This window comes from Nicotiana sylvestris, chromosome 8, assembly GCF_000393655.2.
Source record: "Nicotiana sylvestris chromosome 8, ASM39365v2, whole genome shotgun sequence".
Classification (NCBI taxonomy): Eukaryota; Viridiplantae; Streptophyta; class Magnoliopsida; order Solanales; family Solanaceae; genus Nicotiana; species Nicotiana sylvestris.
In genome coordinates this window covers 211,571,073-211,643,161 of record NC_091064.1, presented here as the reverse complement: position 1 = coordinate 211,643,161, position 72,089 = coordinate 211,571,073, and the positions used below count along the sequence as shown (strand labels likewise).

At 37.4% G+C, this 72,089-nt stretch overlaps 5 protein-coding genes and 1 non-coding gene across 7 annotated transcripts; 5 read left to right on the top strand and 1 right to left on the bottom strand.

Moving 5' to 3' along the window:
• Positions 1–15,280: 15,280 nt before the first annotated feature.
• Positions 15,281–24,542, top strand: LOC104239592 (SPX domain-containing membrane protein At4g22990-like). Of its 2 annotated transcripts, none has more exons than XM_009794268.2 (11): positions 15,281–15,630; positions 16,700–16,758; positions 17,301–17,421; positions 18,084–18,395; positions 18,696–18,800; positions 18,935–19,389; positions 19,966–20,267; positions 21,399–21,574; positions 22,407–22,597; positions 23,091–23,224; positions 24,123–24,542. In XM_009794268.2, the coding sequence occupies exons 2-11, from the start codon at positions 16,706–16,708 to the stop codon at positions 24,359–24,361; spliced, it is 2,088 nt and encodes a 695-aa protein (XP_009792570.1). In that variant the 5' UTR covers positions 15,281–15,630; positions 16,700–16,705; the 3' UTR covers positions 24,362–24,542. The 2 variants fall into 2 exon arrangements, with proteins under 2 accessions (XP_009792570.1, XP_009792569.1); XM_009794267.2 differs by having other exon boundaries at positions 15,282–15,630; positions 21,396–21,574.
• Positions 24,543–27,868: 3,326 nt separating this feature from the next.
• On the top strand, positions 27,869–28,288 carry LOC138876309 (uncharacterized). The gene has a single exon (XM_070155223.1). The coding sequence runs from the start codon at positions 27,869–27,871 to the stop codon at positions 28,286–28,288; it is 420 nt and encodes a 139-aa protein (XP_070011324.1).
• Positions 28,289–41,190: 12,902 nt separating this feature from the next.
• On the bottom strand, positions 41,191–41,820 carry LOC138876308 (uncharacterized). The gene has a single exon (XM_070155222.1). It carries the CDS (start codon positions 41,818–41,820, stop codon positions 41,191–41,193), a length of 630 nt encoding a protein of 209 aa, XP_070011323.1.
• A 4,216-nt stretch (positions 41,821–46,036) lies between these two features.
• Positions 46,037–50,720, top strand: LOC104246350 (protein HOTHEAD). The gene is made up of 5 exons (XM_009802159.2): positions 46,037–46,418; positions 47,066–47,707; positions 48,360–48,748; positions 49,280–49,845; positions 50,455–50,720. The coding sequence occupies exons 1-5, from the start codon at positions 46,346–46,348 to the stop codon at positions 50,513–50,515; spliced, it is 1,731 nt and encodes a 576-aa protein (XP_009800461.1). The 5' UTR covers positions 46,037–46,345; the 3' UTR covers positions 50,516–50,720.
• A 2,818-nt stretch (positions 50,721–53,538) lies between these two features.
• TRNAL-AAG (transfer RNA leucine (anticodon AAG)) lies at positions 53,539–53,619 on the top strand. Its single transcript has one exon. It is a non-coding gene; the product is annotated as a tRNA-Leu (tRNA).
• Positions 53,620–56,092: 2,473 nt separating this feature from the next.
• Positions 56,093–58,456, top strand: LOC104246351 (uncharacterized). Its single transcript, XM_009802160.2, has one exon. It carries the CDS (start codon positions 56,249–56,251, stop codon positions 58,118–58,120), a length of 1,872 nt encoding a protein of 623 aa, XP_009800462.1. The 5' UTR covers positions 56,093–56,248; the 3' UTR covers positions 58,121–58,456.
• Positions 58,457–72,089: the final 13,633 nt, after the last annotated feature.

Here is a 72,089-nt window from a genome sequence, read left to right as displayed (position 1 = left end):
ATCCTTTTTCTTCACTAAATACAAAATAAGGTAGTCTACACATAACATGCATTCGAAAGTTCCAATTACATAAGTAAGATTTGCTACTTTATGTATTTCCCAAATCCCAACCACAAAACAATATTTTATTTTCAAGGAGACGAACAAAGTTAAAACAAGTGGCGACAAATTACTGAATAATGGGTCAACTTTTTCTTCTCCAAATACATTTACTGAAAAAAATATTAGTTGACCTTCAAGATTTATGAAGTTTTATGGAAAGAAAAGAAAATTTAAAAATTGTTATGATAAAAATCAAAATATGGTGGATGTCTACTCTTCCTCCATGATCTTTCTTTCAAATGGTTAATGACATATTCAATGACATATTTTTTATGTTCAATGACATATTCCATGACATATTTTCTTCACTTTTCATGCCTATATAAAGGCCTTGTAATAGATAGAAAAATACACACAATTGAAGAAGAAAATCTCTTCCTTCTCTCTATCTCTATTTCTTGTTCATGTTTTACTAAATTGCTTTTATTTCTTGTTCATGTTTTACTAAATTGCTTTTATTTCATAACACGTTATCAGCACGAGTCTCTAACCAATTGTATATATATATCTATAAAAAATTTCCTACATCCAGAAAGATTACAATTAGAAGCCATACATATCATCACATGGTTAAATGTAAAGAGAAACTACATATGGTAAGTAATGAAATGTAAGAAGGTATGATTATCTTATACTTGTCATTCCTTTAAAATCTCATATGCACACAACTTCGTACTACACCTGTATTGCATAAGCACATATTAATATTACATCTTTTATATCACATGAATGGAATAAAATTTTCGAAGTTCTATATGTGAAAATCATAGTAGCAGTTAATTGTTGATATGATGCATGTCATGGTAACCAAGGATATTTTATATAAATTGTCTTATGCATATTTATGTGTTAACTATCTTCAATCTGTCCTGCCGCTTTTAACATTTTCTTTTACTTGGATGAATATTTTTTTTCCTTTTGGATTTTTACACTTGCATATAGTACCAAAAAAAGAATAAAAAATAAAATAAAATTGGTCATACTGATTAAAAGCATAAATCATCTTGAAGAAAACAAGAAATACTTCACATCTTTATCTAGGTTGATTAATTACTTCTTTGAAGTTTGGAAAACAAACCAGCTATTGAGAAAGTATACTTCATAATTTATGGTCGTATCATTTGAAAGCAAACAATGATTAGTATGACTACTAGAAGAGGTATTTTTGAGTATCCATAACCTACTTGATGTTTGCTACTAACTTACCATTTTTAAGTATTTTATATGAATGATGCACAAGCTACAACTGGTAAGTTGTTACCTATAATGTCACTTTTCAGGTAATATAAATGCTGAATTTATGTATTAGTACTATATATGTGTTGTTACCTATATGGTGTACTTTTGATAAATTTATTCACTAATTGCTTGGTTGAATTGAGTGAAGGAAAGTCATGGCGTTAAATCAAATCCAATAGGTAGGGTATACCCCGAAAACAACAATATTTTTGAGAGAGACTCAATAAATATTATGACAATGATTTTATGATCCTTTTAAACTCTAATAGAATTTAGAAAAAATATTCTGACTACAAACGATTGTATTTCATATAGATGCTACAAATAATTAATAAAGCTTTACGCTGATTTGAGATTTGTACACTTATTTAAGAAAGCAAATTTGATTTGCTAAGTTGCAAATTAGTTGTGTATAACTTTTTTTGGTTATGTGATTGAAATTAAGGCTTGAGAATGAATCTCAATATTGTTTAGCCTATTATGCCATTAATTGAGGAATAGACATCGGGATCAAGTCCTGATGCTCCATAATGATAAGAGTTGGGTTTGAGTCCCAATTTATTATGGCCTAACATGCCTTTATATTGGTAAGACATTGAGTTTGAGTCTCAATGTACCATATTGATGATATAATGATGTCTAAAGAAAAATAATATATTTTTCAAGAAAAGGCATGAAAATTGTCCCACTTGATTTGCTCCATTCTTGAAGTGAATGTGATAACAATGCATAATAAGTTTCAATGAAGACAAGTGGTTGAACAATGAACGTGGGCGTTCCAATATCAAAATAATAATAATCATCACTATGATTATAAAAGGAGAACAATAAGGGTTCTCAAAAAAGTCCTTCAAAATGTGAAGGCAATGCTTATCATCAAATTGGTATGAAAATAATAAAGCACGTCGCTGATTATGATCCATTCCTTGAAGAGAATGTGACTTATGATAAACATTGAGAATGCAAACCCATTCTTAAAGTTGAATGTGGCAATATGTGATAAAAGCAATGAATAAAGACATGCAATTCATGATTATATGAATACCACACAACTCACCTCTAAGGGAGGTAAAATAAAGAGAATAAATATTATTGTGTGGTTACATGAATATGTCATTGGTCGCGTACATGTGATACACCAAATATTATTTTTTCATGCCTTATAAAAGTTATTAAAGGCAAAGTTAAAGTAAGAAATGATTTTGCTTATGATGATTTTGACCATGACAATTTATTATGATATAATTTTATCCGTGAAGAAGACATTTACCATATGAATGGTATGATAAAAGATCTTGTAGTACAAAAGTTGTTAAGAACTCCGGAAAAACTAATTTGTTACTACCCAGATGAATAAACTTGTCACACCTCCTTTTTCGCCCGCGCCGCCCGCAGAAGGGACGCGGAAGGGAGTTTATTCCAATTAAAGAACAATCGAAACGAGATTTATTTATTTATTTCAGAGTCGCTACTTGGGAGATTTATGGTGTCCCAAGTCACCGGTCAAATCCCGAATCGAGGAAAAGATTGACTCTGTTTAACAGTCCGCGAACCAGAAATCCGGATAAGCAATTCTGTTAACCCGGGAGAAGGTGTTAGGCATTCCCGAGTTCCGTGGTTCTAGCACGGTCGCTCAACTGTTATATTCGGCTTATTTATCTGATTTTTAACAATTAAGAACTTATATGCAAATTTTAACTTTGAACCGCTTTTATCAATTTTATTATTATTGTTATTATTTTACGGAGAATTGCAACGTTGTAAAAAATGTCTCGAACCACGTCACAGTCAATATACCCGTGGTTATCGATACATTTTGACTCCGTTAAGATTTGAATTTGGGTCACATAAATGTGCACCCGAGTTTAAGAAAGTAATTTATTCAAGGCGCGCCTAAAGCGATTAGCATATCATTATTTTGGGTAAGGCCGTGAAATTTTGCTAAACGGCTCATCCCGAAGTCTAAGTAATTTTTCAAACACGTATAGAGGGCCCCACAGCTTATGATTTATTTTTGCGAAGCACGCCTCATTAATTTTAAGGATATCCTAAAGTGACTACATTTCTATTAAATTCGTCTCTAAAATAAAAGAGAAAAATCCTAATTAATTACATGCTAAAAAAAGCGTAACATATTAATTGCTAGATTAAGACAAATGTTAACGAAATAGAAGATTACTAAAATTGAAATTATAAATAAAATACAGAATCGACAAATAATATATTCAAAAGAAACTAATTAGCCTATAGCTAGATTAAACTCGCATTGTTAGACGAATTGATTCATTGAGACTAAATGCTTTTCAACTATTTGAAACTAAACTCACCTTAATTACTGATGCTTACGAAAGTTTGTCGAAGTTAGCTCGTTAACTTGAATAACCTATTGGATTAAGGTTCTTATCCTTTCTACATTGAATCACGCTTCAAATATGTCAAGCCTACGGATTCTATAAAATTAATGGCCTTTTTATTTCTGCCTAAAACTGGCAGAACTAAACCTATTCAACACTTACCTCTTCAAACCAAACAAGCCCCCTTTTAAACAAACAAGCTGCCTGAACCAAACCTTAATACCTAATTCACAAAATTAGCCCAAATTCACGCCTTAACTAGGTTTATCTACACGTTCACGATTAACCTATTATTTCAGACTGATGCCGGCTCCAATTAGGATTACCTAAACTTGTTCAATTCCAACAACTTGATATATTTATTTAAAACAAAACAAAACCCCCAACTATCATACACCGAAACTAAGGAAAATTGTAGAAAACAGTTCAGTCGAATATAAATCCTATAGTCCACCTTCTTTATTGAATTACAAAGATAGACTATAAAACTACCGATCATTTGACTATTAAGCTATCAGTACAACTTAAATACTCGACTATTCGAGCATTGCCTTTCATTTTTTCAACAGCTACATGACATTGTGATTCGAGAATGTGCCTGGTAATAGAACAAGAGAAGAAGAGGAAGATCAGCAGGACAGCAGTAAACAACACAACAACAGCAACAGCACAAAAATACACAGAACAGCCCCGTAACAAATAGTGGCAGAAACCCAAGAGCCAGATTCAGATACCAAGCAGAAAACTTGAAAACCAAATAGAAACCCAGAAATTTAAACGAAACAACACTCCAAAACTAAAAGAAAAACCAGGAAAGCCAATCCGAAAATCAGTAGTACCAAATGCAAACCACGGAAGCAGTAACAGAATTCTGATTTTCAGCCGTAAAGAAAGGCTTCACTTTCAGTTTTTAACTCTCAAAGAATCAATTTTTAGTTCTGAAAAATCAGTTCTTTTTTAACTTAAACCCTGAAATTTTCTTTGTGTTCAAAAAATCCCCCCTCTTAGTCCCAAATGACCCCTATCTTATACCCAAAGCCAGACCCTTTCCAAACTTAGTGCCCGACCCCTTTTCCTTATTCAAATCAGAATTTTTCCACTAAAAATCTGGTTTTTTCACTTTAAATTCCACTTAAGGAAGCTTTTCCTTAATTTCAGCCCCCATTCCCTTTTGTTCCCCATTAGTGTATTAATTAATACCCCACTAACAAAGCACTAATATTAAATTATAATCCTAACTATTTCATTCCTAAATCAGCCCTGAAAACCCCTTAATATTATTGCCTCCTAATACAACTATTCAACTGTATTAAAATCTTAATTCTGAAATCTGTTTAACTAACAATTAACCAAAACTGATTTGATTAACAGCTATAACCAATTCAGCTAGTACTTTACGGCAGAAAATACATCAAATATAAAGGTTCCAGTGATTCAGAACAATGCTCATAATCAAAACAGAATCTGAATTAATCGGATAACTAACAATTTGAAAACTATAAACAACAGAATGCCGAATGATTCAAACTATACGAACGACCTAATCAACGAAGCTTAATTAACCGATTACATATTACAATTGTCACTGAACAAATCAGCAACAAAGCAATAGGCAATCAGTGTTATTGACAGAATTAAAGACTAACAGGAAACTAATTAATCGACGCAACTTATTAATCGATTACACAATTTATAACACATAATAATTACAGCAAACATAAACAAATGACAGAATTGGACCAAATAAAAAGGTCCACTAAAGATGAACAAAATCAATTGACAAAAAGAATTTTAACACAATAAAACTAAACTAACAAATAAACAGATACATAGATAAAAAAACATGAATACAGACAAAGGAAAGAAGAAAATACCTCAGAATACCAGAACTATACGGACCCAGGCTCGAAACTCGGACTCGGACACTTTGAGGTCGAACAGACCTTAGTCGAAGTGTTCTCAACTGAGAACACTTCGATTAAGGTCGATTAGACCCCAAATCCTCACTTAATTTGGACGGATTCCATGATTTGGAATTTCTAGGGTTCCTGGTTTTCGATTTAAGGTTCGAACATTTCTAGACAGATTTGAACGGAACCAAAGTCATTTATGGTATGAGGGAGGTCTGGGGGTTGCTTGGTATGAATTTGGGGTTGGTTGGTATAGGTTTCCATTTGGCTCGAATCTTCATTTTGGGAGTTGCCTGGTATGAATTTGGGGTTGGTTGGTGTAGGTTTCCGTTTGGCTCGAATCTTCAAATGAAGATTCGAGAAGATGGGGGAAGATTCAAACCAAACGAGTAACATATTTGGAACGGGGGTGGTCAGATGGTCTTATGGTGTTAAGGTGGTGGCCGGCGGCATAGTTGCCGCCGGGTTTCAGGCGAAGGGGAGCTAGGACGGCTAGGGTTTGGGGGGCTTCGTCTCTGAGACGATGATGAACAGGGCAAAGGGGGGGTGTTTGGTTTGGGGGGCTGGGGTAGGATATTAAGTTTATATAGGGGACGGGTGGATTGATCTTGACCGTTGGATCAATCACGATCCACGGCCTGGATCAATTCACTTAAAAGGGACGACACCGTTTGGTCTCATTCAGAGATTGGGTCTACCCGAGTCGAAATGGACCGGGTTGTGAGGGAAGCTTGGGACCGTTGGATTAATGGAGATGGACAGTTTAGATTGACATGCCTGAAACGGCGCCGTTTCAATTATGCAGGGGCTGAACTGGATCGTTCGATCTAGTTTGATTAACGACTCGGATTTGAGACGCCAATACGGCGTCGTTTGGGGTTATCTGCGTTTAACTGGACCGGGCACCATCAAAACGACGTAGTTCTTGCCCTATACTACGCCATTTGATGGTCTTTTGGGTTGACAGTCCTGGGCCGGGTGGGCGTGTGACTTTTGGGCCTGAACTCTCTTTTTTAAAACTGGCCCAGTCCGAATTTACTTCATTTTTTTGAACTCTTTTCCTCTTCCTTCTTTAATTTAATTTAAAAATAATTCCTAATTAAATTGTAAAATCAAAAATAACACTACACAAATATTAATTAACACTTACAACAATTAGCACACAAATTAAAATCTTAAAATAAAATCACATAATGACAACAAATAGAATAAAACACATATTTTTGTGATCTTCTTTTTCAGAGCCAAATGACGGTTTAATTAATTCCTAAATGCATAATTAAATCCTAAATATGCATACAACATGTATTTTTTCTTTTGTATTTTTTAATTAACTACAACAAGGTAAACATTTGCGGACAAAACACAAATAATTATCCAAAATGCCATGCAAATCCTAAAAATTGTACACCAAGAGAATTTTGTTTTATTTTTGATTTCTTTTGGAGTAGTTTTCGTGAAGCAAAAATCACGTGCTCACAAAACTTATTCATGACATTAATATTGTAAAGTCTCAAAAGAAACTTTTTGAGTTTCAAATATATAAGTCAAAGTGATTGGCATATTGAGACTATAAATGAAAGGAAAATTGAATATCTTCATATTTCTATAATCATACCGAGTAAATATGAAAGGTTACCCGATCTTCTTTCAATTTGTACTACACAAATATAAGCAAGATGTTGGAATCATATGCCACTAGTAAACTAGAGGTTTACTAAAACAAATATTAATTGGCATGATCAGTTGACCATCTCGGTTAGATTATGATACGAAAAATTAATTAAGAATTACATTGATATATATTGAAGATTAGAAGATTCTTCAAAAATTCTCTTGTGCTGCTTATTCTCATGATATACCAGTTAAAGGTTGGGATTGAATCCCTTGATTTCTGGAAGGAATAAAAGGTGATATATATATGGGCCCAGTCACCTGCCATGTGGACCGTTTACTATTATATGATTTTAATAGATGCAATTATTTTATGGTCACATGTGCATTTGTTATCAACTTGCAGTTTGGTTTTTGCAAGATTGTTTGCTCAAATTATTAGAGCACAATTCCAGAATATTAATTATGATGATTTATCTTGATAATACTAAATCTAAGTTGGTTTAGCGGAAATTGTATGCCTCCAATTATAGCTAAATCATTAGTTATGAGAACAAAACTCCCAAAAATGAAATGTGGTATGAGATGTATTATTTAATATACACCAGCACTTGTACGCATCTAGCCAAGTTATGAAAATTTCTCCCTATCACAATCGGTTCAGGGTCAGGAACCAAATAATTTCTATATAGAAATATGAATGTGCTATATGATTTTATTATGCCACCATAATGCACAAAGATGAGTTCTCAAAGAAGGTTGGGAAATGTGTTGGTGATCCCAACATTAGGGGGAGAAAATGGATAGCCGAGAAAATGATACGTGAAATGAATTATTATGAATACACATAGATCCTCGTACAAGAAAATATGAACTTGAAGTTCAAGTGATAATTAATTTATAAATTATTGTCAAACGCATTTGCTGACCCAAAGCTAAATGTCATATTTCAGCTGTTAATGCTCCAAATAGAATAAAGTCCATGAGGGACAGAGTCTATGACACGCATGAAGCGTAACAGACCAATCGGTTTAAAAGATAAAACTCCTTGAAGAAGGAGAGAGGCAAAATGGTCATAATAAGGAGGCAAGTGCTCTAGAAGAGCACCACGACATAACACTTCGTAAGACCTCATGTGAGAGGCTCAGGTACCTGAAAATAATGAGATAAAGAGATATCAATAAGTTATGTCTTTATTGTGTAATAATTGAACCGTTATAAAATGATCGTCGACGATACTGTTAACATAATGTAGCGCTCAATATTATTAATATTGACGAGGATCTTGAGCTCAAATCTGTCATGAAATTTGGACAGATAAAAGATTGGCCAAATAAAAAATATGCAATGAAATTGGCTTCACTTGAAAAATGTGAAGTTGGACGGATAATCCAACACCTGAAAGTATAAAGTCAATTGAGGTATAAATGTGTTCTTGTGCGAAAGGTTCAAGTCGATAGACATAAAGACGACTTGTGGCACAAGAAAATTAGTAAATATCCTCACATTGATTATATGGAGACATGTTCTCTTATAGTGGATATAGTCACTTCAGGTTTTAATCTGGCAATATATGAAAAACTTGATATGCGTATAGTGGATATCATTGAAAGATTTAAATTGTCTTGGAGCATATTAAGGTTTCCAAGAAATTTATTAAATAAAGCTTCAAAAATCCTTATACGGATTGAAACAATCAGGGCCCATGTGGTATAATCGCCCGAGAGAATACTTGTTGAAAGAAGGGTATAAGAATAATTCAATTTGTCCTTGTGTCCTTATAAAAGGATATGGATTTGAATTTGTTATAATCGCCATGTATGTTAATGATTCAAATATCATTAGAACTCCCAGAGAACTTTCTAAAGCAGTAGACTGTTTAAAGAAAGAATTTGAAATGAAAGATCTTGGAAAGACAAAATTTTGTCTTGGTCTACAAATTGAATATATGAAAGATGGAATTTTTGTCCTTCAATCAGCATACACTAAAAAGATTTTAAAGAGCTTCTATGTGGATAAAGCACATCCATTAAGTACCCTGATGGTTGTGAGATTACTCGATATAAATAAAGATCCACTCTGACCTCATGGAAATAATGAAGAGCTTCTTGGTCCTAAAGTACCATATCTTAATGCAATTGGTGCGCTAATATATCTTGCTAACACTACAAGGCATGACATAACTTTTTCAGTTAATGTCTTAGCTATATAGCTTCGTTCAAGGAGAAATTGGAATGAAATCAAGCACATATTGCATTATCTAAGGGGGATTACCGGTGTGAGCTTATTTTATGGCAATGATTGCAATACAGATCTTGTTGGTTATGTCGATGTGGGGTATTTATCTGACACACACAAGACTTGATCTCAAACATGTTATGTGTTTACATGTGTGGCACTGTCATATCTTGGTGATCGACTAAGCAATCAATCGTGGCTACTTCTTTTAATCATGCTGAGATAATTGCTCTCAAATAAGTACTCAGACAGTCTGTTGAAAAGGGAAAAAGAGACTCTACTTAACTTAGAGAACTGGTCTATGATTGAGGATAATATCCTGCAGCAGAAGGCAAGAGCTAAATGGATCCAACTAGGAGATGATAATATAAAATATTTTACAGCTGTTATGAAAGATAGATCACAGAGAAAACAGATCAATGAAATCACTACAAGATATGGAGATAGAGTTACTGATCCCGAAGGCATCAAAGAAGAGATATTGGATTTCTACAAGTCTCTTATGGGATCAACAGCAAGATCACTTCCAGCCATAAACAGATTATACATGTCCAATGGTCCAAGACTAACTTAGTAACAAAGAAAAGATCTATGTGCAGATGTTGCTGATCAGGAAATTCTGGAGAGCCTCAAAGCTATTGGAGATGATAAGGCACCTGGTATTGATGACTACAATGTTGTCTTCTTCAAGAAATCATGGAGCATTATCAGTAAACAAGTTACAGATGCTATTAAGGAATTCTTCCTAACTTCTAATATGTTAAGCCAATCAACTGCTCCACCATCACTCTAGTACCTAAAGTTGCTAAACCTGCTACAATCAAAGAATATAGGCCAATTGCATGTTGTACAGTGTTATATAAAGCGATCTCAAAGGTTCTAGCTGCTAGACTTCAAAAGATCATGACATATATAATCTTTGAATCTCAAGCTGGTTTTGTTCCTGGTAGGAAAATTGCAGATAATGTGATATTGACCCATGAGTTAGTAAAGTCTTATACTAGAGCCCAAATATCTCCCAGGTGCATGATTAAAATTGACCTCCAAAAGGATTATGATTCAGTTGAATGGATATTTTTACAACAGGTGATGGAGGAGATTAGTTTTCCTGATAAATTTATAAAGTGGATCATGGAATGTATCAAATCAATTAGCTACACTGTACTTATTAATGGAGAAACTACTAAACCTTTTGAAGCTACTAAGGGTCTTAGACAAGGAGACCCTATCTCACCTTTCTTGTTTGCTATTGTTATGGAGTACTTGAGCAGATCAATCATTGAAATGGGGAAGAACAAGCTGTTTCAATATCATCCTAGATGCAAAAAATTGGGCATAACTCACTTGAGTTTTGCTGATGATCTTCTTCTTTTTTCCAGAGGTGATCTTACTTCTATATCTACCCTGCACCAATACTTTTCTCAGTTCTCAAAGGCATCTGGATTACAATCTAATATGGGTAAACGCTTAGTGTATTTTGGGGGAGTGAATTAGGATGTTAAGCAGCACATTTTGAACTATCTTGGATTTGTACAAGGGGAGTTACCTTTTAAATACTTAGGCATCCCTTTGTCTTCCAAGAAAATTGCATTGATCCAATGGCAACCCTTAAGTGATAGAATCACAGGAAAGATTTTATCTTGGACTGCAAAAAAGCTCTCTTATGCTGGTCGAATACAGTTAGTCAAGTCTGTCATTTTTGGTATCCAAGCATATTGGGCTCAACTGTTTATTCTGCCCACTAAAGTGTTAAAGATGATAGATGCTATGTGTAGAAGCTACATATGATCAGGTAGTAATACTATTTCCAGAAAGAGCTATGTGGCATGGGACAAAATGTGTACTCCAAAATCGACTGGAGGTATGAATATCATTAATCTGATGCTCTGGAACAAGGCTGCAATTGCTAAAATATGCTGGGATTTAGCTCATAAAGAAAAACTATGGATTAGGTGGATCAATGCCTACTACATCAAACATCAACAGATTCAGACCATGCCTATCCCAAAGCAAGCTAGTTGGATGGTTAGAAGAATAATAGCTTCCAGAGATGTCCTACAACAAATTCAGAGCACAAAGGATGACAAAAAGACCATCAGACATATGTATCCACAACTACTAGGAGACTTACCAAGAGTGAATTGGAAGAGTTTGGTATTTCAGAATTCTGCTCGACCAAAGGCTATTTCCAGTCTATGGTTAATGTTACATGGGAGATTGCCTACCAAAGATAGAGTAGCAAGCTGGGGAATGAACATTGATCAAAGTTGTGTATTATGCCAGGGATATCTAGAAATAAGAGATCATTTGTTTTTACATTGTTCTTATGCAACAGAATTATGGAGTAGAATATGGGAATGGATTTAGGAAGATCAAAGAAACTACAGCAATTGGCAACATCATCTTCAATGGATCATCAAGAAAGCAAAAGGGAAATCTAACCAGGCCAACATCTGCAGACTGGTATTCACAGAAGCATCCTATGCATTATGTCTGAAAAGAAATAATCGTATCTTTGAAAAAAGATATCGTCACTGTGAAAGTATAGTTTGAGAGATAGCCTATATTTGTAATGTTAGAGTCGAGCCTAAAGCTAAAATCCAATTACAGAAATACTTATTAGTATAGAGAGTAGTAGCTTGTACAGTCTTTTTGAGTAGATTAATGATGTAGTGATTTCGTTGAGATAGTCAGCAGAGTATGATGCTGACTATAGTTTTGTAATGATCTCACTTTGGTGATTAATACAAAGAAAGTTAATTACCAAAAAAAAAATTGGGATTTTTTTCCTTATTACATATTAGGCAGCATAAGAAGTATCATTATGCAGGATTATACCTTTCCCTCTTTGATTAAAGTTAGTTGGGTACTTCCTCTGTATTCAATAAAGAATTCAACATTATGGTAAAGAAAGTTATATTACACCCTAGCATAAAATACAAATTTTCTTGTTAAAAATTGTGAATAATTAAAAATTATGATTATTATTTCAAAGAACAAAAAAAGTTTTTTCGTCAACTATTTGGAAATAAAATAAATATGCTTTATTATTCAAATTTTTGATTAATATAAACATAAAAAATAATACATTAACGTAATTAAAAATTCTAAAGAGCAAAACTATATATATTCAATTTAAATAATGAGAAAATATCACGACTTATTTTTCAATTGACTTTTCAATCATTTTTTTATAATCAATTTTAAGTTTGGTGGTGCAGAACTATTTTTTAAAATAAAAATATGTAGAACCTGTGTAGAAATACTCCACATTGTACTTGAAGTATTGCAATCTTTATATAATAAAGTGTTAGACTTCGACAAGTATTACAAAGTGATTGGTATAGGAATACAATTTCAGAAAAATTAAAATACACATAACGCAAAAAATAAAAAAAATAATACAGGTAAATGTGGTTCTATACGTTATTACACAAATGCCTATCTTCTTTTTTCTTTCCCTAAAGACGAATAAAGTGTGTAATTATGAATAGACCAAGAAATATTAAAAGAAAGAAAATAAGAAAAAAAGAGCAACAATTGGGCCTGTGCATCGCATAGGTATGTCATCTAGTGTAAATAAAAAAAAAGGGCCAAAATTGTCCTTGAACTATTAGAAATAGCTCACACTCACCCTCCGTTTGTTTTTGGTATTAAAATTACCCTTGCCGTTTATGTTTTGGACCACAAATGCCCGTTAAAACGTTAGCCTTGCCATTGGAGCTGACATGACGGTCCAACTGGGTTAAATTTGCTTGCATGGCCATCCACCTACACAATTTAGCATGACAAAAAGTTTATGCTATGTTCTTCCTTGTTGAATCATAATCACAAAAAAGAAATCAGAAAATTAATTAAAAAAATACCAAAATAATTTTTGGTTGGGGTTTATGATTTGATTAAAGAACTCCATTATTCTTTTTGTGAATTTATGATTGGTTTGATCAAAATTTTTAGATGCTTATCTATCATAGTTTCACAACATCAACTCCAACAATCCCTAGTAACATTTAGATCAAACCAATCAAAAATTTACAAAACCTTTTTTCAGATTTTCAAGCTTTTAAGAACTCCTCCATGATTTTTGTTTTTAGGTTTTAGCTCAGATCTGAAAACTAAGAAATCAGTTGTTAAAGTTTAATTTTCAGCTTCAACCGCAATATCCAAGCAATTTACAGTAACATATAATTAAATCTCTTCAAATTTGACACAAATTGTTTGCACTTCAACAACCCAACAACAACTAAAAAAAATTCACCAAAAAGGTTTCAAATCAATAGCTATTTTCGAATTTCGACACACAAAGAATGGCTACACAAGTTTTCCTACGACAATCAACCATTTGAATTAAAATTTCAGCCTCAAATCTGTTGACCTTAAAACCCAATCAATGAGCTTGATCCTTCAACACACAGGTACAACTTCAAACAATCTTCAGCACACTTCGAAATTGGAGTTTCAAAGACCGAAGAGCAACTCAAATTTCTGATTTCTGTTTTGAAATTAAGGTTCAACAAGGAAGAACAAAGCATAGAGGAGATTTCTGCTATGTTTGGGCTACCTTGGTGGACGGCCACGTCAACAAATTTAACTCACTTGGATTGCCATGTCAGCTCCAGTGGCAAGACTAACATTTTAACGGGTATTTGTCGACCAAAACATAAACGACAATGATAGTTTTGTTACCAAAAACAAATTGAGGATAAATATGAGCCATTTCAAATAGTTTAAGGATATTTTTGACCTTTTAAAAAAATCAGTGAATTACATAGATAAGTATTAAGAATTTCTTTTGGGATAAAAAGTTGAAAATTTATTGAAGAAGAAGTAATTATACGCCCTACGCAATTATGAAATTTAAATTTATAATTCATCAATGATTAGCCATAAATATTTTTATATCCATTGATAGATATACCACGTAATCACAAAAGGAAGGATTTTAATGACATCAAAATTCGTGAAATTTGAAACTGATTACAGTTTATTATGAAATGCTTTAGATATTAAGCAACATTTGTTGATGCAAGCATAGAGATCATGAATTATTTGCATCAAAATAGAGTAAAAGAAAAAGCTCTTCAATAAAAAACGTCATAATAAAAAGTTAAAATATTAGTCCTTGTAAATAACTTACACTCTAGTACTCGTTACAATTTCAAATTGCATCACTTAAGTATAGAGTTCCAAAAAATAATTAAATGTGCCTACTTACAATTTGAATAGGAAAAATGACCCCTACAAAACCAAATCTCTCTTCTCCCGTGCTCTTACACAAAAAATAAAAAATAAAAAGGATTTTTTAAAGTTCATCATTTTTAATATCTTTTTTTCCGTAATTCATCTTCAAAATATTGTTTTGGCTATACATTTAACTAAATTTTTGAAGATGAGTTTCAAATTTGAAAAAGTAATTGTTACCTCTTTTTTCAAGTAAATAATTTTTTTCTATTATAATTGTAATATTTTTTAAAGTGAGATACATGTCCAAACATAATTTTAATCAAATATATTTTTCTAATTTAACATAAAAACTACTTTTTTCAAATTTCATATTTTTTATATCCAATAACAACAACAATAATATTAAAAACTTACCCAATATCATTCTACAAGTGAAATATTGAAAAAAATAGTATTTATGCAGACCTTTACCTTGTGAAGAGTGATTATTTCCGAATTTTAATGTCCAAATTCGTACTAAATACCAATTTTCTAATTTTTCAAAAGCATTCAGCAAATTTCCTTAGGCAAAATAATAATAAAAAAAAAGAAAAAGAAAAAATGAGGAGGAGATCTCATGTGCTGAGTCATTTTACCAGCCATACACTCTCTTTCACCACCTCCTGCTTCAATCATCATCCCATCCCTTCCCTGTTTCATTTTTTTTCCGTATATAGTCGCGCGCACACACACAACAAATAGAATTCTGGTAGCTATATGGTCTGAAAAAAATCGAAAAAGGAATCTGAAAGATAAAGAGTATTTCGAATATTGGAATATTCTTTCTGTTGTGTAGAGATCCGAATTTTGTGTAAATCTCTTCGGATTCCGAATAAGCTAAGCTCTTTACGAAATCTCGTCGAGATTTAACATAAAGCTAGAGCTTTTTTATGTGTTTGTTGGTGCTCATCTAAGAGCTTTGCTGCAAATTGCACACTCCTCTTCTTCAGGTAATGCGCAAAAATCCTTTCAAAACTCAAACAAATTAAATAAATAATTAAATCAAAACAAAAACATGTTAATTACGGTATATGTATGTTTATGCATGTGTTAGAGTGAGTTGATTTGGGATTCTGTCAGCCTAATGCAATTTCACTTTCAAGCTGTGTTTGTTGCTGAATTTTGGATTTTTTTTTTGTCAAATTTTGCATGCCCTGTTATTATTTTATTTTTTTTGAATTTGACGAGAGCGGCTTAAATATTGAAATATCTGTCAATTCGGACGTTGTGTACTACTATTCATTTTTGTTGCGTGAGCTTCTGTTTTTTTTTTTTTTTTTTGTGTGTGTGTGTGAATATTCAGTGTTATTGCGTGTGATCTTTGTTTCGTCTCGACTTTTGTGCCTATTTTTAAATGTTTTTCTAATTATTGGCAAAGTAGTTGTTGTGCTGACGAGTGGTTAAGATGTGTAACTGTGTAGTGTGTAGGAATGTGTGTTTTTATGCGATGTTGGAATTGGACATGGTCATTATCATGCTATTCAAATTTGGTATTTGCTAAAAAAATTCAAGCTCTTTACTGGTCTGAAATGGTATGGCCAGTCACTTAATATAATTACGGGATATTCTGAAGAGGATATGTTTTTTTAATTATTAATTAAAACTAAAAGAGAAGATGTGCAACTTATCTTCGACCACTATGGACAATGAGTGGCCTCAAACTTGAATAATAAATTTCTTTTCCTCTGAATTTGTCTTTGTTTCTCAAGTTTTTATGAGCATGTTATGAGATATCAACCCACAGTCGGTACCTCCATGCTATTAAACTATGGTTTAGTGATGCACATCTATTGTGCATAAAAGAATATTTCATTCTCCAAAACTATAGCAAAACTAGGCAGCACTTCTCGGTTATCAGCGTTCAGTAAGTATTGTGATAGATTGAAATAGGATTGGTGTAATTTCCGTCAACCAAACAGTTCTAGCTCTGTAGTATATGAAAAACAGTTTTTCATTGTCTGGAGTTCTGCTTATTTTTTTTAATGTTTCTCTAATGTCCTTTTCATTTTGGTTGTACAGTGAAACATGGTTGCTTTTGGGAAGAAGTTGAAGGACAGACAGATCCAAGAATGGCAAGGGTATGCAGAATATTCCGTTATAGTCCTAGTTGTTGTATACTTTCTGTCATTTAAACTTGCTGGAAACTAGACCATGCATTATCTTTCACTGGTTTATGTTTGACTACGGAGAATAATTTCCATGGAAGCATGTTAAATGCTTTTCAACCTTGCTACATTTGAGAGTATCATTTTTACTTTTCCAGTGCTTATACACAGTTTCAATGAGTGACATCTAGAGAAACTGTAATATCTGCTGTATAACAGTTGAGCACAAGCTCTGTTAAGAGGAAAGAAATAACAGTTAAATTGCAGAACAACAACTAGTACGCTTGTGTAAGGGTTAAGTAAACACATTGTTTTGTGATAATAAAATAGACAAGGCAAACTTATGTGGAGATGTAAAGAAAATAGTTAAGCAAAGAGACATATTAGATCCTACCTGTTAAAGGAATGGAAACAAGGAAACTAGCTTTTATTTGAATCCGCAGACATATTTTGATTGTGTTGTCAGAATTGATTGTTTTTTGTATACTTGAAGAGCTTTATTTTGGACTTTCCAGATATTACATCAACTACAAATTAATGAAGAAAAAGGTTAAGCAGTATGGTAACCAAATCAAAGCTGGAGCACTAGATCGTCGACATGTTCTTAAGGATTTCTCACGGATGCTGGACAATCAGGTAAGAATATGACGATTGTGCACTAGCATCCTTTACGTGCATATCAGCTAAATCATGTTAGAGTTGGTTTGTTGATCTTTACTGTCAGATATTTTCCTAACAGTTTTTATTGTTAAGAGTAAGTTATGAGGCTCGCCAGTACATTCCTTGTTATTCTTTTAAAAAGTGTGATGATCTTTCTTGAAGTGATATCTATTCCTACTTCAATTTGAAACCGGTAAGTAATAGCTGCAAGTATGTTATAACGAAAAAACAGGCAGCCCTTCTCCAAAATACTGACTATTTTCCAAGTTTCTTAGAAAGGTATTATTCAGTCTCTCAAAAATTAGCATGTTATAGAACCCTCATTTGTTTTTAATCTCCTCTTCCTAGGAGGCAGTGATGATTCTATCCATGCCTTCTTCTTCCATGTTTATTTCTTTCTTCTGTGTATTGCGTCATCTCTCTCTCTCTCTCTCTGTATTCCAAACAGGGATTTGGATAGGTCAACTGTCAAAGGTGGTCTTCAGGAATTAGCCTAATTTTGTCTATGTGCTAATACCTTATTCATGTATTGATTGGTTAAAAGGATGTCCCTTATAGGGAAGAAACATTCTGTCACACTCATCTATACTTAAGTAGAAAAAAAAGTGAAAGCCTGTGTAATTTTCTTCATCTTGCAGATTGAAAGAATTGTTCTGTTTTTGTTGGAACAACAAGGAGTGCTGGCAAGCAGGATAACTGAACTTAATAAGCTGCAAGATTCTCTTCAAGAGCAGCCTGATATATCCAAAATAACTGAGCTACGAGAAGCTTATAGAGATGTGGGACGTGATCTTCTGAAGCTTCTCTTTTTCGTTGAAATAAATGCCATTGGGCTGCGGAAGATACTCAAGAAGTTTGACAAACGTTTTGGGTATAAATTCACTGATTATTATGTCAAAACCCGGGCTAATCATCCTTATTCCCAACTTCAGCAAGTTTTCAAGCATGTGGTAATATGCTAAACTCAAATAGCTACTGCATTCTTTTCATCTTCTTCTACTAGTAATAACAAGACTGTTCCTTCTATAGCATCAACTACTTCTTTGACTACTATACTACTATTGGTTTACTGTCTAGTTGGCATTTTTAATGAGAAGTACGAAAAAAAAAAGAGTTAGACACAAAAAAATATCGAACCTTCTGATTTGTGATGAGAAAAGTGAATTTCCTTCAGAAATTTGATAGACTTGTCCAAGAGAAAAATCTCACTGGTGAAGGTGGCCTTCGCTGATCATGAATGGTGATTGCAGGGACTAGGGGCAGTTGTTGGTGCAATATCTCGTAATCTTGCAGACCTTCAGGACCGTCAAGGAAGCTACTTGTCAATTTATGACCAGCCTTCTCTTCCACTCCAGGTTTTTCTCTACATCCTATAATCTTTTTGTCTTGTGCTGATTTCATAATCCTTTGTGCATCACAGTTTCTTGATATCAAATAATTTCGAGACTTCCTCTACTGTATTCTTATATGGCATTAAATTGTTTTGCAGGATTCTGTTGTTGACTCAATGAAAGCAGCTGTTGATAGATTAAGCCATTCAACAAACTTCCTTAACTTTTTGGCCCAACATGCACTTATCATGCAAGAAGAGTTCCCTACTCCCGTTGAGGAACAAGTTGATGATCAGAGATACCATTTTATGTCACTTCTCTTGAACTTGGCAAATACCTTCCTTTATATGGTCAATACATATATTATTGTTCCAACAGCAGATAATTATTCTATGAGCCTTGGTGCTGCTGCAACAGTTTGTGGGATTGTGATTGGAGCCATGGCTGTTGCGCAGATCTTTTCCTCTGTGTATTTTAGTGCTTGGTCAAACAGATCTTATTTCAGACCTCTGGTATTTAGCAGTATAGCTCTCTTTGTGGGGAATGTCATGTATGCATTGGCTTATGATCTCAATTCGATACCAGTTCTCCTTATTGGCCGATTATGTTGTGGGTAGGTCTCTTTCTCTCTCTCTCTCTCTCTCTCTCTTCCCAAATGTGTGCATCTGTGCATGTGTTGCACGCACATGGATATCTATGATGAGTATTTTAGATATTTCTTTGCTATATTTTAGGGGTGATGGTAGGGTGTGTAGAGAAGAATTTAATACCTTTTAGACAGATAATCTTCAGTGATATCAAAGATGAGGATTTTGCTGAATTGATTTTGGAGTGTGATATGAGGACTTTAAACAAATTTGCATGTTTAATAATTTAACAGCATAGAATTATATATTGCAAGCTAGGCTAATCAGTTGATTCTTGTGTGTCGTTGGAAATAAAACATTACTTCGGGGACCAGGTAAACAACCACCTTCAGTCTGGAATATCGAGATCACGTGAGTAAAGAAGTCAAATGAATGATATTAGTTGAAGTCAGTAAACCATTTGCTTGCTCATCTTCATACCACATTCATTTCATTCCTACTTCTGTTTTGTTGAGGTTCATTCTGATGTTGAAACGGTAACTTGCACCTGAATATTAAGTTGACAGGAAGGTGCTTTCCCCTTTTGTGTCTTTGATTTGCAGTTTGGGTTCTGCCAGAGCAGTGAACCGACGTTACATCAGTGATTGCGTGCCCCTTAGAATCCGGATGCAGGCGTCAGCAGGATTTGTCAGTGCTAGCGCTCTTGGAATGGCATGTGGTCCTGCACTTGCTGGGTTACTCCAAACTAATTTTAAGATTTACAAGTTGACCTTCAATCAAGATACTTTGCCTGGTTGGCTCATGGCTTTTGCATGGTTAATCTATTTGATATGGCTGTGGATCTCATTTAGAGAACCTGCTAATGAGACAGAAGTGAACAATGGTCCTCAAGAATCTAATAGTGGTACGTTGAACTTTTTGTTGCATGGTATGGGTATATAGCATTAATTAGCACATGTCCACTCTCCTTTTCCCTCCATGCTCTATGCTTCAACTGGACAGGTATCAGTTAAACTCCAAACATGGTGCAAAACGTTTACAGCAATGCCATTATTGAAATAGCTTCCTTGTAGGTTATGGTGAGATGAAGTGTACAAATATATAATGCTCTTGGGATGGGTTAATGTCGTCCAGGTTGAATGAATATCTATCTGAAAATCCTGTTGCATTGATAATCACTTGTCGAGGTGCTAAATTCATTGTCTTTTTATTGTGTCATTAGCTTGTGGACAGCCAATAAGACCACTTTTTGAGCCCAACTTTTCTATTTGTGTAGACCTCACATTGTTATTTAGCCACGTACATCAAAGTTTTTTAACTGTTGTAGCTTGATAAACCACAAATCGGATGAGAGTAGATTGTGTCTTTTACGCAATGCTGAGTGAGGGAAATGCAGAGTATAAATTAGTCCACTTGAGAATTAGAAAAAAGATTGAAAAACTATTTCTTTTGATACCGTATTATGTTCAGAATGATTAACGAATGGATAATAGTAGAAGTTCTATTACATAAGTAGACATTGTCTTTAACATTTACAAATACCATATTTACTGCAAGAACATCCAAAAATAATACAATAAGATTGAATCAGAGACATAGGGGTACGACGTAGTTATATGTACTTCTCCAACTTCTGTTTTGAAGTCCCAAAATGGGAAATGAGAAATTCCGCACTCAACTCTTTAATGGAACCTTGCGCAAATGCTCTTTAGTGTATATTAAGGTGCACTAACTTATACTTTTATGTGTAATAGTTTAACACTGAATGGAAATTAAGAAGCTCATTTGACTTACTAAATTTCTATCATCGAAAAGAATGCTGAACTAGAAATTGGGAGTACGTGAATGAAGTTGGTGTAACAAGAAACATCATATTATGATTTTAAAACTTATAGATGTGTTTTATTCTTTGTGCAAGTGCATCACATTATTTTAAACCACCCAGAAGAAAAAGTTCTATGTCATACAAAATGGAAGAGGTGGAGTGTTTATCTAAATACAGTCTGATGCTGATCCTTTTCTTTTATACCAGTAGAAAATGATGCCCTTGAGAAGGGCGTTACGCAACCGTTGCTCTTAAAAGCGGAAGAGAATCAACAAGATGATGAGAATGACCAAGAATATGATGGGAGTGAAGAAGCTCCTGAGGAGTCTCGTAAGCCGGCGAACTCTATAGCAGAAGCATACAGATTACTTACTCCTTCTGTGAAGGTAAGTTGTCAACTCTGACCTTGTTGTTTGTATTATCAACATGTGAGTAGAGTCTATTGAGAAATGGGTCAATGATATTACTCGCATCCATGCTTAATGGCTATTTGTTCCGTGGAAGTCCAGCCATGGTGTGTGTTTCCTACACCTTGTTTCCTTATGTTGCTTGGACTTCGAAATTCTTCCTCTCATTAACGAGATGGATAATGACGTCAAAGAAAAAGGACAGGGTGAGGAGGACATGAACTGTTGCTGATCATAATATTCCTATAATATTGGTGGAGGTTAATAATGGTGGTTTGCTTATTGAAAGTAATGGTGTAGTACATAAGTACCTTACTAGAAATCAACACACAACTAATGAGGATCAGTGTCTTGATACTCCAAGTAATTTCCATCAAAATCAGAGCTTTGCAAGTAGTTAAGCATCTGTTGGCATTGGTGACCTAATAAGCCAGAGGTCCTACTACTATTATCTCATTATGCATGTACATTTCCACTTCGTATTAACATACTGCTTAGAAGCAATTCCTTTAATGGGAATTCATGTTGTTGGAGGGATGTGTACAGTATAAATCAAAGCACATAAATTTGTGCTCTTTTGGTGCTGCTGGGGTCAGGTACAGATGTGGAAGTGCAGATAACTTTATGTCTAATTGGGCATTGCCTTCTCACAGTACTCAAGAGAAAAAGAAACAAAGCAAAGGAGAGGAAAAATGAAAGATGGATCACTCTCTGTATGCATATGAAAAAAAGAAGCATAATATAACTTGATTATGCTTTAAGAAAGATTTATATTTAAATGGCCAGTGACACGACTCTTTCATCTTTCCAGGTTCAATTACTAATCTACTTTATGCTGAAATATGCAATGGAGATTTTACTTTCAGAATCCAGTGTCGTTACGTCATATTACTTTGGCTGGTCAACGGGAACCGTGGCAATTTTTCTTGCATGTCTTGGCCTCACGGTACTTCCGATAAATGTTGTTGTTGGGAGCTACATAAGTAACATGTTCGAAGACAGGTATCTTCTTTTGCACAAGAACATGCTTTGGATGCTTACTTTTTGGACAGGGAGCTAAATTTTCTAAAGTTTTCCTGTATATGAAGTTTTGTTGCTCATATTGATGGATATTACAATGAGTAATAGAATAACTTTCCTTCACTTGCATAAGGAGGCTGTGAGTCTGTAGTATTTACTATTATCAGAGGGATTCGTAAGTGCATTAGTTTCTCTTTTGGCCTTCATGTTTACTAGTGCATTGAATTCCTTGTGCTCTGTATGCTCATGCACAGATAGCTATTTGTTGTGGCTCTGCTTCTAAACTTCATGTCTTCTGCTAATCAATCCATGTATAATGCTGTGCTACTAAAACTTCGATTCAGTTCTTGAAAATTGATGCATCTAATTACCAAAAAGCAGAATAATCAATTCAAGATCAAGCATGTGATAATTCGCTACTATCGTGTTGAACCTTTGCTATCAGAATTTGATGATAGATTTCTTCTGTTTTCAGGCAAATTTTGTTGGCATCTGAAATCATGGTTTTTCTTGGTATACTTGGGAGCTTTCAAGTTGTAATCTCATATTCTGTTCCACAATATGTTATTTCCGGGCTCATAATGTTTGTAGCTGCTGAAGTATTAGAAGGTAAGACCTCTCTGTCCCATTCTTTTTTCCCCTTTAAGAAACTTACTTCTCATCTGAACCTATCAATATGATAAAGCAATAGGTTAGTAGCTCTGCTCAAGCGAAGAAAAATTCAGGCAAAAGGAAATACTGTAGGTTCCAAATAGCCAGCTTTGCATGGTACCGATTTAGCATTATATGACAGCTGCGGTGAGGGGCACCATGCCCATATCTAACGCATATATCTGTGGTCGAAGATGTTTTAGACCATAGATGGATGGTATGTTGCATCCGGGGTGGCTAATGGTAGAGTGGCCTCTTAATATTCTAGGTTCTCTCAATATTTGTATCAGTAGCTTTCCTTTTCCCTTCTATGTGAACTAATTCAAAGATGATGTTTTTAAACTCACTTGACATGCTTATCTACATGTCACAAACTAAAGTCCATGATTTCAGAAACTAGGTTTACCGCAGCATATCTTGGATAAATGGATCCGTTACTGAGTGACGTATGGCTGTTTATATTTGCTTACTCCTAAAAAGAATGTACTCCTAGAAAATTGTTTTTTGAGGTCTCTTTTTGGCCGTGGGGGCTCTTTTAAAGTAGGTTAAGACCACATTTCTTATAATAGAAAGAGGACTATCAAGTGGAAGTGACAGACACACAGGGAGTAATTGATGGAAAAAAAGGTGCTGGTCACCTTTCATGATGTGATCCTGTGGTGATAAGCCTAATCCTGCTGAATATAGCTTTCTTAACCAGTCTCGAATTGGTTAAGCCGAAGTCTTTAGCATAATAAACTTGGACAGATACTAATCTTGTGGATGATAACTGTGTTCTTTATTTATTTTGTTTTTTTGGTTGCTTCTTTTACTGCTTGCATTCTAAATCACTCTATGACTTCGCTGATGAATATAGGTGTGAATTTATCACTCCTCTCTCGAGTCATGTCATCCAGGCTTTCTCGTGGAACCTACAATGGGGGTCTCTTGTCAACAGAAGCTGGCACAATTGCTCGGGTGATTGCAGATGCAACCATAACTCTTGCTGGGTATTTGGGACAGAGTAGGCTCTTGAATGTTACTCTTCTTCCTTCCCTTTTGATTTGTGTAGCTTCCATTGTTGCAACCTGTTACACCTACAATTCTCTTTACTGAGCAGTCTTCTGTATTTTGAAAACATTCTCGACTGCAGAAGCATCATTGCCCTCAATTCTTTTCAGGCCTCCTCCCTTTCTGGTTTAATAATTGATTTTGTTTTCTTTAGGTACTTTTGTTTTGCCCCATGTGTAATATTGCTGTAAATTTTCGGTTAGTAATTAGTTCATTGATTTCTTTATCTTAATTGGGTTCTTATTGTTTAATGTCTGCTGTTTGTCCTGTATGGAAATTGCGTGCTTAGAAACTGCTACTCTGCCCTATAGGTATTTGCTGTTTGGTTGTTCTAATAATGTTGTCAGCGTAATTGTGATTAGGTTACAATTAGTCACTGGTGTTTCAACCACCGATTATTTTGTACAAATCAGCCATATCATGGTACAAATCAGTCACTGGTGTTTCAACCACCGATTATTTTGTCGTGCAACCATTCCTTCCAATATAGTTATAAACTTATGTATACTTATTAGTGTAGTTTTATTGGTTGTAATCGGTCACTTAACTATTAGTGTACGTAGTTTTACTGGTTGTAACTGGTCAGTGGTCACCTACTATTTTTTGTGGGTTCTAATCCATGCCCGTCATAGGAAATGAGTCGTTTTTAATATTGTCGGTACATAAAAGTTAAACTTTTCTAATGTTTGCACTGACGTTTATGAATTCACGAACTGTCGTACCGTATGTGAAATTACTGAGCGAGTTGAAGAAGTTCGACTTCAGTTTGGTTATTACTACCAAAGGAGCACTGGGGTAGGCTTGGAATTTGGATAATAATATAATATATTAAGTTTCGTCATTCCTTTTAGAGCAAGTAGGATAAAGTTTCACCGCCATTAATATTGCTCATGATCAGAACTTGCAATTACGTACCACCTCCGCCTGGCTCACCCACTTAATTTCAACAGTCAATCTGCCAACTAATTGTCATTAGCTGCTCACTGACTCTTGTGTCATTAATTTTGTCCACAAATTTTAAATTGTCTCACACAAACTGACAATATTAGCTAGGAAAAGCATAACCAAAGTATGACGATCTTGGCCTTGGAAAAGGGTACATTGTACTACTTTCGACTTCCTACTTTCTTAGAAGTAGGAGTAGAAACTATCGCGGGGGTCTCATTTGTTTAAATGCATCTTAAATTGCTACTTGAACTCGTCATATTATGAGTTGTCTAATATTTATCCAATAATATTTATATTTCGTGCGTCGATAATTAGTTTGTTTCAGGATCTTAGTTTAGAAGTCAAATAGTGGATTAGCTATTTGGTCCTTGTTCCAGCCCTTCATTTTTCTGTGGTCAATTTTGGTCATACTTGTCTGATTCTATGGCTCTACACCTTATTGGTTGGCAGTTGAGTTGTACTAGCTAGTGACAAAGGAAATTAGACTACCAGGAATTTTGATGACTTATTTAGATTGTCCTTTTTCAAATTGGGACCCCTGAAAAGAATAGGAGATGGAAGAAGCTAAGTAAAGAACTACTCACTGCCAACAAATTATTGCATTAAATATAATGAAAAGCGGTTGGTTGAAACACAAAAATAAGAACAATACTTGGTAAATGCAGTGACCTCAAACTCAAGAGTTTAACGTTGTTGGGGGAGGAGTCCACTGGAAAAATAGTGGTAAGTTTTATTCCTCTCATTAACTCCAGCTACTCAAACAGTTGTTACAATATCTCATTAAAACCTACCCCTTACCTGCCTCTGCCTCTGCCCCTGCCCCCCCCCCCCCCGAGAGAGAGGAGAAGGGGAAGAAATTAAAAAAATTCCTTTGAAAAGCTTAGTATTTTACTTATTTTCTAGTCTATAAATTTCAAGGCATCTTGTACAATATACCTATTAGATTGCTGGCATGTACCACTTTTTGACAAGGAAAGGTGAATTTACACCATACATATGGCAGTGAAGTGTATGGTTTAGTGGTCAATAAAGTGGTTGAAAATCATAAAATCTCAGATTCAAATTTTAGCGGAGGCAAAAATATTTGGTGATTTCGTCTCATATGTCCAAGCCTTGAAGGGCGGAGTTAGTTAATACATGTGCTGGAAGGAGATAACATGTATTCTGTAAAATTAGTCGAGTTATCTATAAGCAGCCCAACACCACGGTTATAAAAAAAATATTACACCTATTATATGTACCAAATTAGTATTGTCATTTTTGCATAAACTTTTATCGTTTAACAGCGTTGATTCACATATGATTAACACATGTTATTAAATAAAAAATTTAAGGAAGTTTCAAATTTAAAGTACAACATTTTATATTTTTTTACAAGGATGCATGATCAAGGGAAATAAAAAATTGAGTGTTGTCCAGAAAATATTAATTCTTAAACATAACTTTTTTAATTGCTCTATATTGAACCCCTACGTTAAGATTAATTAACTAAAATTAGTGCATGTCCCTACGAGCGTACGTGCTTATTGTCACGGGCGACTTTCCAGCCATGCCCCATTACCCCTTGGGCGCGCCCCGTGGCGTCCTAGCAAGTCTCCCAATGCCTAGCGCCACGAACGGCCCTGTGGTCTTGGTCGCGCCAAGTGACAAGCGCGTATGTGCCTCTATCGCCCCACCGATATCCCTCGCCAGCACACAGCCGCAGGCAGATGCCAATAGCGCCGCGCGCGCCGACCGTGATGCCAAATATGTTGCTGCCGACAACAGACCTCTTTCTGCCTTGTAGAAAACTAAATCTTTTTCATTGTAAATATAGAGTAGTTTTATTTCATGTACTTCCATTATGTTTCTCTAGCTTAGTCAAGTCTAGTCTTGTAGCTTTGGTTTATTTTTTTAAGCATTATTAGGGGGATCAAGCATTCAAAACTTTCTAGCAAGCAAACAATTCTCTGTACTGGTGCCTCTCCCCCTCGACACCGCATTGCCTTTCTGTAATAGCTTTCATTAATGCAATCAAGCTTTCTTTCATTCTCAATTCTCATTTATGTTCTCTCAATTGCTCTTGACATTGGTTTTCTCGTACGGTACTGACAATCTCGTCTAGCGTATGGAGGGGACCTTAGTTGGCGGACAATAACTGCACTGACATCAGTTGTTTATCCTTACGTCGCCCTTCCAAGGAACCTCAAGAAGGTGCCGCATAACAGTTGGTATCAGAGCCTAGGCTCGACATCGGACGAGGGAACGCATTGCTATTACCACCAATTCTAACCATGGTGAATCATGGGGACCTCATCGCGGCCCTTGAATAGACGGTTGACAGATTACGGCCCATCGTGGATACGGTGCCTGAACTAAGAACCAACCTAGGGCAAAGGTTGGACGACCTGGACCGCAGGGTGCTCCAGGCCGAAGTTGACATAGAAAATATCAGTCACGACTCCGAGAGAGACCGACAAACGGCAGCCACAGAGGCAGCCGGAATTTTTGGCAAATTCGAGGGATTCCAACAGGAGCGTGCCGAGGATTTAGCTTACAGGGCATAAGAGGTAGACAGGGTGACTGCCATGCAACAAACTATTGACAAGTGGACAGACCAGCTCAATGTTGTCAATGCTGCTTTACAGGGCCTGCTTTGAGGAGGTGGAAACCAAATCGGGGGTGCTGCGCTCTGCTCCGGCGACACAAAAACTAAAAATTCCTAAGCCAAAGCCATACAGTGGAGCTAGGAATGCCAAGGAAGTGGAGAACTTCATCTTTGACGCTGAACAGTATTTCGATACTGGTGGGGGCCCAGAAGAAGCTAAGAAGGTAGCAACTGTTGCCATGTATCTTCAAGGCGATGCTAAACTCTGGTGGCAGGTGAAGTACGAAGCCATCAGGGCCGGTAAAGATGCTCTTGAGACATGGACAGAACTGAAGGCATTCATACGTCTACAGTTTTTCCCCAAAAATGTTGAATACAATGCAAGGAGAAAACTACGAGAGCTCCGCAAGACCAAATCAGTGCGGGACTACGTGTGAAAATTCTCCGCGCTCATGCTAAACATACGCGACATGGGGGACAAGGACAAGCTCTTCACCTTTCTGGAAGGGTTGAAACCTTATGCCCGTGTGAAGCTACAAAGACAAAGGGTAGATACCCTACCCAAGGCGATCCAAGAAGATGAATGCCTTGGGGACTATCAAATGGAAGCTCGTAAGGATAGGCTCCAGCCACCTGCCCGAGCGGGATTCAAATGGGGCCAGTCTAGCAATGGTGGCCCTAGCAAAAGTGGGGGAGATCGAAGCTCAACCAAATCTAAGGCTCCCTCCTCAGGCAGCAACAATGATGCATCAAACAACAATGACCACATTGGAACAATGAGTGCCCACATGCACAGATGAATGCCCATCAGGCTTTTGATGATGGGACTGATGATGACTCAGACGATGTGGACCAGACTAAACTAGTAGGCGGCTTCAATGCAATCGTTGGCTCCATTTATGAAGCATTAGCGGAAACCAGTGCTAGTATCCGTAAGAAGAAGGACCCCTACCCAAGCACCAAGAAAGGGAAAAAGAAGGCGGATGAGAGGAATCCTCCTAAACAAGAGAGGACCTTAATGTTCGTCGAGATAAAGGTAAATGGCAAGCCCATTCGGGCGATGATAGACATGGGTGCTACCCATAACTACTTAGCCTCGCCTCAGGTGGAGCGCCTTGGTTTAGTTGTAGAAAAGGGCAGAGGTAGTGTCAAGGCTATCAACTCACCTCCTCAGCCAGTGTGTGGGATATCCAAAGCGGTACCAGTGAAGCTTGGCCCTTATGAAGGAAAATTCAACCTGCGCATGGTGATCATAGATGATTTCGAGTTGATAGTGGGATTGGAATTCATGAGGAAAACCAACACCATGCCTGTACCGTATGCTGCCATGTTACTGATGATGGGAGCAAACGGGACCAAGCCCTGCATTATCCCGTGCATGCCAATGAAGATGGACGTTGAGAACATCTCGACCTTGCAGTTGAAGAAGAGGGTTAAAAGACATGAACCTACATTCCTGGCAACCCTCTGCATTGAAGATATAGAACGCTCCTCGGGTCCAATTCCTGAACCCGTGAAGGAGCTACTAATGGAGTTTGAAGATGTCATGCCACAAGACATGCCAAAGCGGCTCCCGCCTAGGCGCACTGTGGACCATGAAATTGAGTTGGTGTCGGGCGCGAAGCCACCTGCCCGGGCGCCTTACACAATGTCACAACCCGAACTCACCGAGCTTCGGAGACAATTGACGGAAATGCTAGATATAGAGATCATTGTACCCTCCAAGTACCCATATGGGTCCCCTGTTCTATTCCAAAAGAAACATGATGGAAGCATGCGATTTTGTGTGGATTATAGGGCTCTAAACAAAATCACCATGAAGAACAAGTACCCTATTCCTCTAATGGCAGACTTGTTCGATAGACTGGGTGGTGCGATAGTGTTTACCAAGATAGACCTCAAGATAGGTTACTGGCAAGTTCGGATTGTAGAAGGTGATGAGCACAAGACGACCTGTGTGATAAGATATAGGTCGTATGACTTCCTGGTCATGTCGTTCGACTTGACTAATGCCCCAGCTACATTTTGCACTCTGATGAACCAAGTCTTCCGAGAGTACACTGACGAATTCGTGGTGGTCTACTTGGATGACATTGTGGTATATAGCCAAACATTGGAAGAACACCTAGTGCACTTGTGGAAGGTCCTAGCTCGATTGCGGGAGCATGAGCTATATGCGAAGCTATCCAAGTACTCCTTTGCTCAGAAGCAAATTGACTTCCTCATACATGTCATCGAGCAAGGACGGATCAAGATGGACCAATTGAATATTCAGGAAATCAAAGATTGGCCACCGCCTAAGGATGTCCAAGCCTTGAGGGTGTTTCTTGGACTATGCAACTTCTACCGGCGATTTGTGAAAAACTACTCCCTCATTGTAGTGCCCTTGACAGAACTCCTCAAGAAGGTCACACCTTGGGATTGGGGACTGAGGCGAGCGGAGGCCTTCAACACATTAAAAACGGCTATGTCTAGTAGCCCCGTCTTGTCCCTCCCTGATTTGGCCAAGCCATTCGAGGTACAAACGGATGCATCTGGCTATGCCCTCGGCGGTGTCTTGCTACAAGAAGGGCATCCTGTAGTGTACGAGAGTCGAAAACTGAAGGATGCAGAGCGGCTCTATACCGCCCATGAGAAAGAATTATTGGTTTTCGCCACTGTTTGCGCCTTTGGAGGCACTATCTGCTAGGGACCCCATTCGTGGTCAAGACAGACAACACAACTGTTAGCCATTTCATGACCCAGCCGAAGCTCAATGGTCGACAAGCTAGGTAGCAGGAACTTCTAGCTGAATTCCACTTCAACCTAGAGTACCGAAGTGGGAAGACCAATCATGTTGTTGATGCACTCAGTCGGAGAGATGATCTAGCATCTGTGTGCCTACTCGCCACCCTAAGGGGGAGCGAAGTAACCACCTCCATCAAGGACCAGATACATGATCTACTCATCAAGGATCATGCTGCACAGTATTTGGTTGATTTAGTAGGACAGGTCAAGACTCGCCAATTCTATATGGAATATGGTTTTCTGAAAGTGAAAGGGAACCAACTATATGTTCCTAAAGGAGGAGATCTGCGAAGGACTCTTTTGGCAGAATGTCATGATACTCTGTGGGCCGGCCATCCCGGTGAGGAACGCACCATGGCGTTGCTTCGCCGTGCATATTATTGGCCTCAAATGACCGATGACATCACTCAGTATGTGAAGACTTGTCTAGTATGCCAGAAGGATAAGTCGGACCGCTTGACACAAGCAGGACTCTTGGAACCACTAGCTGTCCCAAAGAGACCTTGGGAAAGCGTTTCCCTGGATTTCATCACCGGATTGCCCAAGGTCGGAGATCTCACAATTATCTTGGTTGTGGTAGATCGGTTTTCCAAGTATGCTACCTTTATTGTCGCCCCACAATATATATCAGCAGAAGATACAACTCGACCTCTTCTTCTCTCATGTCATCAAATATTAGGGCCTGCCCAAAGACATTGTTAATGATCGCGACTCACGCTTCACTAGCAACTTTTGAACCCAACTCTTTAAGTGCCTTGGGTCAAAGTTGAGTCACAGCTCAAGTTTTCATCAGCAATCTGATGGCCAGACGAGCGGTTCAATGGTATGTTGGAGGAATATCTCCGCCACTTTGTAACCGGATCGCAGAAGAATTGGGTGAAGCTTCTGGATGTTGCTCAAGTGTGTTTCAATTCACAAAAGAGCTCTAGTACAAACAAAAGCACTTTTGAAATTGTTACCGGACATCAACCGCTACTTCCACACATTGTGAATGCATCAAACGTGTCTAAATCTCCTCGATTGGCTAGCTTCTCAAAAGAGTGGAAGCGAAATTTGGAGATAGTGCAGAGCTATCTTGTCAAAGCTCAAAAGCGGATGGAGAGGCATGCTGATCAAAATCGTCGCTTTGTTAAATACCAAGTAGGAGACAAAGTGATGGTCAAAATTCCAAAGCGGTACTTATTTGCGGGGGTCCATGAACCTCGCCTATTGCAAAAATACATTGGACCCTTGTCCATTGAAAGGCACATTGGGAAAGTTGCATACGGAGTGGATACCCCAGCTTGGTGGAAAATTCATCTTGTCTACTATGTCAGCCTCTTGAAACCTTTTCGGGAAAATACGGAGGATCCTTCACGGAGCCAGCTCACAATACCCAGTATTCGAGGTCCCAATTCAACCGGAAAAATGCGTGTTGAAGCTATCCTTGATGATAGAGTGATTCATGCCTCAAGGAAAGATCACCAAAAGCTTTTGGTGAAATGGCAGGGCTATGATGTAGAGGAGAATACTTGGGAAAGGGGAACAAACCTCAAAGTCTACAAGAGCCTAATTGAAGATTATATTGCAAGTAAGGCGTCGAGGACGTCGCCAACTCAGGTGGGGGAGAATGTCATGGGCGGCTTTCCGGCCATGCCCCATGACCCCTTGGGCGCGCCCCGTGGCATCCTAGCAAGCCTCCCAATGCCTAGCGCCACGGACGGCCCTGTGGTCTTGGCCGCGCCAAGTGACAAGCGCGCATGTGCCTCTGTCGCCCCACCGATATCCCTTGTCAGCGCCTAGCAGCAGGCAGATGCCAACAGCGCCGCGCGCGCCGACCGTGATGCCAAAGATGCTGCTGCTGACAACGGACCTCTTTCTGCCTTGTAGAAAACTAAGTCCTTTTCATTGTAAATATAGAGTAGTTTTATTTCATGTACTTCCATTATGTTTCTCTAGCTTAGTCAAGTCTAGTCTTGTAGCTTTGGTTTATTTTTTTAAGCATTATTAGGGGAGATCAAGCATTCAAAACTTTCTAACAAGCAAACAATTCTCTCTGTACTGGTGTCTGTCCCCCTCGACACCGCGTTGCCTTTCTGTAATAGCTTTCATTAATGCAATCAAGCTTTCTTTCATTCTCAATTCTTATTTCTGTTCTCTCAATTGCTCTTGACATTGGTTTTTCCGTACGACACTGACAATCTCATCTAGCGTACGGAAGGGACCTCAGTTGGCGGACAGTAACTGCACTGACATCAGTTGCTTAGCCTTACATCGTCCTTCCAAGAAATCTCAGGAAGGCGCCGCGTAACAATATATATGCAATTGGAACTGTCACTTCTATATAATACCTTTACTCAAAACAAAGATAAATCATGTTAAATTGCAGTATTGCACAACAGCTCCAGCTGCTAGCTATTCAATCTCGAAAATCAAATTAATTATCATTAAACGTATATAGTTTTTGGAATTCCAGACGATATCGATCAGTACAAAAAAGAAAACGCAATTCCTTTGTCTCCAAGCAAATAAATATGCTTATATAATGTTTGAAAAGTTTGTAGAAATCTAACTTCAGTCGAACACAAATGCATGCACGTATATTTATACGAAAATAATCATTGACTTTATACGTAGAGTTAAAAGGCAAAAAGAAAAGGATATATAGGCAGGGGCGGCCCGACCAATTTTGTGGCATAAAACCACACTTTACGAGGGGCCTTAACTTTTTAATTAATTAATTAATTAATTTAAAATCTATTTTTTTTTTGCTTTTCTTAGATACAAAGTTATAAATAATTTTCTTACACAATCAATAACTCCTAATAAGTATTTCTCAATTGACAATATAACTAATCCATTTAACCTTTATTGTGACATTGTTGTTCTTAGGTTAGATTTTATCAATTTTAATTTTGAAAACTTCTTTCCGCTGAAGAAACGGTAATGTGAGTTATTAACATTATTCCATAAGAAATTTAGGCATTTGGAAAAAATTAAACCTTTTTATTTGATTAAGTGTATCAATTAAATTGTTATCTTCTAATTGTACTATTTTCCTTAATACTTTTAATTCAGAAAATAAATCTAAACCATCAATATCGAATTGATTATTATGCTTAAGGAACATCCAAAATTAAGACAATGTTTTTTGATCACGCCCAACTATGTCTTATAAAAAGGACAATGCGGACGTTGCAAATATAACCTGAGTATTCTGCCCAGGGTCGAATCCACAGAGAATTAACCTATCAATCACAATCTTTAGAACTACTAAACTCTTGAGAACCAACTTCCCCAAACGTTTGAATCACCGTTGATGGTTTCTTTACTAACTAAGATTGCAAGTGAATAACAAGCTGTAAACTAAAATGCTAAGGTTGTAAACAATAATGAGAAAATGCTAAGGTAATGACTTCCCCTAATGATGGAATCCCTTCTGTTTATGCTTCATACAAATTTATCAACACACCTCTATCAATCATGAACACTCATCTTACCGCAAATCTCTCCCGAGTAATCACAGTAATATACTCAATGCACTCTCCCGAGATACACTAGCTAGCTTTAATTAACACAGTTCACTTCAGATTGCACTCAAGGCTTCGTTATCCCTAATCCCGCCTTTAAACCCGCAGTTATAGATCCCTCTTATACTTTGGGAGTAGTGTTGTTCAACAATAACCTAAATATGCACTCTCTCCCGAGTTATGCACACTAAATAGGATCCTGTCAATTAACTACAACAAGAACATAGTTGAACAAATAAAGATTGAAACTAGCAATTTGTATTCACATAAACAAGAAGTTCATCCCCCAATAGGTTCCATCAAAACCTTAGACAAAGGATTTAGCTACTCATAACTATGGGTAAACAAACTAAAACAATATTCATTATAAAACTTGCAAGAAAAATAAAGAGAAGAAGAAATCAAGATGTTTTGGGTGATCTCTCACACTTGTTCTTCTTGCCAAAAATACTCTCCAAAACAATACATGCCTCTCTTGGGCGAAGTCTAGTGTTTAAAATAGGGTTTTGGGCTAAAAATCCCGCGTTTTGCACTTTAGTCCCTGAACTTTCTCGCGCCTGCCGCGGTTCTGCCGTAGTCGCGGTGGAACCGCGGCCAAACAGCTCCTCTGAATCTCCTTCTGTCCGCGAGCAGTCTTCACCGCGGTTCTGCCGCGGTCACGGTGGAACCGCGGCAGAATTATTTCTCTGATTCTTCCGCCTGTTTTTGTGTGGTTCACTTGGGATATTTCATGGATGGCCTCTCTTTCTTCAATTTTTGACTCGAAAAGTACTCCCTAGCCTTCCTTAGTCATATATAACCTGCAAGTCATGAAAAGCACTAATAAGAGCATTTTGTTATCACTTTTATTATCAAAACTATGCAAGAAGGCGGTTATTTAAGGCCTTAATATAGTTAAATTCACCTATTATCAACACCCCACACTTAAACCTTTGCTCGTCCTCGAGCAAGCTAAACCACACTTCTAAGCCTAACCGTTTGATGCATTACCCCAAGTATGTCACACCTGCCATTTTGACGGAACAACCTAAGCAATGTGCCGGTCATACCCTAGATGTAGACTCTACTGCCATGACACACTTGCGCTCACTCTAGTTACTCTAATAGAGGTGAAGACTTACTTTTCCTTCCCGAGTCACATTCCCTCACATCAAAAGTCTGAAAGAAATTCCACACGCATAAAATTCAAACACAAGGAACCGAAGATAGAAATAATTCACTCACTCTCAGCAAAGAACATTCACATGCCACACAGACACACCATAAGCTTGCCCATAGTGTAGTACTCTACTAATCGAGCTGTTTTAGTCAAAGATCAAGAGGTCTTTATTTGATTGTAATATTGTCTAAGGGCCGGGTAGGATACATTTGGATGTAGTGACTAACCTCCTTAAGCACTTTTAATACACACTTCCTTTTATCTCAATTTCCCTGCTCAGCCTAATCATTCCTCCACATTTTTGTTTCACAGGTGACCCCTACTTTTCTTTAGGTGCAACTGGCTTCTTTTTATTTTTTTTTATTTTTTTTATTTTTATATATCCAATTTGGACCCTCAAGAGACCCGTCGACAAGTGTCCGTCGTTGGGCCAAGTCAGACTCCTCATATAAGTACAGTCAATTGTATATAACAACATCAATTTCATGCTACAACACACACAACGTCTATGTACAGTACACATATCACTAAAGCAAGTCTCCCACCCCACACTTAAAGTCATGGCATGTCCCCATGTCATATCAAGAAGGTAAAGGGCAGAAGGGTAAGAAGACTTCCCTGAGACTCAATCAGAGTCGGAGACTGTGCTGGGGTCCACATGGCAAGCTCTCCCCAAAGCACGGAACCAGGACATGAACTGGCTCTCAGACCTGGCCTGCCGCTGAGACATGACATCCATACGCGTGTGTAGGCCCTCCACCGAGGTGCGAAGATCGGCGACCTCTTCCTCCATAGAACGCAACATAGGATGGGTGGACTGTGATCTGGATAAGCCAGCCCCAGCATGGGGGCGCCGAGAGGCTCCGACACTGTCATAGGATCTCCTGGATGGTGCCATGGGAATCGGGTCATCATCTTCATCATCGATCTCAATAGTGGTGCGTGCCCCCCTGCCCACTCTGATGCTTGAAGCTTTGAAGGCTGCTTTAGGGGGCAACTCTCCATCAGCAGGATTTGTGGGGACATTCTTCCGCAGGCACAATGTAGTCACCAGGGAGGGAAAGTAGAATCCTTTTGACCTTAGCGGGGACCGTATGATCATTTCGTCACCAATAACCCTTGCCGCATCAAAATCTTTCTTTGTGACGAAGCACCACGTCAAAAAGGCTCTTTGGAAGTTCACATCAGTCGCATTGCCTGAGGGCAAGAACTGGCTGCAAATGACAGTGAGGCAACACTTAGCCAAATGGGTGAACGAATTGGAGTTTAGGGTGATATGGTCACGTATCCAGATTGGTTGCCCCCCTGCGCAGAGTACATCAGTCATAGTATCCCAAGTGACACCTGGGGAGTCCTGGTAATAGTCGACGTTACCAGTAAACCGGGGCAGCTGCAATACCTGTCGAATAGTTTCAACTGAGGCATCTACCCATGTGCCTCACACAGTCACCTCCCGGAGCATATGAGCTGGGTAGTTCGCGTAGAACTCCCGTACAAGCATCCTGTTCACCGTTTTAGGTTCGTCAAATAAGAACTCCATTTCCCTCCGCCGAATTTCCGCATACATCTCCTCCTTTTCTGCACGGAGGGCTGCCCTGTCAATCGGTATTTCAGGGATGAAACTCTTTGAGGCCTTGGCATGAAAGTCGTCCTCTGCCACTTCGGATTCGAACCTAGAAGCATTATAAGTAGGCTGTTGAGACATGCCTGCCGATCTCTTTTGCTTCTTACGAGCCATATGACCTGCAAAGAATACAGAAGAACCATCAAATATATCCTACATGTGCTAGCCAGATGGTTACTCAGACTTCACCACCCGATGGCACCAAATAATATCTCCCATTTATTCCATTTAGACACTATGCCAAACCCTCAACTCGTGATGTGTTCAAAGTTACAATCTCCACAATGGCCCCATAAGCATACAACACCCCACACTTACTCCCTCAAGTGAGTCACGTTAAAAATAACACCACCATTCACCAAATACAATACCACCACAACCTAGGGTAGGCACAAAATGCCTCAAAATAGCACCACAAGCCCCAAATTTCCGGCCAAAAAGGTCCCACCACCAAGCTACACCGCAAAAATTATTTCTAGGCCTCCAAAGCATCTAAACAACCCCCACAATCTAAGTAGAAGAAAGACCCAAACATTTTATCACCAAATAAATCCACATGAAGCAAATACAACAATAAAAAAAAGCAAAAATTGAAAGGAAATCTACACTATTCCTACCTAGGGTTTAACTAAATAAGTTTAGACCAAATTTACACTAAGTTAGAAGATGAAATAGAGAGAGAGAGAAAGAGAAACTTACTTGTTTGGTTGAGGGAAAGTGGGTGGTGAAGGTGGTAAGGAGGGGAGGATGATAATGAAGTTTTGTGAAGATGAGAGGAGAAGAGAGAAGATAAAGAGAGGTTAGAGAGAAATTAGAGAGAAAGGAGTGGGTGGGGGGGTTGGTGGTTCTGGGCGCGTGGGGGAGGGTTTAGTGGTAGGTGGGGGGGGGGTATTTTAGGTAAAGGGGAAAAGAAAGAGAAAAAAAAATAAATATTAAAACAAACCTACCTGGACCCCGTCTGCATCTGCCGCGGTAGGACCGCGGTAGGCCAAGTTCAGATGGCCCTCTTGACCGCGGTTTTACCGCGGTCGCGGTGCAACCGCGATGGCCTGGGTTCAGAGAAGGGTCAGGACCGCAGTGGAACCGCGGTCTGAGCCCATCTCTGATTCTGACGCCCTTTTTTTTAAGAAGAGTCACACTTACAACAATTTCATGGGTTGCCTCACATGCAGCGCCTGATTTAACGTCGCGGTACGACCCAGATGAGTGCAGTTAAGGCTCGCTCGACCTCCGTGGTTCAGTCAACTGCAGTTCAGACCCTTCCTTGGGCTCGCTCATACCCACATACAACTTCAATCTCTGACCATTGACTCTAAATGTACGAGAGTCATTCTCAGTGGCAACGTCAACCGCTCCTGACTGGAAAACTTCAACTACCCGAAATGGTCCAGACCATCGTGACTTCAACTTACCCGGGAACAACCTCAGTCTTGAGTTGTATAGCAATACCATGTCCCCAGGTTTGAAATTTCGCTCAACAATGTTCTGATCGTGTAGCCTCTTCATTTTCTCTTTGTACAGCCTTGTGCTCTCAAAAGCAAGATACCTAAACTCCTCGAGCTCATGCAATTCTGTGACTCTTGACGTGCCCGCAGCTTCCATGTCTAAGTTTAGTTGTTTCAGTGCCCACCACGCTTTATGCTCGAGTTCTACAGGTAGGTGACAGGCCTTCCCAAACACTAAATTGTATGGTGACATACCAATTGGTGTTTTGAAAGCTGTTCTGTAGGCCCAGAGTGCATCATCTAGCTTCCTTGCCCAATCAGTTCTTGTGGCGTTCACAGTTTTCGTTAACACACTCTTGATTTCCCTGTTGGATACCTCAACCTGTCCACTAGTCTGTGGGTGGTATGGAGTAGCCACCTTGTGGCGCACATCGTATTTTATAAGCAACGTCTCGAAGGCTGTATTGCAGAAATAAGTGCCTCTGTCGCTGATAATCGCACGTGGTGTCCCAAAGCGGGTGAATATGTTCTTATTTAGAAACCCCACCACCACTTTTGCATCATTAGTGGGCAACGCTACAGCTTCCACCCACTTGGACACATAGTCTACAGCAACAAGGATGTACTTATTGCCATAGGAGCTGACGAAGGGACCCATGAAATCAATCCCCCAGACGTCGAACACTTCTATCTCCTGAATTGGGTTCATGGGCATCTCGTGGCGCCGGGAAATGTTCCCGGTGCGTTGACATTCATTACAACCCTTCACCCATGAGTGAGCATCTTTAAACACAGTCGACCAGAAAAATCCGGCTTCTAGCACCTTTGCTGCTGTCCTGATCCCTCCAAAGTGTCCACCATAAGTCGATGCATGACAAGCCTGCAAAATAGAAGATTGTTCTATCTCGGAGACACATCTCTGGATCATGTTATCTAGGCATATTCGAAAGAGATAGGGCTCATCCCAATAGTACAAGCGGCTTTCACGAAAAAATCGTTTCCTCTGGACCGATAAAAGGTCGTGAGGAACTATACCACTGGCCAGGTAATTAGCCAAGTCTGCATACCATAGCGCTTCCTGATGAGTGGTGGTGAGCAGTTGCTCGTCCGGAAAAGTTTCCAGAATTTCCTCAACTTCAGTTGCATTTTCAGCTCCCTCAAGTCGTAATAGGTGATCAGCGACTTGATTCTCAGTGCCCTTGCGGTCACGTATTTCAAGATCAAACTCTTGCAGCAGCAACACCCAACGAATCAGGCGTGGCTTAGAGTCTTTCTTTTTTATTAAATACCTGAGGGCAACATGGTCAGTGTAGACGATTACCTTTGATCCTATCAGGTAGGATCGGAACTTGTCGAATGCGAACACCACAGCTAACATCTCCTTTTCAGTCACCGTATAGTTCAACTGGGCTCCACTCAGGGTTCTGCTGGCATAGTAGATTGGGTGCATCAATTTGTCCTTCCGCTGGCCTAGCACTGCCCCCACTGCATAGTCACTAGCGTCACACATTAGTTCGAATGGTTGCTCCCAGTTGGGGGCAACAATGATGGGTGTTGTGACCAGCCTCTGCTTCAACTCCTCAAACTCTACCTTGCAATCATCAGAAAATACAAACGGGTGATCTTTCTCTAATAACTTACAGAGAGGTTTGGTGATTTTGGAGAAGTCTTTTATGAACCGCCGGTAGAAACCGACATGTCCAAGAAAACTTCTGATTGCTTTGACGAAGTTGGTGGAGGCAGCTTTGCTATTACATCAACCTTTGCTCGATCTACTTCTATTCCCTTGCTTGACACCCGGTGCCCCAAGACTATGCCTTCTTGTACCATGAAATGGCACTTCTCCCAGTTCAACACCAGATTAGTCTCGATGCACCGTTTCAGCACACGCGTCAGATTCACCAGGCACTCCTCAAATGAACTTCCCACCACTGAAAAGTCATCCATGAACACCTCCATTATATCATCAACCATGTCAGTGAATATGGCCATCATGCACCGTTGGAATGTGGCGGGTGCATTGCATAGGCCAAAGGGCATCCTCCTAAAGGCATAAATGCCATAAGGGCATGTGAAAGAGGTCTTCTCTCGGTCCTCAGGTGCAATGGAAATCTGATTGTACCCTGAGTACCCATCCAAAAAACAAAAGTGTGACCTCCCTGCCAATCTATCCAGCATCTGATCGATGAAGGGAAGTGAGAAGCGGTCTTTCCGGGTGGCTAGATTCAACTTTCGATAATCCATGCAAATTCTCCAGCCTGTGACGGTTCTCGTTAAGATTAGTTCATTGTTGTCATTCTTCACAACCGTCATGCCACCCTTCTTAGGCACACATTGAACTGGGCTAACCCAGCTGCTGTCAGAGATTGAGAAAATAATTCCCGCATCTAGCCACTTTATCACCTCGTTCTTCACCACTTCCTTCATATTTGGGTTCAGCCCCCTCTGATGTTCCCTGGAAGGTTTGTGCCCCTCTGCCACTAGAATCTTATGCATGCAGTAAGCGGGGCTGATCCCCTTGATGTCTGCCATGGTCCACCCAATGGCAGTTTTGCACTCCTTCAATACCTGTAGAAGCTGTTGGACCTGCACATCTAACAAACCAGATGAGATAATAACAGGTAGAGTGGAGTCAGGTCCCATAAATTCATACCTGAGGTGGGCTGGCAATGGCTTTAGTTCCAGCTTTGGCGGTTCTTCAATGGATGGCTTAGCTGGAGGAGTCTCCCTCTTTTCTAAGTGTAGGGGCTCAAACTCTAGATTTCTTTCCCAAGGCCCTCTACCTTCCAGTGCCAATACCCATTCCGCCAAGTCCTCACCATTCACTTCCTCTCAAACATGCAGCGAGGGGATCCTCAACCGTCAACACTTCATCATCAGACTGTACGATTACATCCACATCATCAATAAGAGAGCAATTGGCGAACTCACTTGGTCGCCTCATAGATTTCTGCACATTGAATATAATCTCTTCGTCATTGAGCCTCATCTTAAGTTCCCCGGTCTCACAATCAATAAGAGCTCTCCCTGTGGCCAAGAATGGTCTTCCTAAGATGATAGGAATTTCTTCATCCACTTTGCAATCCAATATCACAAAATCTGCAGGGAACACGAATTTCCCCACCTGAATAAGTACATCATCAAGGATCCCAAATGGACGCTTCACAGTCCTGTCAGCCAGCTGCAACAACATAGAGGTGGGTCTAGCTCTCCCAATGCCGAACCTTTTGTAAATGACCAGGGGCATAAGATTAATGTTGTCCCCTAAATCACAGAGTGCTTTCGCAAAAGCAAAGTTTCCAATAGTGCATGGAATAGTAAAACTCCCTGGATCAGAGAGCTTTTCAGCAACAGGTCTAGTTACCACTGCACTACACGTCTGAGTAAGTGTCACCGTGGCCAAGTCTTGGAAGTCAAATTTCCGGGACATTAAATCTTTCATCATTTTTGTGTATCCATGCATCTCCTTTAAAGCTTCAATCAATGGAATATTAACCTAAATTTGCTTGAGCATCTCAAAGAACTTTTTGTACTGCTCCTCCTTTTGATGCTTGGCCAACCTCTGTGGAAATAGAGCAGGAGGTCTTTTCTTCCCAATCTCTTGGGACTTTTCTTTCTCAGCTACTATCTCTACTACCGGCTCTTCAACTGCTTCAACAACTTTCTCGGTCTCCTGCTGAGTATTCTTTTCTTCCTGAGCAAGATGGATTGTCACATCTGTCAGCCTTGTGGAATCATCTATATCAATGGGTACCTGAATGAGTGTCTCAACCTGTATATTGTCACGAGCTCTCTCCTACTCTACATCAAGATCCCTGCCATTACGGAGACTCACCGCCATCAGCTGCTTCGGGCCCTGATATTTAGGATTGATTTGGGTATTTACAGGTAATGTCCCCTGAGGACGATTGTTCAGAGACATTGAAATTTGGCCCAATTGCACTTCAATATTTTTGATTGCTGCGTCATATGCATCTACTCTTTCATTTATTTTTGCATTGGACCCAATCACCTGCTGCATCATTGCTTCAAGTTTTGTGAACCCATCTTCTTGCCTTCCACCATGCTGTTGCTGAGGTGGGAGATACCCTTGATGTTGATTGTTGTACCCATGTGACCTTGGATAAGGTGCCATATTGTTGGAGGGTCTCATACCTCCCATGTTTCCAGTGTTGTACTGTGGCTGAGGTGGTCTGTATGGCTGCTGAGTTTGAAGACCCCAGTTCTGATTGCCCTGTCTCTGGCCTCCATAGTTTGACACATAGTTCATGTCCTGAGTGTGCTGATGATGATGATCATGTTCAGCATTCCACAGATTACCAATTGGCTGACTAAGATGTGCACAAGCCCCCATTGGTGGTATCTACAATGTGCACTTGCTGTTTCTGCCCCGATTCCTCCACCTTTTTGGTGAGTATGCTCATCTGTGTCAAAAGAGTCGCCACATTTTCAGCCATGGAATTTGATGGGTCAAAAGGCACTGAGTGTACTACTGGAGTGATAGGTGCATTCCTAGTCGTCCACCCCGAATTTTGAGCTATTTTGTCAAGCAGGCTCTGACCTTCTCTCCAAGTTTTGCTAAAAAATGCCCCACCAGCTGAGGCATCTACAATGTTCTTCATGCTATCTGATAGTCCCATGTAAAACTGTTGTCCCAACATCTGATCTGGAATACCATGGTGTGGACATATAACCAACATTCCTTTAAACCGGCTCCATGTCTCATGCAGTGTCTCCATTGGTTTCTGTTTAAAGCTCACGATCTCATCAATTTGTTGAGCTGTTTTGTTGGGCGGGTGGAACTTGATGTGAAATTGCTTGACTAATTCATCCCAAGTTTCTATCGAGTTTATGGGGAGTGAGTTTAGCCAGACCTGAGCAGCTCCTGTCACCGAGAATGGAAATAATAACAGTCTGATTGCTTCCGAAGTTACGTTGGGTTGCCTTTGAGTTTTGCAAATCGACAGGAAGTTCTTCAAGTGTTGCTGAGGATCTTCGGCTAGTGTCCCAGAAAATAATCCCTTGTTTTGCAGCAAGTGCAGCATGTTGTTCGTGATCTGGAACGATTCAGCTTGTATCGCGGGCACAATAATGGCAGTGGCCAGATTGTCAGCTGTGGGTTGTGCCCAGTCATATAGTGCAGCCTCAGGCACAGGAGGTGCCCTATCTCTGACGTTTCCGTTGACGTTGTCTACGTCACCCATGTCAATTTCGAGGTTGTGTGTTTGATGAGGTTGTTGAAGTCTTTTGTTGGCACGATTCAATATCCGAAATATTTTCTCGGGGTCTGAGAGTCCTTCAAGTACTTCTCCAGTCCTCGTAGAGTTTCTAGGCATACACCTGTGCAACCACGTCAACAACCGTCAAAATTTCCAATCAAATCTTGGTGTAGAGAAGACTGACTATACTAAGAATTTTTTGTATTTCTATCAATGGTAATTGATAATTCCGTTAAGTCCCCGGCAACGACGCCAAAATTTGATCACGCCCAACTATGCCTTATAAAAAGGACAATGCGGACGTTGCAAATATAACCTGAGTATTCTGCCCAGGGTCGAATCCACAGAGAATTAACCTATCAATCACAATCTTTAGAACTACTAAACTCTTGAGAACCAACTTCCCCAAACGTTTGAATCACCGTTGATGGTTTCTTTACTAACTAAGATTGCAAGTGAATAACAAGTTGTAAACTAAAATGCTAAGGTTGTAAATAATAATGAGAAAATGCTAAAGTAATGACTTCCCCTAATGATGGAATCCCTTCTGTTTATGCTTCATACAAATTTACCAACACACCTCTATCAATCATGAACGCTCATCTTACCGCAAATCTCTCCCGAGTAATCACAGTAATATACTCAATGCACTCTCCCGAGATACACTAGCTAGCTTTAATTAACACAGTTCACTTCAGATTGCACTCAAGGCTTCGTTATCCCTAATCCCGCCTTTAAACCCGCAGTTATAGATCCCTCTTATACTTTGGGAGTAGTATTGTTCAACAATAACCTAAATATGCACTCTCTCACTAAATAGGCACAGCTAATTGAGGATCCTGTCAATTAACTACAACAAGAACATAGTTGAACAAATAAAGATTGAAACTAGCAATTTGTATTCACATAAACAAGAAGTTCATCCCCCAATAGGTTCCATCAAAACCTTAGACAAAGGATTTAGCTACTCATAACTATGGGTAAACAAACTAAAACAATATTCATCATAAAACTTGCAAGAAAAATAAAGAAAAGAAGAAACCAAGATGTTTTGGGTGATCTCTCACACTTGTTCTTCTTGCCAAAAATACTCTCCAAAACAATACATGCCTCTCTTGGGCGAAGTCTAGTGTTTAAAATAGGGTTTTGGGCTAAAAATCCCGTGTTTTGCACTTTAGTCCCTGAACTTTCTCGCGCCTGCTCCTCTGAATCTCCTTCTGTCCGCGAGCAGTTTTCACCGCGGTTCTGTCGCGGTCGCGGTGGAACCGCGGCAGAATCATTTCTCTGATTCTTCAGCCTGTTTTTGCGTGGTTCACTTGGGATATTTCACGGATGGCCTCTCTTTCTTCAATTTTTGACTCCAAAAGTACTCTCTAGCCTTCCTTAATCATATATAACCTGCAAGTCATGAAAAGCACTAATAAGAGCATTTTGTTATCACTTTTATTATCAAAACTATGCAAGAAGGCGGTTATTTAGGGCCTGAATATAGTGAAATTCACCTATTATCATTTTTTCAAATTTCCAACATCTAGGGTGTGTTTGGTATGAAGGAAAATATTTTCCGGAAAATATTTTTTAATTTTCCCATGTTTGGTTGGCTTAAATGTTTTGGAAAATATTTTTCTTATAAACTCATTTTCCTCCAATTGGAGGAAAATATTTTCCTTATCAAGAGAAGGGAAAATATTTTCCAAAACTCCTTCTCAACCTTCCCCACCCTCACCAACCCACCCCACCCCCTCTCTCCAAAAAAGGCTTTTTTTTCTTTCAAATTCTTTTTCTGTTACCACTCACCCTACTACCCCTCTACCCCACCCCACCCCCACCCCCTTATTTTTTTTACAATTTCAAATTTCTATATTTTCGTTTTTTCTGCACCAACATTTTCTTGGAAAATATTTTCCGTTATACCAAACACACTCCTAGTGATCTTAGTTTTTACTGCCAAATAGCAAACCAAAAATATTTTCATATGCTTCAAATTGTTCAAATCTATTTTGAAGTGAAAAAATAATCTTGTTTATTATGTATAAAAATAATCAACTCTAAATTGAGAAATTCCGGAGCATTTCCCCTTTAGTGAGTTGTGATGTAAATCCGAATTTCAAATACCATATAATTAAACCAAAAAAAGGACTAAGTAGAATGATCAATAAGTATACAAGTAAAGATTCATTTGACACATGAATCTAAATATTATAAGATCTATCAATCTCAATCACTCCTATAATGACCTGGACAAAAAATCAATGTTAGCATTTAATTTGATAGAATTAAAAGGGGCAAAATTAATGATCATGTGAAGAAAATAAAAGAGAAAATTAATATGTTGATTGCATATTCACCAATTTTAAAATCCTACAACTACCTTCTTCCCCTCTCCCTTGCCTCATCTACTATCATAATTAATTAGTAGACTAGAATATCTTTCTTTTTTTTTTTTTTTTTTTTTTACACAAATTTTTGGACCAAACTAGTCATTTTCTTTGATCCTTTAAATAAATTCGGTAATCACACTACTCTATAGCTCCACTCCTGATCCTTTTTCTGCAAAATTCAGAATTCACAACTCCTGCATTTTCTTGTTTCCTTCTAAATATACCTGAAAATCCTATAAAGGAACTTTCTGTTCTTCCAATTTTATTGCCGTCCAAATTGTTTCAGTTTCACTATATATTCTCACTTTCTTCAACTTCTCCATATATGAAAGTTATCTCTAAATTTATTACTTGAAGATATTAACTGAGAATGGAGTTTGGTTTGATCAATGCTGCTCTTCTTGCATTTTTCTTCTTTCTTCGCTTCTGTTTTTCTGAAAAAGGTAACAAAATCTTACCCCTTTTTGCCTTTTTTTTTCTTCTAGTTGATTGTGAATTTGCTACCAAGAATACTGTCTTTTTTGTTATAGATTGAGACTTATAGCTTTACTTATTCCATACTGGGAATTAATTGCGGGAAATCGTCTGATGACACTTCTTACTACTATGTGTTTTTTAATAATATTTGATGATGATCAAGATAATTTCCGTGAAACTCTTTCATTTAATAGAAGTGAATTGTGATTCTCACGAAGCAAATAACATTTCCTATTGATTTTCATTATTCTGTACATAATTTAACCAATTTTAGCAGTTTGTCATATTTTTGAAGTTATTAATCCCAATTTTAATGAAAATTACCTGTAATTACTTTTGGATTCAAATTATACACACTAGTAATTAATACGTATAAATTTTTTATACTATCAGCGTAATTTAACATGTGTTAACAGGTTAGTTACCAACTGGAGTAATACTATTTATCATAGAATTTTACCAACAATTATCTTATAAGTGACTTCATTATTCAAATATTTTCTTCACTTTTAAAACAATAGAAATTAAACTCATTATTCATTAATTTACAGAATAAAAAATATTTTACTTGTCAATGTGTAGAAGTTAAAAGAAGTCTTTGTATGATTTGCAGCTCCAAACTACTCATTCATGCACCAAGCAACTACAGCTCCGGAGACTTCATACTACGACTACATAATCATCGGCGGCGGCACCGCCGGCTGCCCATTAGCCGCCACACTTTCTCAGAACTACAGCGTTCTTTTACTCGAACGCGGCGGTTCACCTTATGGAAATCCAAATATCACGAATTTATCGGAATTCGGATCAGCACTTTCTGATCTCTCGCCAACTTCGCCTTCTCAGCGTTTCATTTCCGAGGACGGTGTAATTAACGCGCGTGCACGCGTTCTGGGCGGAGCAAGCTGCTTAAATGCCGGGTTTTATTCACGCGCCGGCACAAAGTACGTGAACCGCGTGGGGTGGGATGGTAAGCTGGTGAATGAATCGTATATTTGGGTGGAAAACAAAGTGGCGTTTCAGCCGCCGGTTAAGCAGTGGCAATCCGCCGTGCGCGACGGTCTTGTGGAATCTGGGGTGGTGCCATACAATGGTTTTACATATGATCATATAAATGGGACTAAGGTTGGTGGTACTATCTTCGACGCCAACGGCAGCCGCCACACGGCTGCCGATCTTCTTGAGTATGCTAACCCTAGTGGCATCATTGTCCTTTTGCATGCTTCTGTCCATAAAATCTTGTTCAATACCAAAGGTACGTATATTTTTCTTGCATAATTTATTTTATATAACAATGTTTGACGGAAAAATAATTTAAGAAAGAAAGAGAATTTTGGAACATGTATATCAAAAGTATCCTTAGATAAGTATATAGTTTGAAATACGTCATGACATTTCTATCGTTATAAAGATATCATTTAGAGTAAAATAAATTTTTTAATAAACCTTCCAAATACAGAAAGATGCTATTTTTTTGGGTACATGCCACAAGGAAAGAGTCTTAAATAAATTTTAAAATAAATAAGTAAAAGAAATCCAAGCTATGCAGATTAGGAAGCAAATTGATTGTGATAAAAAAATAGATCGGGGGATTTTAAGTCAGTAGTTGTAGAATAATAATAACACATATTACTATAGTTCTATTGAAGAAAGTGTCAATATACTGTGAACCACAATTAATATTGATGGTGAGATTAAGGAATTTCATATTTTAAACTTTGGGTTAAAAAAGTAGTACTTAATAAAATAATGAGAAAACTGGATAGTATAGCCGTTGCCAAAAATAATAACCTGCACTTGATAATGTATAATATACATATTTCATACATAATCAGTGCGTATATTTTGTATATTTGAGTAGCAGATACAATTATTTTTGACCGATAATCCAAATGTGTAACTTGAAGGAGTGGCAAGGCGAGTAGCTCGTGGTGTAGTATTTAGAGATGCATTAGGGAAGAAACACAAGGCATACTTGAAAAGAGGAGAAATGAATGAAGTAATTGTTTCATCTGGGGCACTTGGGAGCCCACAAATGTTAATGTTAAGTGGGGTAGGCCCATCAGCCCAATTAAAGGCCCATAACATCACGGTTGTATTGGATCAGCCCAATGTTGGTCAAGGCATGTCGGACAACCCAATGAATGCCATTTTTGTGCCATCACCTGTCCCTGTTGAAGTTTCTCTCATTCAAGTTGTTGGCATTACTCACTTTGGTAGCTATATTGAAGCTGCCTCCGGCGAGAACTTCGCCGGCCGTGAAACTCTAAGCGATTACGGAATGTTCTCTCCAAAGGTACTCTTTCAACTTTTGCACGATAAATATATTAAGAATAATTAACCCAAACAGCTGCCCACCCAATCGCTTAACCTAAAGACGTATAATATATGCTTAATTTATGTATTATATTGTATATACTCCATGTATAATATATGCATATAGTACATTTATTGGGCCTAGATATGCCCATTAGAGTCCTTCTATTTATTGGGCTTTTGACATATTTGCTCGGTCGATAAAAACTAATTACAGTCACTATCTAAATATACAAAAAAATAGATGGATTATGTATAAAATAAGTATGTTATATGTATATTATTTATTATATAAAATAAATATTTTCTGGCTATTATTTTGGGGGATTGTTACACAAATAGCCGGTCAAATTCAAGGTTTACTTTTTCTAGTTGATATATATAGATTATATACATTTATACATATAATAATACATGAATTAATTCCAGTTAAAGTCCCAATTTTATTCTATTTTTTGTTTTGTTTAATTCAGCACAAAGTTGAAAAGAACCATTTTTTTTCATTTTTCAGATTGGGCAGCTATCAACAGTGCCACCAAAACAAAGAACACCAGAAGCCTTGGAAAAAGCCATAAATGCCATGAGTGAACTAGATGATTCAGCTTTTAGAGGAGGATTCATAATAGAAAAGATAATGGGCCCAATATCCACAGGACACTTGGAGCTCCGAACCCGGAACCCGAATGACAATCCATCAGTCACCTTCAACTACTTCAAACAGCCAGAGGACTTACAAAGATGTGTAAATGGGCTCAAAGTGATAGAAAACATAATTGAATCAAAATCATTCTCAAAATTCAGATATGATACAATTTCAATACCAGCATTACTCAATTTGACAGCAAGTGCTCCAGTGAATTTATTGCCAAGACATGACAATGTTTCAGTGTCCTTAGAACAATTTTGTAAGGACACAGTTATGACAATTTGGCATTATCATGGAGGGTGTCAAGTTGGTAGGGTGGTTGATCAAGATTATAAGGTTATTGGGATTGGAAAATTAAGGGTAATTGATGGTTCAACTTTTAGTTACTCTCCTGGAACTAATCCTCAAGCCACTGTCATGATGCTAGGAAGGTTAGTACTAATTTATATAAAATACCATGAAGGAGATCGGAGCAAGTTGTCTCCATGTGACCTATTGTCACTTGTTCAAACGGTGGAATTAGCTTGCGTCAGGGCAGACTGCCTACATCACACCCCTTGGAGCAACAGTAAAGTTGTATCCGTGTGATCTATAGGTCACGAGATCAAGCTGTGGAATCAGCCACTGATGCTTGCATCAGGGTAGGCTGCCTACATCACACCCTTTGGAACAACGGTAAAGTTGTCTCTGTATGACCTATAGGTCGCAGGTTCAAGCCGTGAAATCAGCCATTGATGCTTGCTTCGGGGTAGGTTGCCTACATCACACCCATTGGAGCAACAGTAAAGTTGTCTCCATGTGACCTATAAATCACGTGTTCAAGCAGTAGAATCAGCCACCAATGCTTGCGTTAGGATAGACTGTCTAAATCATACCCCTTGGAATGTGGGTCTTGTCGAATCCTGTGTAAATGCGGAATGCTTTGTACCCGAGCTGGCCTTTTTTTTTTTACTAGTACTATAGTATATATAAATGTCTTAGTTCTTGAAAAATGTGATGATTACTAAAAGGAATTTTTTTTGTGTGTGTGAAATGTGCAGGTATATGGGAGTAAGAATACTGAATGAGAGACTTGCAAAAGAGAAGAGTCATATTAATTGAAGATGTAATTCGTTTTTTTTCTTGTTTTGTTACCTTTTGTTTGAATAGGTGTATGGATTAAGAACATGTACGTATACCATTATATATGATGTATATTGTCTTTATTCTCTGTAATAATTCCAAAGTTTTAATACTCCTATTTTTTAGAGGTTTGTCAAGACGTTTTGAGTTTATTCTGGAAAATAGAAGGGATTCTGGACTATAATATGTTGAAATTCTCTTTCACTTCTTTCTTTTGCTTTTAAATTGCACATACTGATACAGGCATCAAAATTTAATGACGGAATTATTTGATGAATGTTTCTTTCTTCTTTTTTAATTTATAATTAAACCTTTCCTACCTGTATGGGCTTTTATTGTATTATTTGTTAATAATAGTATTTACGATATATTCTTCTTTCTATTTCCTCTTTTTTTTTTCCAATTCAACCAGAAATTCTCGTATCCAAGACCCTCAAAAGATCAAGTACTTTAATATATATACTTAATTCTTGCTGTTTGCTGGCCTAAATGGAAAATATTTAGGAGCAGAGAAAGGGGTGGGGTTGCGGTGTGGAAGAATATGACAAAGAATATACCTCAAAGGAGGAAAAGAGGGTTGCCACCTACTCATAACTAGTTGCGTAGAAGCAAAAGTAGGATTCTCTGCTCTGCTCTGTTAAAGGGTATGCTCGCTTCATTTATTCCGAAATATTTTGACTGTTACGGTAAAATGCTGTTATAGAAGATATACTATATTATAACATAGCAGAAAAATTATTTTCATAAAAAACGTAATTTTTATAATGAATGGTTGCTATATATAGTCATGCTATTACAGAAAGATCTGACTTCATGTCTCTATTCTTGTCTCTCTCACACACACAAAGAGAGAAAGGTCGTGTAAGAGAAGAGGGCCAAGATAATGCTAACTGGAATCTAAATTAATATTTGGAGATATATATATATGGAGGAATAAGATGATAATCAATTGATGATCAGTCCTTTTTTCAGATAAAAGAAGCTTTTGCATGGAATGCTCAAAAGCAAGGCATCATATAAGAGGATATCCATTCATTCCTTTGGCATAATTCAATGGCATATCCTGGCGTTTTATAACCCTATAATCTTGAACCAGTTATAAATTCTGCTCTCCATAGTCCAATTTCCTTATATGGAGATTCAGAAATAAGCTTCAGATTTTGAAATGTATCATAAGTGAACCAGTTGTAGGGCAGCACTCCGTTTGGCAGATATTTAGTTATCAACACGTATTCACGTACATTTGTTATCTGCCAAAGGAGAGTTGCCCTATAATTGTTTCTGCTTAATTTTTTATATGAGAAACAAAAGAATCATGTGCCTCTTCTTTACGTACATTTGGGGATTCCTTAATTTTCTTTAGTTGGTAAGTGCTTACTTTGATTTAGTCTAAATATGGTCTAATTATCATTGTGTTATGCGATTAATGTTCTGGTAATTTAGTTTAGCTATATATCATACGATGAGAATCTGTGATGTCCATGACGGAGAGCGGGTTGATGAGGGCGGGTCAAGCAGGACTGACAGGCTTCTCGGCTAGAAAGTTTCTGAAGAAGGGATGCACATGTTACTTTAAGCAAATCTCACATCAGAATGTGAGAGAAAGTTAAAGAGCTTTATAAGATATGACACAAGTTCACATGGTACACTCACATTTGGAGTTCAAGGTAACGTACCCCGAAGGAAAAATCCGCGCAAGCCTAGGCCCAAAGCGGATAATATGTGCCATGGGCTTGAATGGTGACAAAATCTTTCATAATTTCAGAAGCTATGCAGTTCGGTTATTGAGCTTGAAAGTAATTTTGGCATGTTAGGTGCCTAGCTGGAAATCATTTTGCAAACTACAAATATTAATAATTCGCAGACAAGTTTGTGTGAATAACCTAAACCTAAAGTAGTCACACGTTTGTAATAAAATGAGTTGGTTCGTCCTGTGGACATTGATCATTTTTGAAAAGAAATAGACATCCCCATATACTTCACTATCAGTTGGTGGACGATATAGTCTAATCATACTAAATTAGGCCTCTAAATCTGCGAGCTTCATTTAATTTGTAAGAAGATAATTGACATTCCTAGCAGGTGTTCAACAGTATCTTTTTGACAAATAAGGGTCAATTTTTATTATTTTTAAGGCACGCAAGAGGTGCATGTTATTTACGAAGCAAAAACTTATAATTGGATTGAAATGAATTAGGAAATGGCCAAAAAGACAAAGTTTTACCTTGTTACACAGTGTAGCAAGAAAATACACAAAATAAGTTTATGACGAAGGGGTGTCAATTAACAACCTCAGTGACTCTGCCACTAGCCACATTTGTGCAAAATTGTCTTGAAACAGACGAAAAATCTGGAGAGCCTAACGGTGCTTCAAGCCAGAAAAGAGAGAAGAAGAATGATGCAACTATCTAATAGAGATCACAGTGAGCGCCGGGACAATTATTTTTGGAGAAAAATCAGAATAACCAGATTTACAATTGTTAATTGAAAAAATTAGCCTTAGTTTCAAAATTACTAGAAATTTAGCCACTTTTTTATGTGAAAATAAAATTTGCACAAAAACACCCTTATAATCTGGAAATTTTCTGGCATAATATATTGGAGTTTAACTTTTTCACATATGAAATTTCAGCATAATGTGTTAGAATTCATAATGTGCTGAATTTCCAACATAATATGCTGGAAGTTTATATGCATGAATTTCATAATCCAACATATTATGCTGAAACTTTCCGTGTTTCATCTAGGGTACTTTTGTCCAGATTTTATCTCCGCATTAAATAGTGGGCTACCTTTCAATAACTTTACAAATACTAGCTATTTTTTGAATAACCACCTTTAAAAATGGCTATGCCATGCCATTTTGACAATTATTTTGTCTAGACTCTAAGAGTGAACTTGATACTAAAAGATTAGTAGGGTGGCCCAAGTCAGTTTGGCCACAACAAACAAGACGTGTTCGGATCGAATTTATACCACTACAAACGCCAAACGTAGTGCATGTTGAGATGGCCGAGTTGGTCTAAGGCGCCAGATTAAGGTTCTGGTCCGAAAGGGCGTGGGTTCAAATCCCACTCTCAACATTCCACATTTTTTGAGTTTTTGATGGGGGGAAAAAAAATTTCCTTTCCCATTTTAACTTATGGAATAATTTTTATCAATCAATGTAGTAATTTATAAAAATTCTATCTAAATAACATACCAATCAATCGTATACATTTTCTCTTGCCACTATCCACTTCAATGTTCTTATTAATCAAATAGGACTAACTGCTTTTCTCTATACATTCTAGACTTGAAAGAGATTGAAAAGTTAGACATGACCCCATATATCTGTTATTATCCACACTTTATTTTTTGCTATTAGGCCGTGTACAATAAGCTAGTTGACTTAGTCAACTCAAATTTAATTTTGTAGTATTAAACTAGCAATTTGCTACGCAATTTCCCTTTTCACAAGATATCATTATTATCTTACTTTTATATTTTTGAAAATTTAATTTGGGGAGGTCAACTCAAATTTAATTTTGTAGTACTAAATTAGCAATTTGCTACGCAATTCCCCTTTTCACAAGATGCCATTATTATCTTACTTTTATATTATTAAAAATTTAATTTGGGGAATATGCGCCCAATGGATGTGATGTAAGCAGTCTACCCTAATGCTTACCTTGATGCTTGCATTAGGGTAGACAGTGGCAGAACCACATTGAAACAAGGGGTGTTAAGCGACACCCCTTCGCAGGAAAATTACAATATTTTGCTAGATAAATTTTTTTATTATGTACATTTATTATATGCTGACTCCTCTTGACTTTTCGATGTATCTAATTATTTATATTTTGACATCCCTTGATGAAAATTATGGATCATCCACTGAGGGTAGACTGCCTACATCACACCCATTTAGAGTGCAGTCAGCCCTTTTCCGAACCCTACATGAATGAGAGATACTTCGTGCATCGAGACATGTAATTTTTACTGGTCAGATATACAACTCAGACTTAGCTATGTATTTGTACAAACTTTTTTCCTATATTGATTGGAGAAGTTTTATTTTGTGTCTCATACAACTTACACTAGTTGTATGAGGCTCCTTTTTGTTTTACAAATTTGTGGATCCCAATCGGCCAATCTTACACTTTTGGATCCACAGAAATCTGGGTCCACAAAACCGTGAGACAAAAAAGTTACTTCATACAACTAGTGTCAGTTGTATGAGACACAAAATAAAATTTTCCATAACTTTCTTAGTATCAACCGCCCAAACGGCTAAAGTGAATATACAGCTAATCTAATTTTTTTTATTTTTAATATTATTCTTCGGGTACATATCTTACCGATCTTAATTAACTTGAATTGAGACCTAGTTGATTGACTTTTGGTATCACAGACCTAGTTTATTTTTAAGTCTTGAAGATTTTAAGTTATGGCTGGTTTCAGCTAACTTGTGAAGAAACTTCTATTGAACTAAATGCCAACAAAAAAAGCAGTTTGGTACACAAAGCATCTCGTGTTCACGCAGAATTTGGGAAAAGGCCGCACTCTAAGGGATGTAATATAGATATTCTATCCTAATCCAAACATTATTAACTGCTTCTACGACTCGAACCTGAACTAAATGCCAGCAAAAGAAAAGATAATTTTTCCAGGGTATGTTACAACTGATATTATTAGTGGGACATGTACCATAGTGAGTGAAAGCAACAAGACTACACAGAATTTTGGAAACTTTGAATTAAATTGTGAAAACTGACCACGTAAACCAAGTCCAAGAATTCATTGAGAAAAAATCATTCTTGTTAAGTTTCTATGGAAAATGATAGATAGTGCCGGCCACTACAAAAAGCATAATTAATCCATCCTTCTCTGCTTGTTTTTTTGCTCTTTATGTCACGTTTCCAGCTAAGTTTTCCAAAGCCACTTCCACATATTTTTGGATTCTAATATAATCCTAAGATTGTTTTGATGGAAAATTTTAGGCATATAATCTGTCAAGATTAGTATTAATCGGCAGGATTAATGACTTGTTCTAGTGTTTAATCAGAAAAATTAAATGATTTATGTAGTGGCTATTCACATAAAAGACCAGGTCTAAATTTCGATACAACAACAACAATAACATATAGAGTATATTCTCACAAAATGGGATTTGGGAAGGTACAAATGCGAATTCAGGATTTAAATTTATGGGTTCAACCTTTAATATTTTTAGTATTGAACTTATTATATTTTTGTAAAAAAAATGAGTTCATATCTACTCTTTGTTGTAACTATAGTGAACTCTTATACATGAATTTCCGTGTCGAAAGTACTGGATTCATATGAATCCGATGATATTATAGTGGATCCGTCCCTGAGAGGTAGTATGTACGCGGTCCTTACCCCTACCTTGTGAAGGTAGAAGGTTGTTTGTGAAAGACCCTCGGCTCAATAAAGCAGAATCACAACAATTATAATAATGAACTATGAAAAACGAAATAGTAACAACAACCAGAAAATACAGGTGTAAATGTCAATATAGTACTAAATGTCCTATGAGAAAATACATTTGAGAGGGCATTATAAGTTGAGATTGAAATAGTCAATCATGTTTGTAAAGTGCTAACTATTGCTCTCTAGACTAGGCTAAATAACTCAATTTAGTTTACACTTTCACTTGCTGCAGCAATCAAAAAACCAGCAAAAAAACCAAAAGATACTAAATCAAGAATGCAATCACCTTGTCTTAGATTGACAAGAGAAGGTTGTTTCAATTGTTGCTGCCAAAATTCCCATGGAAACCAAAACCACAACTCTAAAATCAGCACAATCATCACTTGTCATCGCGAATTTATCGATACAATGGCTTCTTCTATCCAACCAAATTCTCAATTCACTAACCATGAGTGTTTGCCTTCATGTTTAGAATTGTTTACAAGCTTAAAAGAAGCATATCCACACTACAACCAGACTAATCTAGCTGATGAAATCCGATCACAAGAATACTATCATCTTTCTATATCAAAACATGTTTGTCTTGATTATATTGGCAGTGGTCTTTTTTCTTACTACCAACAACAAGGGTGTCATTCAATAGATGATTCAATCGCGTCTTCGTCATCAGCTCCTCCTCCTCCAACTCAACAATCTGATTCTGTCAATGAGCCTTTCTTTAACATATCATACAAGTCAGTAAGTTTAAGTACTCAGTTGCTATATGGAGGCCAAGAATCAGAGTTAGAGTCTAAAATGAGGGAAAGGATCATGAAATACATGAATATTTCTAAGTATGATTATTCTATGGTTTTCACAGCTAACCAATCTTCTGCTTTTAAACTATTGGCTGACTCTTATCCTTTTGAGTCCAATCACAACCTTGTTACTACTTATGATTATGAAAATGAAGCCGTTGAAGGAATGATAGATAGCGCGAAAAGGAAAGGTGCTCGAGTAGTATCAGCAGAATTCTCATGGCTTAATTTGAGAGTAAATTCAAGAAAATTGAGAAAGATGTTAGTTATCAAGAAAAATGCTAAAAAGAAAAGGGGTTTGTTTGTTTTTCCTCTTCAGTCTAAAGTAACAGGCATAAGATATTCTTATCAATGGATGAATATTGCACAAGAAAATGGTTGGCATGTCTTGTTTGATGCATCTGCATTAGGTCCTAAGGAAATGGAAACTTTAGGCCTCTCAATATTTCAGCCTGATTTTCTCATTTGCTCTTTCTACAAAGTATTTGGTGAAAATCCATCTGGTTTTTGTTGTCTGTTTGTGAAAAATTCAAGCATATCAGTGCTCAACAAATCCTCCACTAGCTTTGGAATTATTAGTCTTGTTCCAGCAACAAAACCATTTGATAAAAATTCTTCTTTTTCTTCATCACAATCAGTTCAAGAAGTGAGCCAAGAAAACTCTACTGAATTTCAAGAACTCAAACAAGTGTCTGAAGAACCAAAGCCAATACTCACATTGTTCGAAATATTAAACTGGGGTCTGAAATCCAACAATAACAAATACAAAAAGGTAGAATCAAAGACGAGTATGAGTTCTGATGAGCTAGAATGTAGAGGCTTGGATCATGCTGATAAATTAGGCCTGGTTTTAATCAGTAGTAGAGCAAGATACCTTGTAAACTGGCTGATAAACGCGTTAACGCGCCTTCAACATCCTCATGCTGGAGATATTCATCCTCCTTTAGTGAAAATCTATGGACCAAAGATAAGTTTCAACAGAGGACTAGCTGTGGCATTCAATGTGTTTGATTGGAAAGGTCAAAAGGTTGATCCAACACTAGTACAGAAGCTAGCGGATCGCAACAATATATCCATTTCTTGTGCATTTTTGCAGCATATATGGTTTTCAAAAATGTATGATGATGAAAAGAAGACAATCTTGGAAACAAGAAGTGGTGAAGTGAGAGATAATAAGAAGGGGAAATTGAATTGTGGTGTATCAGTTATAACTGTTTCAATTGCGATGATGACAAACTTTGAAGATTTGTATAGGCTGTGGAGTTTTATAGCTAGATTCTTGGATGCTGATTTTGTTGAGAAAGAAAGATGGAGATACAAGGCACTTAATCAAACAACTATTGAAGTGTAGTGGAAATCTTTTTTTGCAAGAACAACTCCATTAATTGCCGAGGGTTTATCAGAAATGGCCTCACTACTTTCATAAAGTAGGGGTAAGACTACGTATATACTATCCTCCCCTGATCCCACTTGTAGGATTACACTGGGTTTGTTGTTATTGTTGTTGTAGTAAGAACGACTCCATTAATTCTTTCATTCTTTTTTCATTACATTTTGATTTGTGAAGATGGACTCAATAGTGTTAGAATTAGAAGCATTGTGAATCACTTGTGTTGCAAGAACACTATAAATGGTTTAAATTTGTCTGTAAATATGTTCCTATGACATGCCAAAAAGACAATTACACATTAAATTTGTCCCTATGACTTGCCAAAAGGATAATAACTCATGTAGATTTTTCACGTGGCACATAATTTTGGATCATCTATTCAATTTGTACTCACTTTTTAAAATAAGTTTAATTGATACCTAATTTTTGTATTACTTCTGATACATATACTTTTCTCTTCTTTACTGCTGTTTCTTCTTCTTCGTGCTTAGAGTTTCTTCTTCTTTTTAATTGCAAAATGAATTTGTTAAATTTATTGTTGGTTTGACAATTAAATGATTGAAATTTATTCTTTATGATATTTGAAAGTTATGTTTTAAATTTGAGCTCATTTGGAATAGATTTGAGCATTAAATCGTAAATTGAATTGTTGAAATTCGAGGAAGAAGTTTATGTTTCAAAACTTAGGATTTGAAATCTGAAGTCACATTCAATAGATTGAACTACTTAAGATTCAAATTTCTGAAATTGCATTTGAAAGATAGAAGAACTTCAAATTTGACTTCTGAAGTTGCATTGTTGAGATTGAACTACTTAAGTTCGAATTTCTAAAGTTGCATTTGAAAGATAGAAGAACTTCACATTTGATTTATGAAGTTGCATCAAAATTTTATGCAATACGGGTATAACTTTAATGGTGGACTCAAAAATATATGAAAATGCCCCGAGTTTCATCAATATCATCTATTTATGGTGTATCTTATCAAGTGGAAAATTACAGCTTGGGCAGCCCAATAGTTGATCCATGTGCAACAGAATATGTTCAGGAAAAATGACACTGTATAATCGCTGTAAAAATAATAACAAAAAAAAAATATAAAATTTGTATATTTTTTGTATATATATACATTCTGTATCTTATATACAAAAATTATACAAAATTTATACACTTTTTCGGCTACTAAATATAAATAGTTTCTGGCTCAGGCTAAAAGTGATAATACCCCATATGTTAAACTACCAGTTGGGTCGTACTATGAGCTAAACTCGTTGGTTTCGTGCCTATAACCAATTTTGGAAGAATTAATCTAAATCGTTTAAATTAAAAATAGTTAAGGGATGTGTATAATGTGTATATAACAATGTATGACCAATATATAATCATGTGTACCGGCTAGTAAACAGTAAATTTGACGAATATTTATGTAAAAATCCCTAAAATTTCTCAGTTGGAGGTTGGACATTTGGACTTTCCACACAAACCAGTAAAGGTCCAATAGATGTCACTATTTTAGTGTTTTAGAATGCACATTTCATTTGTAGGGTGAACTAGTTATATGGCTTTGTACAAAGACTAATAGAAGTTCATGTCTAGCTGGATCAAAACATTTTTAGTGACCCTATGGATCCCACGAACTTATAAAGAGGAGACACATCAGCTCCAAATGAGTACCTATTAAAATTAACAAAAACAGAAAGGTAATGTTACAAATATCAAAAGTAGAATTTTTCCTTTGGTTATTGCATATTCTTTATTCTTTTTTCTAAACTGCTAGAGAAGAAAATAAAAATCAAATAACAAATCCGACCAAGTGATGGTCCATCCTATGTGAAAGAAAGACAACTTCCTTTGGGAAAGGTTGTACCGTCCAAATCGAAGCTTGTCAAATAAATATTTGTGTGGCAAGAAAAAGTCAAAAAGAGAAGGAAAACAAGTTTGGTTTACTATTTTTTGATGTCACCCATGACCTCTTTGAGAGGTTCTTCACACCTCTTCACCTCTATAAATAAGGAAGTATTCCTTCATTTGTTGGACACACCAAAACAGAGAGAAAAAGAGTAATTTACAGAATAAGAAGCAAAATACTCTGTAAGAAAAAATATTACGAGTTTGAGCAGTATTTGTAGTGAGGTGAAATAATCAAAACAAGTTTATTTCTTTTAGGTGTGTAGTGGTATTGGAAGGTTTTACTCGGTACCACAAATTGGAAAATTCTTGTTATAGTGAAATCAGTTGTTTCTCTCGAGCCGTGATTTTTCCCTTATTCAAAAGAATTTTCCATATAAAAATCTTGGTGTCCTTGTTTCTCTTATTATTACCGTTGGTTACTGTATTTTAGTAATCCGCATTTATTACAATTATATACCTTGAATATTATTTCTATAGGGGTAATTTTTCCAACAATTGGTATCAGAGCATAGGTTCTTCTCATTCACAAAAATATTATTTACGGTCGATTTTACTTTGTGACAAAAAAATGTCAAGAGTAAAATATGAAGTAACAAGATTCAATGGTAATGACGGTTTCTCCATATGACAAATAAGAATGAAAGACCTACTAATCCAACAAGAGTTAGATATTGCACTAGATGGAAAAGAGGCAAAGCCCGAAACTATGAAAGCCGAGGATTGGGCAGACATGGATAATAAGACGGATAGTGCAATCAGAGTGCAGTTATCCGATGAAGTACTCAGTAATGTCGGGGATAAAAATAGGGCATGTGGTATCTGAAAAAGACAAGAAGTCTACACATGTCCAAATCCTTAACAAACAAGTTGTTTTTGAGAAAGCAGCTTTATGCCATCTACATGAGTGAAGGTACAAATTTCTTGTCCCATTTAAATATGTTCAATGGATTAATCACGCAGCTGGCAAACCTCGGAGAAACAATCACTGAAGTAGATAAAGCTATCATGCTTCTATACTCGTTGATATCTTCCTATGATAATTTGGCAACAACCATCCTGCATGGTAGAGATACCATCGATTTAAAGGAGATCACATCAGCCATCCTACTCAATGATAAGATGAGAAAGAAGCCCGAAAATCAAGGGCATGCTCTTATCATGGAAAAAAGAGGAAGAATTTTTTACCGTGATATATCCAAAGCTCGTGAAAAGTCTAGGAACTGATCAAAGGGTAGGAATTGCTACAGTTGCGGTCAACCCGGTCACTTCAAAAGATAGTGCCCAAAGAAAGGTCGAGAAAAGTGCAGTGTCTCGAAGAATAATGACAACACAACTGATGCAGTGCACAACGATGATTCAATGGTTCTTTTCGTTCACGAGGAGGAAGAATGCATGCACTTAGCAAGCTAAAAGTCAAAATGGGTGGTTGACACAACAACAACCTACCATGCCACACCGGTAAGAGAATTCTTCTATAGGTACAAAGCAGGAGACTTTGGGAAGGTCAAGATGGGAAATACCAGTCATTCAAAGATTGTGAGGGTTGGAGATATTTGTATCAAGACAAATGTTGGATGAACATTAGTATTAAAAGATGTGCGATACGTACTATATCTGCGAATGAATTTGATTTCAGGGATCGCTCTAGATCGAGATGGGTACGAGAATCACTTTGCCAATAGGAAGTGGAGATTCACCAAGGGATCATTGGTAACTGAAGGAGTTTATCCTTACACGTTGTACAAGACAACCGCTAAGATATGTGAAGGTGGATTACATGCAGCTGTAGATGATACGCCTGCAGATTTATAGCATTGGAGATTGGGCCATATGAGTGAGAATGTACTGCAGATCCTATCCAAGAAGTTACTCATCTCATTTGCAAAAGGTACAACTGTGAATTCTTGTGATTATTATTTATTTGGAAAACAACACATGGTATTGTTTCAAGCAACTCATGGAAGAAAATCAAACATACTTGATTTAGTATATTCTCATGTTTGTGGTCCAATAGATGTGGAATCAATGGGAGGTAACAAATATTTTCTCACATATATTGATGATGCTTCACAAAAATTGTGGGTTTATTTCTTGAGAACAAAAGATCGGGTATTTCAAGTTTTTCAGAAATTCTATGCTCTAGTGGAAAGGGAGATAGGTCAAAAATTAAAGTCAGGACAAACAATGGAGGAGAGAATACTTCAAAGGAGTTTGAAGACTACTTCTCAAGCCATAGAATCATACATGAGAAGACATTTCCTGAAACCTCACAACACAACGGTGTAGCTGAAAGGATGAATCACACCATTGTCGAAAAAGTGAGAAGTATGCTCAAAATGGCAAAACTACCTAAGACATTGTGGGGTGAAGCAACTCGTACAACCTACAACAGAAGTCCATCAGTTCCATTGGAGTCTGACATTCCAGATAAAGTCTGGACCAACAAATAGGTGTCCTACACCCATCTGAAAGTGTTTGGATGTAAAGCTTTTGCACATGTGCCTAAGGAGCAGAGAACGAATCTGGATAACAAAGATATTCCATGTATCTTCATCGGTTATGGAAATAAATAGTTCGGCTACATATTGTAGGGCGCATAAAGGAAAAAGATCATCAGAAGCAGAGATATAATATTCGGAGAAGATGTGGTCGAGATTGATAGTGATTTATCAACAAAGACCAAAAATGATAATGGTACTATTACTAACTTTGTTACTACTTCAAATGTACCTGTACGTAATCCTTCCACAAGTGAAGAATGACACACGAAAGGCATAGATGAAGAGGTCGCTGAGTAGGGGGAGCACCTTAGTCCACAAGAGGAAGAAGAAAAGCAACAATAACAACAAGAAGGACAACAACCTTTGAGAAGATATGAAAGAGAGAGGGTAGAGTCTACGAGGTATCCTTATTCAGAGTATATCCTCGTCACTAATGAGGGGGAACCAGACAATTTCAAAGAGGTGCTATCTCATCCGGAACAAATCCAGTGAATGGAATCCATACAAGAAGAGAAGAATTCTCTATAGAAGAATGAAACGTACGAACTGGTTAAACTTTCAAAAGGCAAAAAACTGCTCAAGTGCAAGTGGGTCTTTAAACTTAAGAAAGATAGAAATGGCAAGCTGGTCAGATACAAAGCTCTATTGGTGGTAAAAGTTCGAACAAAATAAAGGTATTGATTTTGATAAAATATTTTCACCTGTTGTCACAATGACTTCTATTCGAACAATCTTGAGCTTGATAGTTAGCCTAGATCTCGAAGTGGAGCAGTTGGGCGTGAAAATTGCGTTTCTGCATGGACATTTGGAAAAAGAGATCTATATGGAGCATCCAGAAGGTTTTTAAGTAAAGGTGAAGAAACGCATGGTGTGCAAGTTCAAAAAGAGTCATTATGGGCTGAAACAAGTGCCAAGGTAGTGGTACAAGAAGTTTGACTCATTCATGAGAAGTCAAACATACACAAAGACTTTTTCAGATCCATGTGTATACTATAAGAAATTCTCTAACAATAACTTTATCACCTTGTTGTTATATGTGGATGACATGCTGATTGTAGGACAAGACAAGAAGTTGATTGCCAAGTTGAAGGAAGATTTGTCCAAGTCATTTGACATGAAAGACTTGGGTCCAGCACGACAAATTCTATGAATGGAGATTGTCTGAGATAGGACAAATAGTAAGTTGTTGATGTCACAACAAAAGTATACTGAACTTATACTTAAACTCTTCAACATGATGAGTGCTAAACCAGTTAGCACACCTCTTGTTGGTCATATGAAGTTGAACAAGATAATGTGTCCTACAACAAAGAAAGATAAAGAAATTATGGCTAAAGTTCCAATTTCATTTGTCGTCGGGAGCTTACTGTATGCAGTGGTATGTACTAGACCTAATATTGCTCATGCTATCGGTGGTGTTAGTAGGTTTCTTGAAAATCCCGAGAAAGAACATTGAGAAGCTATGAAGGGGATACTCAGGCATTTAAAAGGAACCTTAGCTGAATGCTTGTGTTTTGGGAGATCAGATCCAGTCTTGTTGGGCTTATACAGATGCTGACACAGCTGGTGATATTGATAATAGAAAATCTACAACTGGATATCTATTTACTTTTTTAAGGGGAGCTATATCATGGCAGTCTAAATTGCAGAAGTGCGTTGCACTTTCAACAATTGAAGCAGAGTACATTGTTGGTAAAGAAGCTGGCAAGGAGATGGTATAGCTCATGTGGTTTCTTCAAGAGCTTGGATTGCATCAGAATAAGTATGTCGTCTATTATGACAGTCAAAGTGCAATAGATTTGAGCAAGAACTCCATGAAACATATCGATGTGATATATCATTAGATTGCAAAGGTACGCTGCACTTTCAACAACTGAAGCAGAGTACATTGTTGGTAAAGAAGCTGGCAAGGAGATGGTATAGCTCATGTGGTTTCTTCAAGAGCTTGGATTGCATCAGAATGAGTATGTCGTCTATTGTGACAGTCAAAGTGCAATAGACTTGAGCAAGAACTCCATGAAACATATCGATGTGAGATATCATTAGATTCATGAGAAAGTGGATAATGAAACTTTCCAGGTCAAAAAGATTCACACGAGTGAAAATCCCGCGAATATGCTAACCAAGATGATACCAAGAGACAAGTTCGAGCTATGCAAAGGACTTGTCGGAATTAGCTCTATATGAAAAATTAGAGATACCTCCTTCAGGTGCATGAGACTGGAGGGGGAGATTTGATAGGTCCAACCCATGTGAAAGGAAGACAACTTCCTTTGGCAAAAGCTGCACCGTCCAAATCTAATCTTGTCAAATACTAAATATTTGTGTGGTTACAAGTGTCTAGCGTATATAAAATTTTAACTCGTACTCTGTCAATTAATAGTATAGAAAGATGTTAAACCCACAGAGATTGGTTTATCTATTCTACAGACATTTCTTGTTTTAATTATTATTTGAGAAAATCAGAAAGAGTTGAGTTGTAAATTAACTTAACTAAAAATGTATGAATAGGGCAATAGAAAATATTTTATTTTTTACAAATATAATAAAAAGGCGTTGGGATCTTGACTTCACTTAATATTTCTATTATATAGTACAATTATTATTCTTCAATTTCTATTTCTCAAAAATGGATAAATGCCTCTCACGATTACAAATATATATTATTACTCAAGTTGAATAATTAATTGCACTCCTCTCGGTTATACAAATTAATCTTTAAACTTGTAATATTAAAGAACCAAAAATATATGATTGGACTAAAACATGCTCTTGTTAGTAAGTCCCTTTCGGTTACCTTACTTATTATAACTAATTATTACACAATTCGCCTTTCTCGATTATAAATAAGTGTAAAATTAATTATAACATAAAAGTGATAGATGTTACTAAATAAATATTAACATCTATAAATACTACAATTAACAATATTATTTTATCTGTCTCTCTCGATTACAGAATTAATAAACAGTTAATATGTAGTACAAGATAGATAGATATTAATAAAACGACCCGATCGATCGTTTTGCTTTCTAGAACCTTGTTCCCCTAAATAATACTTCCCGTACATGCTTTTAATATTTTATGATTTGAGGGGATGGTTAGTGCGGGATTTGGAAGGGTTCAAGTTGGAATCGGAACACTTGGTTCCTTAAGGTTGGCTTAAAAGGCTAAATTTGACTTCGGTTAATATTTTGAACAAACGACCTAAGAATTGGGATTTGATGGTTCCAATAGATTTATATGATGATTCTGGACTTAGGGGCGCATCTGGAAGTGGATTCGGATCTCCGTAGGTTGTTTTGGGGTCATTTGTCAAAAGTTAGAAATTTGAAGTTTTTGGGAAGTTTGACCGATTGTGGACTTTTTGATATCGGGTTCGGATTCCAATTCCAAAGTTAGAGTAGGTCCGTAATATCATTTAAGACTTGCATGCAAAATTTGGTATCATTCCGAGTTGATTTGATAGGAATCAGACGCATGGAAGTATTTTTAAAAGTTTTTAAGTTCATGAGTTAATCCATGCATTTTGGTATTTGATTCGTGGTTTTGATGTTATTTCAGTATTCCGATCACACGAGCAAGTTTGTGTGACGACCCGGCCAGTCGTCTCATGAGTCACCGCTCCGTTTTCCCCATTTCTGCTTCTTTATGCTTCGTATCCGTGTTTTATGGTATCCGGTTGGTCGGATCGAATCCGGAGGGAATTTGGTAAGGTTTGAGACACTTAGTCTTTTTTAAGGAAGTTTGAGTTGGAAAAGTCAACCGGATATTGACTTATGTATTAGAGCACTTGGATGTGAGTTCCGATGGTTCGGTTAGCTTCGGGAGGTGATTTATGACTTAGGAGTGTGATCGGAATGGGTTTTGGAGGTTCGGAGTAGAATTAGACTTGAATTAGCGAAGTTGATATTTTGGAAATTTCTGGTTGGTAGGCGAGATTTGGATATGGGAGTCGGAACGGAATTTCGAGAGTTGCAGTAGCTTCGTTGTGTCATTTTGGATGTGCATATAAAATTTCAGGTCATTCGGACGTGGTTTGGTTGGGTTTTTGATCAAAAGCGTATTTCGGAAGATTTTAGAAACTTAGGCTTAAATTCGATGTGTTTTCGGTGATTTGATGTTGTTTGAGGTGTTTTGAGGATTGGAACAAGTTTGAATAAGGTTTTAGGATGTGTTGGTGCTTTTGGTTGAGGTCCCGGGGGCCTCGGGGTGAATTCGGATGGTAACAGGAAGATTTGAGACTTGAGAGATTGCAGAATTTTTGCTGCTTCTGGTGTTTTCGCACCTGCGGTTTGGGGGCCGCAGGTGCGGCGCCACATATGCGAGGGAGAAGCCGCAGAAGCGATTATGGAGGGGATTGTCAGGAAACCGCAAATGCGGTTGTGGGGGGCGCATCTGCGGAACCGCAAATGCGGAAGAAGGATCGCAGATGCGGCAGTGGGTGGCTTTAGTGATTTTCGCAGAAGCGGAGCGTTAACCGCAAAAGCGGTACCGCAGAATGTATATATTTCTTCCTTCGCGATTGTTGAAGGGTTTAACCATTTTTGACTTCGGCTTGAAAGCTTTTGGACGATTTGGAAGGGAGATTTCAAGAAAACTTCGTTAAAGTAAGGATTTTGGACCTAAAACACATTTCTATGGTAGTATTTCATGGATTAAGACTGAAATTAAAGGAATTAAAATGCTAAAAATGGAGGATTAGGGCTTGAGTTTAAGAGGCCTTAAGTTGAGGATTTGAGGGGTCATTTGAACTCCAATTTTGGTATTCTTGATATGCATAGACTCGTGGGGAGATGAGGAATCTATTGATGTAAAAATTTTTGATCTTCGAGAAGCAGGCCCGGGGATCGGGTTTTGATAATTTTGGGATTTGTGCCCTTTGTTGATTGTTTTCGCTTGAGCTTTGTTCCCTTAGCATATGTTGACGTCCTCGTTCTGATTTTGAATAGATTCGATGCGCGTGGAGGCCGATTTGAGGGGCAAAGGCATCACGAACTAGAGATTTAGCCGGTTCGAGGTGAGTAATGATCGTAAATGATGTTCTGAGGGTTTGAAACCCCGGATTGCACATCGTAGTGCTATATTGAGGTGAGACACATGCTGGATGACGGGCGTGTGGTCGTGCATGTTTGGGGATTGTGACTTGGTCCGTCCCGATTGATGATTTTACCGTGTATTTGACTGCTTGAACCCTTCGGGGATTTTTATTACTATTTCTTCACTGTTTTGACTTATTACTTGAACTCAGTCATGTTATTTTCCATTGTTTTACTACTCAGTCATTTTTACTCAGTTTTGAGATTTAAATGATATTTTAAATGATGTTTTGGGCTGAGAAAAACTATTTTACTATTGCCCGAGGGGTTAAGGCCGAAGGCCTAGTTGTGAGGATACACTGATACTGATACGAGGCCGAGGGCCTAGTTGATGCCACGAGATGGCTTGTTATTGCGCTTGGGCCGTAAGAGGCTCCTCTAGGAGTCTGTACACCCCAAGTGAGCGCGGGTACCCATTGTGATGAGAGATTGAGCCCGAGAGGCTGGTACTGTTCTGAGATGTTGCCCGAGGGGCGGATTTGTGGATACTGTACCTGAGGGGCGAACTTCTATTTGTTTACTTCATCTTACTTATCTGTCATTTACCTGTTTACTGGTTTTACTGATTTTAAGTGATTTTTTACTGCTTCATTATAGAATGCCTTGTGTTTTACGTGTTTTCTTACTTTCAGTCATTATTTACATTTGTTACTCACTTTACTCCCTGCACCCATGTGTGCAGATTCAGGCGTAGCTGGCACCGCTCCCGAGTGCTGATACCTCCAACTTCAGGCGGATTTTTGGAGATTACGAGGTAGCTGTTGATGTCCGCAGCCCTGTGTCTCTACTCCTTTATCGCTTCTATTTCCTTCAGACAGTTGTATTAGTTATGAATTTAGCATAATTGTATTATGACTTATAGATGCTCATGACTAGTGACACTCCGAATAGGGCTGTGTATGGGTGTTCTTCCGCGTCTTTATGTTATCATTGCTATTTCGGATTTATTTTATCATGTTTAGACTATTTTTCTTAAATGCTTAACTGTTAACAATTGAAAAATGGGAAGTGTCGGCTGGCCTTGTCTTCACGAGAGGTGCCATCACGACCGGATCCGGGTTTGGGTCATGACAGTTTGTATAATGTTGTTAGACTTGTGTGGGTGTTTGGTGTGGTGCCCCGAGGGCTCAGGTGAGTTTCGGATGTTCAGAAGGTTGGGAAAAACTTCAATTTTCTGGTGTTTTATTGTTGGTGCTGCAGGTTTCGCAAATGCGAGAATTTGTTCGCATTTGCGAACCTCACATTTGCGATAAAGGCTTCGCAATTGCGATGGAGCCTGACCTGGGGCAGTGTTCGCATTTGCGACACTTTGGTCGCATTTGCGACTTCAACATAGTCCGTATTTACAACTCCTTGGTCGTATTTGCAACCTTGGCAATAGAGGCCCAAGTTCGTATTTGCGATGGTTTTGTCGCATTTGCGAACCAGGTGTCGCAAATGCGACATCTAAGGCATGTGCACAACTCTATTAAATGCGGGACTTAGCCATTTAACTCATTTTGTTTCAACTCTTGGGTGATTTTGGGAGCTCTTGGAAGGGAGTTTTCACCTAGCACCTTGAGGTAAATAATTTCTACACAACATGAGTTTAATACATAGACTATGGGTATATTAACATGTAAAAATTGGTGAAAATCAAGAGTTTAGATGAAAACCTAGGTTTTTGATAAAAATGAGATTTAACCACGAAATTAGTTATGGAGTTTAGTAAAAATCATATATTTGAGTTCATGGGATTATGGGTAATAACTTTCTTCAAAAATTCCGAAATCCGGGCACGTGGGCCTGGGGTGAATTTTAGGAATTTTGCAAATATGCTTGGGAAACACTTTGATAGTTAGGATATGAGCTTTTGAGCATGTATTGACTATTTTATATGATATTTGACTAGTTTTGAGTCGTTTGGCACCAAATTGAGGGTTTGGGCACTATCTTGGACCGGAAAGTAGGCATTGAGGCTAGGTAAGTCTCTTTTCTAAACTTGTAAGGGGGAATTAACCCTATAGGTGAACTTAATTAATATGTTCTTCTATTTGTGGGAGCTATGTATGCACGAGCTGACGAGAGTCTGTATGTATTTACTATTCATGCTTATGTCCGGGTAGTTTTAGGCCTACACCATGCTTTGTGGACCCCGTTATTTGATTATTTTTGTTAATTGTCTTGAATAGAGCTGGGGTTTAGGATTTTCAGATTTCTTTAAAGTTTCAAGTTGAATTTCTTTATTTTGCAAAGAATTGAGGGATGTTATGATTAACTTGAGAAATTTATATTTAATCGCGTCGCAAGTATATTTCACGAGTGGTGTGGCTTTTCCACTACTTTCATGGGAGTGGGCCATTCGCCTTGGTAGGTTAATAGATTCATCTATGGTTCGTATCGTTCGACCCTCGGCAGTGCGCACCGTTATGTATATGTATATTAGGATCGAGTCGTATATCCTCGGTATAATTCGTGCATGATACAAATATTTGGAAGTCCTCTTTGTATTTGATATTTACTTATTGGCTTGAGAAATTACATGTTTAAATAAGGCAAATGATTCGGTTCTTACTAGCGGTGAAAGGATTGTTTATTTATTTCTTACTTTGAGTTCTATTGTCATTTATATCTATCATGTTTAATTAGATTTTTACATTATTATATTGTTGACCCATAGCGTCGAAGTCGACCCCTCATTACTACATCTTTGAGGTTAGACTGGATACTTACTGGGTACATGTTATTTATGTAGTCACGCTACACTTCTGTACTTAAATGTGCAGGATCTGAAGCAGGTGCATCTAGATATCAGTCTGACGCACACACTTGATTTTCACTTCGAGACTACACGGTGAGCTACCTTCCGAGCCGTTCTGCAGTAGCTGGAGTCTTTCTTTTGTTATATTTTTCTATCTATTTCACTTCAGATAGTAGACTAGTATTCTTTTGTATATTCTAGTAGAATGCTCATACACTTGTGACACCGGGTCTTGGCACACACTAGTAGACTTGTGATTTGGTGTTTATTTCATGTTTATGATTGCACTCAGTTGCTATTGTGTTATTTATTTTAAATCCATTATTTCTCAAATCTTTTAATTTAAGGAAAATTTAATTACTTGGAAAAATTTTGTTAAAAAGAGGAAATCACATGACTAGTTCACAGTTGGCTAGCCTAGCGGCAGCATTAGGTGCCATCACGGCCTTTTCCAAAGTTGGGTCATGACAAAATAACGTCTAACTGTACAGATAAAAATTAAATAAAAAGTTTTAGCTCAAGCATGTGAATTTGAGGAATAATATCTACTATTATATAAAAATATTAAGATCCGTCTTTCTCCCAACACGAGAAAAGTTACTCCATACTGAAATTAGTACTAACAATAGAAATATTTTTGTCCATTAAATAAGAAAATAGAAAGAAATATTCAAGAAGAATAATTCCCCCTATTTAATTAAAAGCAAGAACTAGAGTAATTCCTACACTGAAATTTATTTAGAAACAATAATTAAACCACTATTATGATTTAAAAGAAAGATAACTCGATAGTAGTAAAAGACATAAAATAGAGAAACTTATTTGGATTCAGACTTTAAGCTTTAAACTTTCTCTCTACTATGATGCCCTCTTCTGATCGGGCAACATCTTCTTATATAAGAAAACTTCATGATGACTTCTCGATTCTGTGCTAGATTTCCATGGCAAATCTAGATTTTGCATTTGCAGATATGAGAATTCGAATTCTCGATTTGGTGCTAGATTTCCATGGCAAATCTAGATTTTGAATTTGCAGAGATAAGAATTCTGTCATTCTAAGTTTAGATTTCATCGATTTCATCATGGAAAATCGAGACTTGGTGCGTTGTCACGACAGTAATAAATCATAGCTCGATCTTACACTTCTTTGTTGTAGTTTTCTTTAATATTTATTTTTCTTTTTTCATGTTGCAAACAACAATTCTTTTATAATTATTCCTGTAAAATAAAGTTAAGAATATGGAGGAAACATGATAATTTATATATTCTTATGAGAGAAATTATGTGGTTAACATCTGGTACAATGCACTTATCATGTGGCAAGGAAAAGTCAAAAAGGGAAGGAAGACAAGTTTGGTTTACTATTTTTTTTATGTCACCCATGACATCTGTGAGAGGTTCTTCACCTCTATAAATAAGAAAGTATTCCTTCATTTGTTGTACACACCAAAACAGAGAGAAAGATAGTGATTTACAGAGTAAGAAGCAAAAGACTCTGTAAGAAAAAATATAGAGAGCTTGAGCGGTATTTGTAGTGAGGTGAAAAAGTTAAAAGAGAATTATTTATTTTGAGTGTGTAGTGGTATTGGAAGACTTTAATCGGTACCACAAATTATAAAATTCTTGATATAGTGAAATCAATTGCTCTTCTTGGGCCGTGGTTTTTCCCTTATTCAGAAGG

What these genes read in the sequence shown, in the direction of transcription:
- LOC104246351 (XM_009802160.2), top strand. Translation starts at nt 56,249, where the DNA reads ATGCAATCACCTTGTCTTAGATTGACAAGAGAAGGTTGTTTCAATTGT.
- LOC138876309 (XM_070155223.1), top strand. Translation starts at nt 27,869, where the DNA reads ATGTTGTCAATGCTGCTTTACAGGGCCTGCTTTGAGGAGGTGGAAACC.
- LOC138876308 (XM_070155222.1), bottom strand. Translation starts at nt 41,820, where the DNA reads ATGATGAAAGATTTAATGTCCCGGAAATTTGACTTCCAAGACTTGGCC.
- LOC104246350 (XM_009802159.2), top strand. Translation starts at nt 46,346, where the DNA reads ATGGAGTTTGGTTTGATCAATGCTGCTCTTCTTGCATTTTTCTTCTTT. An exon ending in CTTCTGTTTTTCTGAAAAAG is followed by an intron (nt 46,419 to 47,065) that starts GTAACAAAATCT and finishes TATGATTTGCAG; the next exon opens with CTCCAAACTACTCATTCATG. An exon ending in ACTGTCATGATGCTAGGAAG is followed by an intron (nt 49,846 to 50,454) that starts GTTAGTACTAAT and finishes TGAAATGTGCAG; the next exon opens with GTATATGGGAGTAAGAATAC.
- LOC104239592 (XM_009794267.2), top strand. Translation starts at nt 16,706, where the DNA reads ATGGTTGCTTTTGGGAAGAAGTTGAAGGACAGACAGATCCAAGAATGG. An exon ending in AGCCTTCTCTTCCACTCCAG is followed by an intron (nt 18,801 to 18,934) that starts GTTTTTCTCTAC and finishes ATTGTTTTGCAG; the next exon opens with GATTCTGTTGTTGACTCAAT. An exon ending in TACTTACTCCTTCTGTGAAG is followed by an intron (nt 21,575 to 22,406) that starts GTAAGTTGTCAA and finishes TCATCTTTCCAG; the next exon opens with GTTCAATTACTAATCTACTT.